At 46.5% G+C, this 56,393-nt stretch overlaps 2 protein-coding genes across 2 annotated transcripts; one reads left to right on the top strand and one right to left on the bottom strand.

Annotated features, from left to right (window-relative positions):
- Positions 1 to 6,581: 6,581 nt before the first annotated feature.
- LOC142760576 (homeobox protein Mix.1-like) lies at positions 6,582 to 10,654 on the bottom strand. The gene is made up of 3 exons (XM_075863765.1): positions 10,411 to 10,654; positions 7,490 to 7,755; positions 6,582 to 7,262 (listed from the first exon to the last, which is right to left on the bottom strand). The coding sequence occupies exons 1-3, from the start codon at positions 10,652 to 10,654 to the stop codon at positions 6,582 to 6,584; spliced, it is 1,191 nt and encodes a 396-aa protein (XP_075719880.1).
- A 15,015-nt stretch (positions 10,655 to 25,669) lies between these two features.
- Positions 25,670 to 50,695, top strand: ACBD3 (acyl-CoA binding domain containing 3). Its single transcript, XM_075863416.1, has 8 exons — positions 25,670 to 25,956; positions 37,641 to 37,782; positions 39,454 to 39,594; positions 40,648 to 40,806; positions 47,907 to 48,081; positions 48,895 to 49,096; positions 49,485 to 49,769; positions 50,478 to 50,695. Exons 1-8 carry the CDS (start codon positions 25,737 to 25,739, stop codon positions 50,684 to 50,686), a joined length of 1,533 nt encoding a protein of 510 aa, XP_075719531.1. The 5' UTR covers positions 25,670 to 25,736; the 3' UTR covers positions 50,687 to 50,695.
- Positions 50,696 to 56,393: the final 5,698 nt, after the last annotated feature.

Raw genomic sequence — 56,393 nt, 5'->3', positions numbered from 1 at the left:
GTTGGGTCCCCCAGCAGCACAGAGCATTTCAGGAAAAGGGTTTGTTGATCTTATGAGAGGTGTTACATAGAAGGAAGAGCAGAGTCCCCCAGCAGCACAGAGTATATCAGGAGAGGAGTGTGCTGCTCTTGAGGGGGGCAGAGACCTGTTCACTTAGGTGATGATGTTAGTGAGGACAGGGCTGTATGTGACAAGGGCAGTGTCATGACGTGAGGAGGGGAATGGAGACAAGTAGGAGGTCACAGACTGAGAACTATATACTGGTGAGAGCAGGGTCTTCAGAAGCACAGAGTATTTCAGGAGAGGAGTGTACTGGGCCTATGGGAGGTTACAGACTGAGCGTTATAGTGGAAGGAGCAGGAGAGGCCTTTAGTGATCTTATAGGAGGTCACAGACGAAGTGTTACATAGTAAAAGGAGCAGGATCCCATAGTGGCACAGAGTATTTCAGGAGAGGAGTGTGCTGATCTTGAGGGGGGCAGAGACCTGTCCTCTCATGTGATGATGTTAGTTAGGACAGGGCTGCAGGTGACAGGAACAGAGTCATGATGTGAAGAGGGGAATGGAGACAAGTGGGATGTACAAATCTGCTCCTGGGATGATCAGAGCAGCATAGCAGTACAGAGTATTTCAGGAGAGGAGTGTGATGATGTCATGGGAGGCAGTAATCAGTTACCTGGGTTATAGAACTGAAGAAACCCTGTCCTCATCCAGCAGAGCAGTAATAAAAGTCTAATATGACTGTAGCGTCTCATCCATAAGCACCAAGACAACTTTAGAAGGAGACATAAAGCTAGCTCTACACATCATGTACCCCAACAACTCCCATGATGGGGAAAATTATGCATCAGACTCATTGGATTTCCCCCATCTGATCTTTTGTAACCACAGGAGATAAGCAGCGGCACAGTTGCCTTGCAGCCGCTTATCTCACCCATTGAAATAATATCCACGCTCAGGGGAGTCAGCGGAATAATCATTCATCCATCAGTTATTAGTTACCACCAATGGAATACATTTCCGTCAGTCAGAAGCAATCAGGACTCTCACCATCCCACGCTCCAAAATGAAATTGTAACACCAAGAAGGAAAAGTTTTGGAATTGCGGAGATCACAGGATGGATAGACATGTTAATGATCTGCAAATGATTAAAAAAAAATGGAAACAAAATATTCCGAACATCTTGATTTATTCAGTATGGAGTATGAGCGCCACGTGCAGATATCCCCGCACCTCCACGCCTTGGCAGCTGTCAATGAGGTTATTAACCCTTTCACGCCGCAGCCCTTTTTCGGATTTTCATTTTCGTTTTTCCCTCCCCACCTTCCAGAAGCCATAACGCCTTTATTTTTCCGTCGATATAGTCCTATGAGGGCTTGATTTTTGCGGGACAAGTTGTAGTTTTTCGTAGCACCATTTATTTTGCCGTATAATGTACTAGGAAACGGTAAAAAAAATATTTGTGGGGTAGAAAATGAAAAAAAACAGCGATTCCGCCATAGTTTTTTGCGCGCCATTTTTACGGAATTCACTGTACAATTAAAACAATATATTAATTTTATTCTATGGGTCAGTACGATTACGCCGATACCAAATATGTGTAGGTTTTTCTATATTTTACTACTTTTACAAGTAAAAACCTAAGTGTAAAAAATAAAATTTATTTTGTTTCGCCAAATTCCAAGAGCCGTAACGTCTTTATTTTTCCATCGATTAAGCGGTATGAGGGCTTATTTTTTGCGGGATAAGCTGTAGTTTTTAATAATACCATTTTGGTGTAAATGTGACGGTTTGATCACTTTTTATTTAATTTTTTGTGGGAGATGAGGTGAACAAAAAATAGAGATTCTGGCGTTTACAATGGTTTTTTTTTACGGCGTTCACCGTGCGGGTTAAATAATGATATATTGTGATAGTTCAGACTTTTACGGACGCGGCGATACCAATTATGTGTATTTATTTAATTTTTTACTATGCTCTAGGGGGAAAATGGGAAAAGGGGGGTTTTTTGAACTTTTAATATTTTATATTTTTTTACACAAAAAAAAAACAACTTTATTTAACTCATTTTTACATTTTTTATTAGTCCCCCTAGGGGACTTCAACCAGAGATCGTTAGATCGCTTGCACGATATATTGCCATACTAATGTATTGCAGTATATCGTGATTCTGACAGTCTCCTATGAAGCCCTGCCAGAGGCAGAGCTTCATAGGAGTACCAAGATGGCGGACCAGGGTGACTTCGTCAGACCCCCAGGCAGCCGTGTGAACCAACGGCTCCCCCCGATCTCGCCGCGGTGGGGGCGTTGAGACATTACAGGGGGTCGCCCCCCTGTTTTTAGTCATTTAAATGCTGCGATCTCTATTGAACGCGGCATTTAACGGGTTAAACAAGCGGGATCGCGCTAAAGCGCGATCCCGCTCGGAACCCGGAAGTGTCGGCTGTAACACACAGCCGACACACTCGCTCTATGGAGCGGACTCAGCCCGTGAGCCCGCTCCATATTCCCCCACCCGGCATGCGCCGTATATATACGGCGGATGTCGGGAAGGGGTTAATGGTTGTCTGAGGAATGTTCTGCCACGCTAAATGCACTTGGGCATGGAAATCATCAAGATTGGCTACTGGCAGCTCTCTTTACAATTGCCGACCAATGACGTCTCAGATGTGCTCAATGGGAGACAAGTCCGTAGACGCTGCAGGCCACGTTTAGGCCACGCAGGCTGCTCACAGTACCACGAGGAACATGTGGCCTGTCGTTGTCCTCTGAAAAACGGCTTCTGGGACACATTAGAAAAATGGCTGTACCACTGGTCCCATGACAAAAATCAATGTAACGCTGAGCTGTTAGTGTACCTGAAATGAAGACTAGTGGCGTCTGGATACCGTACATTATGCCACCCCACACCATAGTCCCAGGAGTAGGACCGGTGAGACATTCCCTTGTGAAGGTCTCTTCATGGCGTTGCCCACGTGGTCTCCGGACCAATCTCCAGCCATCATTGCATCCAAGACAAATGCGGGACACATCTCTGAAGAGGATAGACCTCCAGTCCAGCCTCCACTGCCGTCTTGCTGTGCACCATGATAGCCTTTGAGAGCGGTGGCGTGTGGTCAATGGAACACCAGTAGCTGGACGTCCGTCTCGTAGTCCAATGTCGTGCAAACGCCTTCTGATGGTTCGTGTGGACACCGGTTGCCGCCCTAGGCTTGGGATGTGACGTCCAATTTCACTTGCAGTACAGAATGGATCACTATGCACCAACCATTCTTCTAATCAGACGATCTGTCCGTGGCAGAGGTTCACCTCTGCCCACCTCTTGCTGACGTTCCCCATCGTTGTTGTTCTCCCAACCTCTGGGACACGCAGCGTTGAACAGTCTGACATCTCGGCCGTGGCGTGTAGCGATCTGCCGGAGTGATAAACCAAGGTCCCTCAGGTCAAGGATTCTGTCCCTCTCAATTTACAACAAGCGGCATAACTGGCACGTCGATGAACAGCAGGCATCGCACAATCCACCCACACCAATTGATCTGATTTTTGAGGTTTCATGTGGCTAAAAAAAGCTTGCTTTCTGCCCCCCCCCCCCCCCCCCCCCAGATTTGAGCTCGGTGCTTGAAAATCTGATCACTTGCAGATTTTGGCAACACCTGCGACTTCCTCAATTTGCATAACCTCACAGCTCGTCCTTCTTGGTGCTGCAATTTCAATGCTGAGGAGTGCAGTAAAGTTGTACCTTCCATAATCCCATTACCTCCCGTCCATTCCCTACTGATAATCCTCTCACAATACAATAGCTTAAATCTTGAGGGGAAGTGATTTGTCTGACATATCAGCCTCCCTGTGCTAGACAAAGTTCATTACAATTTAATTTGACGAAGTTTCAGATTGAAAAACATCGGAATGCGGAAGATGATGAAGTTTCGTCGTCTGCCGTGATGTCTGTATGGCTTTAAGAAACTGACCAGACCACTTTAATATTGCAGCTTCTAACATATCCTACTATCACTTTAAGTGCTGGACTATTAGAATTTCCAGACTATTGGATTCTGGATAAAAGCAATGTTACAGTTTGTGTATGTAGACTATCAATTTTCCAAATGAAAATCGCAAATTGCATTCTTAAAGGGGTTGTCCACTTTGTACAAAACCTTCCTGTTAGTAGGGTTCCCTTGATAAACTGATCAAAGGATGTCCGTCTGCTATGACCCCTTGTGATCAGCTATGATCTAAAGAGGAACCTGGCAACAAGTGTTAGATTCCTCTGCAGCGCCACCACAGGGGGAATGAAGTATTACATAGATTTCCTTCACATCTATGGTGTGTCTGTGTAATGAATGCATGGACATGCCGGGTCCTCCAGAGATAGAGACACTCTTTGTAGCCGTCGTACTCTTCCATCTATCCCCTTCTTACTAATCTACCAAATGTATGAGAGCAAGAAGTAGAGGAGCCATGGAAGGCAATATGGCTGCATAATCAGGCTACAAATGGCTTGTTGTCTGTTATCATGGAGACACGTAGGTCTGCATAGAAGATGTAGAAACAAAACGATTTTTAATCAAGACCTGATGTGAAAATTGCTTCATTTTTAATTTTCCATTCATTGGGATAATTACAAAAATTTTGCAAATTTGGTTGCGAAGGTGGACCTACCCTTTAAAAAAATAATTTTCTAAACCACAGTACCCCCTTTAATTAACATATCTGCAAAAACGGTAAAAATTCTTTATTAAAATACTTACAATATACAAATAAAACACCATCTAAAAGTAAAATACAGCAAATATATATGAAAAATATTAAAGGCTATGTACACATTTGAAAGGGATTTATATATATATATATATATATATATATATATATATATATATATATATATATATATATATATATATATAAAGGTTAATCAGTGTGTTTGGTGCAACTTTATAATTAGTCTTTATTAAAAATTAGTTTTACTTTTTGAGATACAACTGCTCTGTATTCTGCATAAATCCTGTTCCCGTCAGTTCCGCGGGACTGACGGGTTGAGTGAAAGCGGGTCACTCAGGATCCACCTGTTATCCATCACATCTAAGTTCATAACTTAGATATGATAGATTACAGGTGGACACGCAGGACCCGCTCACACTGGACCCGTCAGTCCCGTGGGACTGACGAATTCAGGTCTTAGCCAACGACACAGCTGCTCTGTATACAGGATGCAGAGCAGCTGTAGCTCAAAAAGTAAAAATAATTTTTAATAAAAACGAAGTTTAAAGTTTCCCCAAACACACTGATTGACCTTTCAAAGGTGTACATAGCTTTTAAATGTTGTTTTTTCCCCCCTGTTAAATCAGTGCATTTTATGATTGTAACCACTTTTTTAATTGATGTTTATTTTAAAAAAAAAATACTTTTTACGATACAGCTTCTTTATATCCTGTAAAAATAGAAGCTGTATCGTTCTCTCTCAGCCAATTCCGTCAGTTCTGCTGAACTGATGGCTCGGCTGAGAGCGGGTCCTGCGTGACTGTAACACACAGGATTCACCTAATATCGGTAACATTTGAGTTATGAACTATAGCTGGATACTGTGTGACAGAGACATGCAGGACCCGCTCTCAGCCGAGCCATCAGTTCAGCAGAACTGACGGAATTGGCTGAGAGAGAACGATACAGCTTTTATTTATACAGTATATGTAGAAGCTGTATCATAAAAAGTAAAAAAAAATTATAAAAGTTGATTCAAAAAGTGCTGAAAATCACAAAATACACTGATTTCATAAAAAATAGAAAACAATAATTCAAAGGAGTGCGTAGCCTTTAAACAAAAAGTGGTATATATATATATATATATAAAAAAATCAACATTTTTTTTCAGACAGCAATAAGAAGACAATGCTGGGGACATCTTTCTCCATCCTTGAGGAACGAACATTCAAGATAAAGATTTGTTGTCTTCAAAGGGAAGAAGTTTGGCTCAAAACAAGTCTTAAGCTGCCCATACATTTTAGATAGCTGTCAGCCGACAGTTATTCCTGCCAATTCCCCCAATCGGGAGAGGGAAGGAAAAAGCGCTGCCAGACTCCTCTGACAGCGGCTTATCTCCTACGGGAATTTTTTTTTAGGCATGTTGAAATCCCAACATGACCGATTATTCTTTCCCCAACAACTGCTGTCGAGTGAGAGTCAGAAGACCCCCGTACACATTAGCTGGTTGGCTGGTCCTGTCGAAATCATCAGGCTTGGCCAACTTTGTTCTTATGTGTATGGGCACCTTTATTAAAATAAGCAGGCGACACAAGTTTAGACTAGTGTTGGGACCTTATGGATGTCTGGTCCGCAGTTGCCGCATACATTGAGTCCATATGACAATATACAATATGTTCTTCACCGTCTGGTTTCCATGATCTCGACTCTTCTTCAACCTGAAATATTATCCCACACAGTTCCCAAGTTGAAAGTTCATATAATGTCCATAGACCTGTTGCATTGGAGCAGTTAATGGAGATCTTTATTGTCCATGGTAGCAGTTGAAGACCTCCAAAACTCATTCCTACTCCATGTTCTTGGTTCCAGAATGGCTCATCAATTTATAGACCACAGACGACGGAGGAGATGGTTTCTTTCGAATCAGACTCCGATTCTGGAGATCTGTCACTAACACCAGAATCAAAATCAGGAGAACGTTGCTCACATATGGTATTCTCAATGCTTGACATCTTATATCGAAATAGAACGGTTGAGGGATTCACTCTACTGGTACCTCTGGATTGTGTAGACATCGGGATGGCTGGGATTTTTATATTCATGTCTGGTGTGATGGTCTTGTTGGGTGGGATGGTGTTAAAGTCCGCCATAAAGTTGAGTTGTGTAGGCATCTGGTTGGGTCTAAGGCTCAGGTCCACCGCCTTGTCATTCAGGTCGGTGGTGGTGTTTCTATACAAGGGCTGTTGGATGTTTGCATGTTGGTTTTGGTAGTAGACGTTGGGCGAGACTTGGCTCATCATTATCCTCTCTCGGGACAGGGAACAAGAATATGGAGGATATGGCATGGAATCAAGAGGCTGGCGAAAAATGTCTTGCTGTAAGTTCATGGTGGTTTGACCTTGCTGCTGGGGCATCATGGGCTGGTGCTGTTCAGATTGAGTCGGTGCTGGCCCTAAATGCATAACCGGTGGGAGTATGTTGGGGTAACAGGTGCCCACATTGTTAAAAGGGCTTGATTTGCTCTTTTCACGTCTGACTTTTCCTCTTCTGTTTTGAAACCAAACCTGACGTACAAGCAGAAAAAACAAAGTAAGTTGCAAACTCTATACCCCCAACCATTATATCCCATTTATAGTCCTGGTGTCCTCCTGTGGTAGAAAGGCCTGGCGTCACCATCCGGCACCTTGGCCCAACCTCTCCACCCCCTATAGTTACTTCTCTGCCCATAAGCACTACAACATGACCAAAATATCTATCCCCTTTAAACATATTAGTGATAAACCTGCAATACCTGGATCCTGGACTCTGGAATATAGATGCGTTTGGCCAGTTCCTCTCGATGATGGATATCTGGGTACATGTTGGTTTGGAAAAACTCTTCTAAGACGTCCAGCTGGTGCTGACTGTACACGGTCCTCTTCCTACGCTGAGATAAAGGCACTTGTTCCAGAGAAAAGGCTGATGTGGCCTCCACCGGTGTCTGGTGCTTCAGCAACTTTTTGGATGTGGAACCTTCTAGGGAGTTCTGTAGACCAATTGCTTGTTCATTTGTCTCTTCTATGAATATAATGTAATAACAAAGGTTTTTTTTAATTCTACTTGATTTTTGCAAGCGCTAAGTAGAGACAACATAAGGGGTCGGATCGCTGTGTCCAGCCTTTCAGGTCACAAGTGAACATACAAGTTTTTGTTCAAGAAACTTAATGACATACCAATGCAGTCCCATATATGAACCTATATTCTGTACAACCATATGAAATATCATTCATATTATATCCTAAATATCATTCATATTCGCTACAGTATAGGAATCAGAATATTTTTGTAACTTCTCCAGTTTTGATACTTAGTGTGTATTGATTATCAGTAATGTTTTTCTTTTCACTCCCCTTCTCTTTCCTGTGTCCTCTTTAATGGTTGAACGTACCAAAAATCTTTGTAATTTGTTACCTTCCCTTCTTCCAATTTTTTTGTGTCAAAACTTACAGTCTATTTTTCGTGTATAAAAATTTAGCTTATTGTAATATCCTTGTCACTTGCCATATAACTTAATTGTAAACCTTCAATGCGTTGTTGATCAGTAAACTATACATATAAAGCAAGAAATCTGGTGTCTCTTGTTCCTAGATAGATAGATAGATAGATAGATAGATAGATAGATAGATAGATAGATAGATAGATAGATAGATAGATAGATAGATAGATAGATAGATAGATAGATAGATAGATAGATATGAGATAGAGAGATAGATAGATAGAGAGACAGACAGACAGACAGACAGACAGACAGATAGATAGATAGATAGATAGATAGATAGATAGATAGATATGAGAGAGATAGATAGATATGAGAGAGATAGATAGATAGATAGATAGATAGATAGATAGATAGATAGATAGATAGATAGATAGATAGATATGAGATAGATATGAGATAGACAGAGAGACAGACAGACAGACAGACAGACAGACAGACAGACAGACAGACAGACAGACAGACAGATAGATAGATAGATAGATAGATAGATAGATAGATAGATAGATAGATAGATAGATAGATAGATAGATAGATATGAGAGAGATAGATATGAGATAGAGAGATAGATAGATAGATAGATAGATAGATAGATAGATAGATAGATAGATAGATAGATAGAGAGACAGACAGACAGACAGACAGACAGACAGACAGACAGACAGACAGATAGATAGATAGATAGATATGAGATAGATAGATAGATGAGATAGATAGATAGATAGATAGATAGATAGATAGATAGATAGATAGATAGATAGATAGATAGATAGATAGATAGATAGATAGATAGATAGATAGATAGATAGATATGAGAGAGAGAGATAGATAGATAGATAGATAGATAGATAGATAGATAGATATGAGATAGATAGATAGATAGATAGATAGATAGATAGATAGATAGATAGATAGATAGATAGATAGATAGATAGATAGATAGATATGAGATAGATAGATGAAATCAGAGCAGCACCAAAATATATTAATGGTGAATAGTGCCGAGCCCACCACTTGCAGCCTGCAAGCCTTCGGTATACAATAATAAGAAAATAGGCAGCACTCCAAAAAAAAGAAGTGAAAAAAGTTTGGACTTTATTAGCCACGTGAAACGTTTCAGTCCTCGTGTTCAGGCTTGAGAAATGTACTGGACACGAGGACTGAAACGTTTCACGTGGCTAATAAAGTCCAAACTTTTTTCACTTCTTTTTTTTGGAGTGCTGCCTATTTAGATCGATATGAGATGGATAGATGATATAGATAGAAGCATAATACAACGTTTATGTCTCTGTTGATGTAAATTATTTTTTCGTTTATTTTTTAACCTTTTTTTATTTATATATTAAAATATATTTTTTGGGGCCAGGAAAAAAAAGAAACAAAATTTGCAACATCATTGTAAAGACGGTGACAGTTTTTGGAAATTATATCATGTGGATTTTTTTTGAATAAAAATGTACAAATGTATTATTCTGTACCGTTTACTTTAATAAACGTTTTTTTTTTTTGTTTGTTTTTTAGAGAAGTCTACAAATTTAGCAACATCAAATAAAAAGTCCATGTAGTTATAACTTTTAGAAAGTATATTATCTAGATAGATAGATAGATAGATAGATAGATAGATAGATAGATAGATAGATAGATAGATAGATAGATAGATAGATAGATAGATAGATAGATACATAGATAGATAGATACATAGATAGATAGATACATAGATAGATAGATACATAGATAGATAGATATGAGATAGATAGATATGAGATAGATAGATAGATAGATAGATAGATAGATAGATAGATATGAGATAGATAGATGATAGGTAGATGATAGATAGATAGATAGATAGATAGATAGATAGATAGATAGATATGAAATAGATATGAGATAGATAGATAGATAGATAGATAGATAGATAGATAGATAGATAGATAGATAGATAGATAGATAGATAGATAGATAGATAGATAGATAGATAGGTAGATAGATAGGTAGGTAGATAGATAGATAGATAGATTGATATAAACTTAGATCTAAGAGATAAACTATAAAAAACAGAATGAAAGAAATTTAGAAAATTTACCATACAACTACTGCAACTCCCAGCATACCATTTGGGGATGTACTGGGGATTGTACTACATTCAATGAATAATAACACAATGATACAACCTTTACCTTTAACACAGCTCTGCTGGAATTCGCTCTGCGGCATTGGGGTCATGTTCATCCCCATGTACTGCTCCTGGGGGTCGGGGAAGGTGACTTGGTCGGGGCTGGACTGGAAGCAGGCCTGGTAGTAATCCTCAGGGTCTTGGGTAAATCCAGCCATCTCCTCTTGGATTAGCTGGACCTTCACGTTGGGCTCCTCACCTGCTGCTTCCAATGTGGTTGTGGGAATGGGATTTGTGCCTGAGCTCATGAGTCTCCAACTCTTATAGGGGTTTGGAAGGAAGGTCCCAATGATCAAAGTAATGAGGTGTGAAATTTTGCCATGAGGTGTGAACCTGGCTGCGAGCGGTGGGGGGCTCTAGACACCATTGTTATCAGGTAAGGAGGGTCAGTCATTATTTCCTGCAGGTGGAGCCCCACAATAGCTCACAATACACATCTCTGGAGTGCTGGCACACTTCTTGACATTGTCCAGACAAGAGGGGGTGGGAAGATGAACTTTATATTACTTACTAATTGTCTTCTATGTTAATACCCGTCTAGGTTGACCCCACTAAAGAATTCATTGAGGCAAGTCAGGGCATAGGATGGGAATATTAGATACAATTTAGGTTTAGAAGGATTGGATTTTGGATGATAAAATTGTAGGGTATGTATTGTAAGGTGGGCTAGAAAAGATTGGAGTTGGCCCTTGACCAACACACACACGGGCCCACTGCCACCCTACAAGCAGCTTCCTACTGTCTATTTGATTGCATGTAATGGGACTGAACTAATTCATTTTATAGCTCATAATTGTTGTATTGTTAGAGAGACGTAAGGGGGTGATCTATGATGAGTTATTGGAGGGAAAGGTGCCCATATACTGCTCTTGCATAGGGGTCATCAGCTGTCTCTGTTCGCTCCTGCACAAACTTACAAAAACAACACCCATACATACATACACACATACATACATACATACATACATACATACATACACATATACATACATACATACACATACGTACGTACGTACGTACGTACGTACGTACGTACGTACGTACGTACGTACGTACGTACGTACATACACATACATACATACATTCATACATAGCTATACACATCCATACATAGCTACACACACATACATACATACATACATACATAGTTACACACATGCATAAACAACACATACATACATACATAGTTACACACATGCATACACAACATATACATACATACAGAGCTACACACATGCTTAAACAACATACACATACATACAGAGCTACACACATGCTTAAACAACATACACATACATAGCCACATATATATACACATACATAACTACACATACATACACAAACATACATAAATAGCTATACACATTCACACATGCATAGACAACATATATATACATACATACATACATAGCCACCCATTACCGTGTTGGAATTTGATGCAGAGTGCTGCTTATATATATATATATATATATATATATATATATATATATATATATATATATATATACATACCTACGCACATAGATACCTTTACAAACACATACATACATACATGCACACATACATATATATATATATAAATAGCTACACACACACATACATATACACATAAAGACATACAAACATACATGAACACATATATACTTACATACCTACTACAGACAGACAGACAGACATACATAGCTTCAAACATTCATACATACATAGCTGCACATACTTACATACATACTTACATACATACATAGCTACACACATACATTAATACATAGCTTCAAACACACACACACACACACACACACACACACACACACAAACATACATACATACATACATACATAGCTTCACACCCATACATATATACATACATACATACATACATAGCTCTACACATACATTAATACATAGCTTCAAACACACATACATACATACATACATAGCTACACACATACAAACAAACAAACAAACAAACAAACAGCTTCACACATACATTTATACATAGCTACACACATACATTAATACATAGCTTCAAACACACACACACACACACACACACATACATACATACATACATACATAGCTTCACACCCATACATACATACATACATACATACATACATACATACATACATAGCTCTACACATACATTAATACATAGCTTCAAACACACATACATACATACATACATAGCTACACATACATACAAACAAACAAACAGCTTCACACATACATATATACATAGCTACACACATACATGAATACATAGCTTCAAACACACACACACACACACACACACATACATACATACATACAGACATACATACATACATACATACATAGCTTCACACCCATACATATATACATACATACATACATAGCTTCACACCCATACATATATACATACATACATACATAGCTCTACACATACATTAATACATAGCTTCAAACACACATACATACATAGCTACACATACATACAAACAAACAAACAAACAAACAAACAGCTTCACACATACATATATACATAGCTACACACATACATTAATACATAGCTTCAAACACACATACATACATACATAGATACATACATAGCTACACATACATACAAACATAGCATCACACACATACATAGCTACACATATATACAAACATAGCTATACATACATACATACATACATACATACATACATAGCTACACACATACATTAATACATAGCTTCAAACACACACACATACATACATACATACATAGCTACACATACATACAAACATAGCTTCACATACATACATACATACATACATAGCTACACACATACATTAATACATAGCTTTAAACACACATACATACACACATACATACACACATACATACACACATACATACACACATACATACATACATATATACATAGCTACACATACATACAAACAGCTTCACACACATACATATATACATAGCTACACATACATACATACATTCAGACACACACATACATACATACATACAGATCATAACTCACATGTGATCGATGACAGCTCGATCCTGCGTGTCAGAGACACACAGGACCCGCTGTCACTGAACCCGTCAGGTCGCAGCGCTAGATACAGCTGTATCTCAAAAAGTAAAATAGATTTTTAATAAAAAGTAATTAGAAAGTTGCATCAAACACACTGATAGACATTTTTATTAAAAAAAAATATTGTTTTTTTTAAAGGTGTAAATAGCCTTTAAATTTCTGTGCCACTTCAATATAGAAAAAAAACATATATATTATATCTTATACTTCTTCACAGCATCATATAAAAGGCGCTTTTGGAATAATAACAATAATAATTTCCCATCATGATAATTCATTAGTGAATCTCTCATAGAAGTATTGGACATGACTAGGGAGAGGGAGATGGCGGCTGCTCTGGAGAGTAAAGGGGGTCATAATACTGGTGTCTTCTTGTCACCGCTGATCTGGGGGGAACAGTCATTTAACATGTAGTGTAGTCCTAAAAGCCACGTTCACACACGCAGTTGTGATGCAGTTTTTGGTGCAGTTTTGTGAGCACACACGCAGTTGTGATGCAGTTTTTGGTGCAGTTTTGTGAGCACACACGCAGTTGTGATGCAGTTTTTGGTGCAGTTTTGTGAGCCAAAGCCAGAAGTGGATCCAAAAGGAAGAATAGACGGATGCATCTCCTTTCATTTGTGTTCACTCCTTCATATGGCTAAAAATAATGAGCCAAAAACTGCATGAAAACTGCGTGTATGTGATCCTGGATTTAAAATAATATCTTTTATAAAATATAATATCCATTCTAATATTGATCTGTTCATTTTCTCCTAATGACAAAAAGTAACTTTTATAGAAATATATTGCATTTTAAAATAAATAAATACAAAATGCAAATTATAAATGCATAAAAAAATGACTAAAAAAAAAACAACATAAAGATGTAAAATAGTCTAACAAATTCAAAAAATAATAAATCATACATAGATGACAACAATCAAAAACTGTGGAAAATTAAATTTAAAATAAATGGAAAAAAATAAAATGATTGAAAAAAAACCAAAACACATCAACTAAAAAAATATAATAAAACGAAAAATAGTTATTAGCTACATTATAAATAGAATCATTAATCAATGAATTATCCTTCATATGACGTAAATCTGAGGCTACAATTGTTAATACAACTCTGCCCTGTCTGACTGAAAATACTTTTTAAGAGTATGTTCACACGACCTATTTTCAGCCGTTCCGATGGGGCGTTTTTTTACGCCTCATTTTCAAAAAACGCCCATTTTCATTGAGACTATAGAAAAACAGCTCCAAAAACGGCCGTAAAAGACGCAGCGAAATTGCGAGTTTGATTAAAAAACGGCTGAAAATATTTTGTTAAGTATGTGAACATACCCTGATTCTTAAAAAATTTCTTGGTCGTGAGCATCACTGCTGCAAACGCATACAAATAAAATAAAAAAATGATAGCGTTCGCCATATTGGGATGACATTTTTACTGTGGCCGGTTTGATAACATTATTTTTTACAAAAAATTGTCATTCGCCGCACCACAGGCCGAATTATTGACAAGCGGCCAGACAGGATTACAGAGGTGTTGTCCTGGACCCTCCACAAACACAATCCTCGTCTCCCCTCCATCAGACTTCACACCTCTCACGATATATCAACGAGTCAGAGACAGAGCGACACCCTAATCCACAACCACCAGCACAGCGGCTCAAGAAAGTCTCACATCTACCCACTAATACTAGTATTATGAGAGAACCCGGCCTTGTAACCCATAGCAACCAGTCAGGCCCATCTTCTCTGTTATACTCCTTTGGTACATAAGGCCCAGTGTCGTAATAGAGGTGTATAGTGTAGGAATATCCAGAACTCAGAATAAAAGTTATAGGGTTTATTAGGTCATGTTTAAAACAAAAAATCCCGGGACCAAGCTTACGCGTTTCAGACCAGTAAGGTCCTTAATCATAGCTCGTGTCGTAATATTACTTTTAATTACTTATAAATTGGTCATTTTTAACATATTACAAGGGGCTGTTTCACCAAGGCACATACCCCAAAAACAAGATATAAACATGGCCGCTTCGGGGGTCAGATCGTCCTCCTTCTAATGTAAATGAATGGCTAAACAATCAATTTGGCTGAATTCACATGGTGGCCGTAGGGTTAACGCGTTTCACCTGTAAAAACCGTAGTAAATAACGTGTTGCCTTTATTCTTAAGGCCTCGTTCACACGCTTAACAAAATACAGCTTAAAATAGGGAGCTGTTTTCAGGGGAAAACAGCCACTGATTTTCAGCCGTTTTTTAAGCCACTTGCGTTTTTCGGCCCGAAAAATGGCTGAAAATAGCCCGTGTGAACATAGCCTTACTCTTGAGGTATTTTATGTTTTACTATAACGTGTAGGACGAGGTGCGGGACGAGGTGTCGTTTTCATTGGTACATTTTGGGGTACGTTGACCTTATGGATTATGTTTTATTATTATTTTGTTTATTAAAAAAAAAATTGGTGCGGCGTTCACCATGCGGTTTAAATAATGTGTGAACTTTATTGTTGGGGTTATTAGGATCGAGCCGATATTAAGCATGGATATATTTTTATTAACTTTTTTACAATTTTACAAAATTTAAAGGGTTAAATGGCCTCGTAGTGGCCCCCATAGTCACAGCCGGGCTCCCGCGGTAATCACGTACATGCACGCCAGGATGTTGGAAGTTCTCAGTTTGAAGAATCCCTACTTGCTAGAAGGGTCCGTTGACATTAAACTGATTAAAAAATGTGCCCCTTCCTAGGACCCCCAGCGATCAGCTGTAATCTGTGGGGATACCTGGCAGTAAATGCTCAGATTACCTGTAGCGCCACCACAGGGGAAATGAAGCATTACACAGTGTCCATTGATATCAATGTGTTTTCTGTGTAATACAGGACAGGACAGGTCACCCCGAGACGCTCTATGTTACCGCTCTCCACTCTGGCCAAGAGATGTGGATCCCGAACCTGAACAGGGGACCCCCTCTATTAAATCCGAATTCCCTAAAAGGGTTTACGGAAAGGGGTTTTTTAAACTGGACATCCCATTTAAGTGAAGGTTGACTATTGATGACCCTACACCAATGGTCCCAGAACCGGTCCCAACTGTCCCGGATCAAGCCAGACAGACTCGGATTTCAGGCAGTGTCCTGCTGTTGCGGGCAGCGGTGGCATGTCCAGGTATTAAATGTATCTGTGTCCTAAAGGACATAGATACATTTGAATATAATGGTAGAAAAGGGAGCCCTCAGCTCCCTGCTTCACCATTCACTATGTATTATACTGTGTGTTTGGGCATTATACTGTGTAGAGAAGCACTATGGGGGCATAATACTGTGTGGAGGGGCACTATGGGGGCATAATACTGTGTGGAGGGGCACTATAGGGGCGTTATACTGTAAGGAGGAACTATAGGGGGCATTATACTGTGTGTGGTGGAACTATGGAGGCATTTTACTGTGTGTGGGGGCTCTATAGGGGAATTATAAGTGTGGGGGCCACTATGGAGGCATTAAACTGTGTGGGGGCACTATAGGTGCATTATACTGAGGGAAAGCACTATGGGGGAAGTATACTGTGAGGGCACTATGGGGGCATTTTTCTGTGTAGGTCGAACCAAGGCCGTGGTGCTGAGGGGACCCGAAGACCACTCTGTCCCATAGTGTTATACATGTCGTTTGATGTTTGGGGCCATTGGTACTGATTTTTAATCTGTACCTTTAAATTTCAAGCCACACTTGTTCAGTGGGGTAGCTATAGGGGTGCAGAGGTTACAGAGGGGGTGCAGAGGTTACAGTTACTGCTGTCTTGGTCAGTCCAACTGGCATAAGCGTTTGTACCACAAATGCCCCCAGTACTTTATGCCAGTCCTCTATTTACAGCACTGCCAACAGCTCTGCCACAGACAGCAGTGCTATAAACGGGACATGATAGTTGGGGGTCCCTGGTACAGATTTTGTTTTGGGGTATGGGCGCTTCAAGCCTTATCTCTATTCCCTGTTGTAATTTGTCTACAGGTGACGACAGACCTGCAGATACTGTGATGTTATTACCTACAATCATTCTGCTATTTAATAATGTTTGAATATTTGCCTAATTGAGAATATATCTTTGAGTTTTTCCAAAACTAGAATTTGCCCTTATCCATTTTTTTCAACTTGATGTGAACTTAATTAAAGGGGCTGTGTGATATTATTGTGGGAGGGGCCCAGACTGTAGATGTTCAGTTTACCACAGTGCCTCTACAGGGGAAACAAAGTATTGCATGGAACTTATTGAAATTATTGAGCATGAGTTGAAATGTATTGACGCCTGCAGTTCTCCAGAACCCAGAGCCAACTTTTGGATGGGTGTATTTCATGTAGACCCGATCTCTATGTGCTCATCGCACATTGCGTCCTTCAAGGATACATTTGTCAGATAGGGGGCGATCTACATTTAGTTGTAAATTGTTTCTAATGACTTTAATAGGAATCTGTCAGCAGTTTTGATCCCTCAGAACTGCTGAAAGCGTTATATAAAGAATACAGAGAGCAGCATAATCATACCTGGGCTGATTGTCATGCAGGTTGCATTACAGAGAAATCCACGTTTTAATGGCGCCACGATAGCCATTTTGATTGCAAATTTGATGTATGAACCAGGAGGCTCAGGATGAACGGTGCTGTTAGACCTTCTCAGATAGGGAGTTGTGTGACTACACAGCAGGTGAATGGTCAGTTGAATGTATCACTAGTAGTTGACTGTGATCTGTGGGGGTCCTCCTAGAACTGCTCTTTAATAAGGTGCTGATTTTATCATTAGGTTTTGGTCAGATATTTTCTCTTTCATAATCTGATCGTCTGTATTAATACAAGGCATGGTCCTGCTATGACCCACACAATGATATTCATGTAGCAGCCAGACACTGAAAACAGTCGTCTCCAGCACTGAATGGGTAAAATAGTGATAGACTTTGTGTTCCTGGCAGTGACATCACCGGGTCCAGACAATCACTGGATGTGGATTGGGACGATGCATGTATAATGAATATTTTACATAAGGAGAAGTATTTACAACTAGGGTTGTTTTCACACTTATATTGAGGTCCAAGACGCCAATGTTTTCTAACATCACAAGGCTGGTCTTAATTTTGGTGTCATTAGATATGTACTGTATTTGTAAATACATATATATAATCTACATATGTTATGTCACTGTGTACATATATTACATTACTTATCCTGTACTGATCCTGAGTTATATCCTGTATTATACTCCAGAGCTGCACTCACTATTCTGCTGGTGGAGTCACTGTGTACATACATTACATTACTTATCCTGTACTGATCCTGAGTTATATCCTGTATTATACTCCAGAGCTGCACTCACTATTCTGCTGGTGGAGTCACTGTGTACATACATTACATTACTTATGCTGTACTGATCCTGAGTTACATCCTGTATTATACTCCAGAGCAGCACTCACTATTCTGCTGGTGGAGTCACTGTGTACATACATTACATTACTTATCCTGTACTGATCCTGAGTTACATCCTGTGTTATACTCCAGAGCTGCACTCACTATTCTGCTGGTGGAGTCACTGTGTACATACATTACATTACTTATCCTGTACTGATCCTGAGTTACATCCTGTATTATACTCCAGAGCTGCACTCACTATTCTGCTGGTGGAGTCACTGTGTACATACATTACATTACTTATCCTGTACTGATCCTGAGTTATATCCTGTATTATACTCCAGAGCTGCACTCACTATTCTGCTGGTGGAGTCACTGTGTACATACATTACATTACTTATGCTGTACTGATCCTGAGTTACATCCTGTATTATACTCCAGAGCAGCACTCACTATTCTGCTGGTGGAGTCACTGTGTACATACATTACATTACTTATCCTGTACTGATCCTGAGTTACATCCTGTGTTATACTCCAGAGCTGCACTCACTATTCTGCTGGTGGAGTCACTGTGTACATACATTACATTACTTATCCTGTACTGATCCTGAGTTACATCCTGTATTATACTCCAGAGCTGCACTCTCTATTCTGCTGGTGGAGTCACTGTGTACATACATTACATTACTTATTCTGTACTGATCCTGAGTTACATCCTGTATTATACTCCAGAGCTGCACTCACTATTCTGCTGGTGGAGTCACTGTGTACATACATTACATTACTTATCCTGTATTGATCCTGAGTTACATCCTGTATTGTACTCCAGAGCTGCCCTCACTATTCTGCTGGTGAAGTCACTGTGTACATACATTACATTACTTATCCTGTACTGATCCTGAGTTACATCCTGTATTATACTCCAGAGCTGCGCTCACTATTCTGCTGGTGGAGTCACTGTACATACATTACATTGCTTATCCTGTACTGATCCTCAGTTATATCCTGTATTATACTCCAGAGTTGGTTGTTATACGTTATGGTCAGCGAGCTTCTTGTGAGACACATACCTGACATCTTAGCTGAGCTCCTGTAATGCAGGGGGACAGTTGATTTTCCCTACATCAGATTACTGTAAAGTGCAAAGTAAAAAGACTATACTTGGACAGATGCTGGAGATTTCAGCTCTGAAGCCTGCAGAATTGTGAATGTAGCTCTGAACTTTAATACAGGTTTAGGTTACAAATGATAGTCTAGATTGAATACAACTGTGACAAAGTATTCTGTCTGTACGACCTCTAAATTGTAACATTGCTAGGATTATTTTGGTAAAATTGTAAATGGAAATTCTTTTTATTCCTAACGGCATCAAATAAAAATGTATGTATATAATTTTTGCCAACTCTTCTGGAAAAAGGGGCGATCTCCTGGATTTTCGGAAGAGCCGGCAAATCTCCCGGTGTGGAATACACTCAGCTCTTCTAGTTTGTGTGTTACCTCCGGCTACAGGGCACCGGTGCAAACAACATATTTTACGCCAGCATTAGGATGATGTCTGAGGCGGTGATCGGGAGCGCAGGATCGGAGAGGAGTGGTCAGAGTCTGAACATCTGGTCTGAGGTCTGTAAAAGGGGTAGTTTGGGGTCTTGAGTCTGTAGACAGGGCGGTCCAGTCTGTGGTCCGTAAATGGGGTACATTGGGATCGATCGGGTCTGGTCAGGGGTATATGATTTTTAGGCAGTCTGGTGTCTTTAATTATTTAGAGGGTCTTTTTTGGGGGGCTTGCTCTGTTTTTTTCTATAGGGGTCTGGTCTGTTTTTTTTAGTGGGTCTGGTCTGGTTTTTTTTAGGGGGTCTGGGAGAATCTGTATTTATTTTGGGGCATGCTGAAGTTGGGCTTATGTACTATTTATGATTCAAATGCTGCATGTTGGGGTGCGTCCTATATAAATGGCTCGAGTAACTTTCTGTTCCTCTCCCAAATGTTCCTTCTGAAAAGTTGGCCAGTATGATGTAAATACATGTGGGTTTTGCTGCTGTTTTTGCAGTATGGTAATGGTGCCGCTCCTAAGAAGTCTTAAAAAACAAAGGGAACATTGCATGACTCACTAACGCATATAATTAGTAGGTGGGGGCTGGGGGGTTCTATCTTTTTCTGCATTTTCAGCAGTGAATCATTTACATTTTATGTACAAGTCTATTTTTCTCCCTCTGCTGGTCAACAAGGGTAATACAAGACAAACACATCTTGTCATTATACTGTACATGATTTTAAAAGGCAATTGCAGTAAAGTTCCAATACATCAACATGCATAAGACTACAAAGGTGCTGGATTATTTGACAAAGTTTATAATAGAGAGTGCAGCTCTGGAGTATAATACAGGATGTAACTCAGGATCAGTACAGGATAAGTAATGTAATGTATGTACACAGTGACTCCACCAGCAGAATAGTGAGTGCAGCTCTGGAGTATAATACGGGATGTAACTCAGGATCAGTACAGGATAAGTAATGTATGCACACAGTGACTCCAACAGCAGAATAGTGAGTGCAGCTCTGGAGTATAACACAGGATGTAACTCAGGATCAGTGCAGGATAAGTAATGTAATGTATGTACACAGTGACTCCACCAGCAGAATAGTGAGTGCAGCTCTGGAGTATAATACAGGATATAACTCAGGATCAGTACAGGATAAGTAATGTAATGTAAGTACACAGTGACTCCACCAGCAGAATAGTGAGTGCAGATCTGGAGTATAATACAGGATATAACTCAGGATCAGTACAGGATAAGTAATGTAATGTATGTACACAGTGACTCCACCAGCAGAATAATGAGTGCAGCTCTGGAGTATAATACAGGATGTAACTCAGGATCAGTACAGGATAAGTAATGTAATGTATGTACACAGTGACTTCACCAGCAGAATAGTGAGTGCAGCTCTGGAGTATAATACAGGATGTAACTCAGGATCAGTACAGGATAAGTAATGTAATGTATGTACACAGTGTCTCCACCAGCAGAATAGTGAGTGCAGCTCTGGAGTATAATACAGGATGTAACTCAGGATCAGTACAGGATAAGTAATATAATGTATGTACACAGTGACTCCACCAGCAGAATAGTGAGTGCAGCTCTGGAGTATAATACAGGATGTAACTCAGGATCAGTACAGGATAAGTAATGTAATGTATGTACACAGTGACTCCACCAGCAGAATAGTGAGTGCAGCTCTGGAGTATAATACAGGATGTAACTCAGGATCAGTACAGGATAAGTAATGTAATGTATGTACACAGTGACTCCACCAGCAGAATAGTGAGTGCAGCTCTGGAGTATAATACAGGATGTAACTCAGGATCAGTACAGGATAAGTAATGTAATGTATGTACACAGTGACTCCACCAGCAGAATAGTGAGTGCAGATCTGGAGTATAATACAGGATATAACTCAGGATCAGTACAGGATAAGTAATGTAATGTATGTACACAGTGACTCCACCAGCAGAATAGTGAGTGCAGCTCTGGAGTATAATACAGGATGTAACTCAGGATCAGTACAGGATAAGTAATGTAATGTATGTACACAGTGACTTCACCAGCAGAATAGTGAGTGCAGCTCTGGAGTATAATACAGGATATAACTCAGGATCAGTACAGGATAAGTAATGTAATGTATGTACACAGTGACTCCTCCAGCAGAATAGTGAGTGCAGCTCTGGAGTATAATACAGGATATAACTCAGGATCAGTGCAGGATAAGTAATGTAATGTATGTACACAGTGACTCTACCAGCAGAATAGTGAGTGCAGCTCTGGAGTATAATACAGGATGTAACTCAGGATCAGTACAGGATAAGTAATGTAATGTATGCACACAGGGGCATAACTAGGAAAGACTGGGCCCCATAGAAAACTTTTAACTGGGGCCCCCCCTCCCCTGGGTGTCACACAACCCCCCTTGTAGATAGTGCCTTTTTTACAGCCCACCCCCCTGTAGATAACGCCATACAGCCCCCTTTGTAGATATCTACAGAGGGGTCTGTATGGCGTTATCTACAAAGGGGGCTGTATGGCGTTATCTACAAAGGGGGCTGTATGGCGCTATCTACAGAGGGGGCTGTATGGCGCTATCTACAGAGGGGGCTGTATGGCGTTATCTACAGAGGGGGCTGTATGGCGTTATCTACAGAGGGGGCTGTATGGCGTTATCTACAGGGGGGGCTGTATGGCGTTCTCTACAGAGGGGGCTGTATGGCGTTCTCTACAGCCCCCCTGTAGAGAATGCCATACAGCCCCCCCTGTAGAGAACGCCATACAGCCCCCCTGTAGGGAACACCATACAGCCCCCCCTGTAGGGACCGCCATGCAGCCCCCCCTGTTGGGAACGCCATACAGCGTCCCCCCTCCCAAAAAAGTGCGACCTACAGTGTGTCCTACAAAAGACATGTATCCCCTCTCCACAGGATATCCACAGGATAGGGGATACATGTGTGATCGCTGGCAGCGATAGGGAGACTGAAAGTCCCCCGAAGTTCTCCATGACTAACCTCTGACTTCCGGCGTCTGCGCAGCTCAATAAAAGTGAAAGGAGCGCTGGTCACGCATGCGCACAAGCACGACCGGCGCTCCATTCATTTCTACGGAGCTGCCGACACAGACCCCGGAAGTCCGAGGTTTGTGATGGAGAACTTCTGGGGACTTTCAGTCCCCCGTTCTCCCTATCAATGCCAGCGATCACACATGTATCCCCTGTCCTGTGGAGATCCTGTGGATAGGGGATGCATGTCTTTTGTTTAATGGCAGAGCGGGGAGATAACTCCCTGCTCTGCCGTAGTGTTCAGTGGCGTCCCGCTGTAGCAGCCATAGCGACTGCTAGCAGAACCTCCGGCCATGGTGGGGGCCCGTGCAGCTCTGGAGTATAATACAGCATGTAACTCAGGATCAGGATAAGTAATGTAATGTATGTACACAGTGACTCCACCAGCAGAATAGTGAGTGCAGCTCTGGAGTATAATACAGGATGTAACTCAGGATCAGTACAGGATAAGTAATGTAATGTATGTACACAGTGACTCCACCAGCAGAATAGTGAGTGCAGCTCTGGAGTATAATACAGGATGTAACTCAGAATAAGTAATGTAATGTATGTACACAGTGACTCCACCAGCAGAATAGTGAGTGCAGCTCTGGAGTATAATACAGGATATAACTCCGTATCAGTACAGGATAAGTAATGTAATGTATGTGCACAGTGACTCCACCAGCAGAATAGTGAGTGCAGCTCTGGAGTATAATACAGGATGTAACTCAGGATCAGTACAAGATAAGTAATGTAATGTATGTACACAGTGACTCCACCAGCAGAATAGTGAGTGCAGCTCTGGAGTATAATACAGGATGTAACTCAGGATCAGTACAGGATAAGTAATGTAATGTATGTACACGGTGACTCCACCAGCAGAATAGTGAGTGCAGCACTAAGGTATAATACAGGATGTAACTCAGGATCAGTACAGGATAAGTAATGTATGTACACAGTGACTCCACCAGCAGAATAGTGAGTGCAGCTCTGGAGTTTAATACAGGATGTAACTCAGGATCAGTACAGGATAAGTAATGTAATGTATGTGCACAGTGACTCCACCAGCAGAATAGTGAGTGCAGCTCTGGAGTATAATACACGATGTAACTCAGGATCAGTGCAGGATAAGTAATGTATGTACACAGTGACTCCACCAGCAGAATAGTGAGTGCAGCTCTGGAGTTTAATACAGGATGTAACTCAGGATCAGTACAGGATAAGTAATGTAATGTATGTGCACAGTGACTCCACCAGCAGAATAGTGAGTGCAGCTCTGGAGTATAATACAGGATGTAACTCAGGATCAGTACAGGATAAGTAATGTAATGTATGTACACAGTGACTCCAGCAGAATAGTGAGTGCAGCTCTGGAGTATAATACAGGATGTAACTCAGGATCAGTACAGGATAAGTAATGTAATGTATGTACACAGTGACTCCACCAGCAGAATAGTGAGTGCAGCTCTGGAGTATAATACAGGATGTAACTCAGGATCAGTACAGGATAAGTAATGTAATGTATGTACACAGTGACTCCACCAGCAGAATAGTGAGTGCAGCTCTGGAGTATAATACAGGATGATCAGAGTTGCATGCGACACTATTTTTCCCGTCAAAACAATGGACACCATGACAGAAGCCGACAGACCCCAGTATAAGTCAATGAGGTCTGTTGGGCACAGGTGGTGTCCGATATATGATGGACTCGGCACTGCGGCCTGATTTCCATTATAAATAGATACCACGGCGTAGAAGTGAACACTTCGGAGCCTCCATTGCAAATTCCATCAAATTTGAGGGGAAAAAAGCAGAACATGTCAAAATGTTGTACACCTTGACAGAAAACCGACAGACACCATTGTAAGTCAAAGGAGTCTGTCAGGCGCCCGTAGTATCTGTCATACCACTAATCCCGTACTGCGTCGTTGCTTCCATTATAAAAAGAAAACAAGAAACAAGTGTGAACAGAGCCCAGCTGTGTATCTATCTAAGTGAAAAGCTTGAGATCCAAGGTTTATTATTATTATTATTTTATATTATTATTATTTTATATTATTATTATTATTATTTTATAACGCTGGTGCTGTGTCATTATCCAGGTGACCGGGCGGGGGCGCTCTTCCATCTCTCTCTTTTCACTGTTAGCTGTGAAGGACTGCGCGGTCACGACTATTTTTTCGGCGCATGCGCCTGTGTTTTGCCTGCACGGCGGAGGTGACGTGCGCGCCCCCGCGTCACTGGGAGACTGGAGCCGGAAGTCGGGACGTGGCCGGCGCTGTGAGCGGGGGGAGGATGGCGGTGGTGAGCGGCGCAGAGCGGCTAGAAGTCTCCATTGACGGATTGACATTGACCCCGGATCCAGAAGACCCCGCCGTTGGGGAGCGTAATCCTGAGGTGGAGGAACAGAGCCAGGAGCTGCCGCCACAGGATGACACGGAGGCCCAGAGCATGGAGCAGCGCTGGGGCTTCAGTCTGGATGAGCTCTATGGCCTGGCCCTTAAATTCTTTAAAGGTAACTGACATTTGCATTAATGGGGCAAAACTGGCCCCAAACGAGTGGAATGCTGGACCCGGCGGGGTTGCCCTCTGGGTCGGTGGCCCCCCTGGGGTTGCCCTCTGGGACGGTGGCCCCCGCGGGGTCGCCCTCTGGGACGGTGGCCCCCGCGGGGTCGCCCTCTGGGACGGTGGCCCCCGCGGTGTCGCCCTCTGGGACGGTGGCCCCCGCGGTGTCGCCCTCTGGGACGGTGGCCCCCGCGGTGTCGCCCTCTGGGACGGTGGCCCCCGCGGGGTTGCCCTCTGGGAGGGGAGACTGGGGGTTGTAGTTTCACTATCGCTGGAGGATCTCAGGTTGCAGAGCTCTGATAGGTTTACAACCTTAGTTGTCGACTGTCAATGCATGCTGGGGGTTGTAGTGTCAGGACATGGCATTTCACCACCTCCGTACTTCCCATTGCTCTGGTCACATCCACGCAGCTATGGAAATATGTATATGTCAAAAATGTGCCAGTCCTGCTCGGCTCTGCTACATGTGCGCGCTGTCACCAGACACATGACAGCCGTGTCAGGCTCATTCATTGCGCTGCTTCCTTCCTCCGCACCTCGGCCACCTCATCAGACACGCAGGAGGACTCAGGACCTCGCACTCACCGTACACATGGCGGAAATACAGACCGCGCCGTTCATCTTCGTGATGTGATAATGCTAAAAAAAAGTTACAATATTTCTTGCACGATTTTGAGGCATTTCGTGGCTTCTGCAGTGTTTTGTGCGGTCCTGATTCTGCTGTAGACAGATGCTGATACAGAGTGACGGGATCCAGCTGTTCTGTGGTTTTTCGGTCGTCGCAGGTTTTTCACATAAATCACATTTTGGTGACGTGTTCGTCTTAAGGCTGCGGAAATCTTTCTCCCGTTTTTATATGTAATGTATTTATATTGTATTCTAAGAACTTTTCTCTTATACTTTGACTAGACGTTTTGCTTCGCTTCTTGGTATCCGCTGTACGTAGAAGCTGCGGAATCGGTCCGTGAACTGGACGGACAGCGGCTCCCGCGTACCTCCTCTGACCCCAACACTGATCAGATCTAAGGATGTCAGAGGCATACATGAGCCGCTATCAGCCAAACCGTCAGTCCAGCTCACTGGTGGATTCTGCAGGCAACCGCAGCTTCTATGTACAGCGGATACCAAGAAGCGAAGCAAAATTTCTAGTCAAAATATATGAGAGAAGTTCTTATAATACAATATAAATACATTCCATATAAAAAACAAATGGCATCGGAGGTTTCCGTAGTCTTTCAAATTCCGTGATGACGGATGGAGCAGCTTCCTCTCCTGAGAACTGCTGTCCTCCATGCGTAATATGGACCAGCCATTCAGATCAATGCGCATCATGTGATGGTTCACATTACAGGCAGCTGATTGCGGGGGAGGGGACACAAGCGGAGAAAACCCATAGTGCGGAGCAGATGCTGGGATAAGACACTGGAGTATATGAGCACATTGTACTGAATATCCGCTCTGATCAACCAGTGACGTATCCAATGCAGCAACAATAGTGCCTGCCCCTCTATACATAAAGTGTACACTGCACCTGGACCTATCTTCCCCTTGTCAATAGGTGTCCCGCTCCCTACAGAGTCTGACATTGTCCAATTATCCTCAGTACTGACCGTATTAGACTGTAGCAGCGCATCCTATTGACCAGAGGAATAACTCCAGTTAAAAATGTATTCATACATTTCCAGGAGGAACAAAAGAGAAAATGCTCCAGAATTGTTATTTCGTGGGGAATACAAGTATTTTCTAAAACCGACGTGTCAGGAGAATTGACAGCTCCTCTATACTACACTACACTACACAGCAGAGCTGACAGCTCCTCTATACTACACCACACAGGAGAGCAGACAGCTCCTCTATACTACACTACACAGCAGAGCTGACAGATCCTCTATACTACACCACACAGGAGAGCAGACAGCTCCTCTATACTACACCACACAGGAGAGCCGACAGCTCCTCTATACGACACCACACAGGAGAACTGACAGCTCCTCTATACTTCACCACACAGGAGAGCTGACAGCTCCTCTATACTACACCACACAGGAGAACAGACACCTCCTGTATACTACACCACACAGGAGAGCTGACAGCTCCTCTATACTACACCACACAGGACAGCCGACAGCTCCTCTATACTACACCACACAGGAGAGCCGACAGCTCCTCTATACTACACCACACAGGACAGCGGACAGATCCTCTATACTACACCACACAGGAGAGCCGACAGATCCTCTATACTACACCACACAGGAGAGCCGACAGATCCTCTATACTACACCACACAGGAGAGCCGACAGCTCCTCTATACGACACCACACACACAGGAGAGCTGACAGCTCCTCTATACTACACCACACAGGACAGCCGACAGCTCCTCTATACTACACCACACAGGAGAGCCGACAGCTCCTCTATACTACACCACACAGGAGAGCCGACAGCTCCTCTATACAACACCACACACACAGGAGAGCCGACAGCTCCTCTATACTACACCACACAGGAGAGCTGACAGCTCCTCTATACTACACCACACAGGAGAGCTGACAGATCCTCTATACTACACCACACAGGAGAGCTGACAGATCCTCTATACTACACCACACAGGACAGCCGACAGCTCCTCTATACTACACCGCACAGGAGAGCCGACAGCTCCTCTATACTACACCGCACAGGAGAGCCGACAGCTCCTCTATACTACACCGCACAGGAGAGCCGACAGCTCCTCTATACTACACCGCACAGGAGAGCTGACAGCTCCTCTATACTACACCACACAGGAGAGCTGACAGATCCTTTATACTACATCACACAGGAGAGCTGACAGCTCCTCTATACTACACCGCACAGGAGAGCTGACAGCTCCTCTATACTACACCACACAGGAGAGCCGACAGCTCCTCTATACTACACCGCACAGGAGAGCCGACAGCTCCTCTATACTACACCGCACAGGAGAGCTGACAGCTCCTCTATACTACACCACACAGGAGAGCTGACAGATCCTTTATACTACACCACACAGGAGAGCTGACAGCTCCTCTATACTACACCGCACAGGAGAGCTGACAGCTCCTCTATACTACACCACACAGGAGAGCCGACAGTTCCTCTATACTACACCACACAGGAGAGCCGACAGCTCCTCTATACTACACCACACAGGAGAGCCGACAGCTCCTCTATACTACACCACACAGGAGAGCCGACAGCTCCTCTATACTACACCACACAGGAGAGCCGACAGCTCCTCTATACGACACCACACACACAGGAGAGCTGACAGCTCCTCTATACTACACCACACAGGAGAGCTGACCGCTCCTCTATACTACACCACACAGGAGAGCTGACCGCTCCTCTATACTACACCGCACAGGAGAGCTGACAGCTCCTCTATACTACACCGCACAGGAGAGCTGACCGCTCCTCTATACTACACCACACAGGAGAGCTGACCGCTCCTCTATACTACACAACAGAGGAGAGCTGACAGATCCTCTATACTACACCACACAGGAGAGCTGACCGCTCCTCTATACTACACCACACAGGAGAGCTGACAGATCCTCTATACTACACCACACAGGAGAGCTGACAGCTCCTCTATACTACACCACACAGGAGAGCTGACAGCTCCTCTATACTACACCACACAGGAGAGCTGACAGCTCCTCTATACTACACCACACAGGAGAGCTGACAGCTCCTCTATACTACACCACACAGGAGAGCTGACAGCTCCTCTATACTACACCACACAGGAGAGCTGACAGCTCCTCTATATTACACCACACAGGAGAGCTGACAGATAATCTATACTACACCACACAGGAGAGCTGACAGCTCCTCTATACTACACCACACAGGAGAGCTGACAGCTCCTCTATACTACACCACACAGGAGAGCTGACAGCTCCTCTATACTACACCACACAGGAGAGCTGACAGCTCCTCTATATTACACCACACAGGAGAGCTGACAGCTCCTCTCTACTACACCACACAGGAGAGCTGACAGATCCTCTTAAAGCCCAGTACACACTTTGCCTTTTGCATAGAGTCGCTGCTGCTTGCATGGAGTTTATCATTGACAGTCCGTTGCCTTTGGACAATAATGGAAACCATTATAATTCTTTCAGAGTTAATGATTTCTGCTAATTGCTGTAGACGTTAGGAGGCGGTGAGACTGCTCCGATGTCATTATTTATTTTTTTTTTGGTGAACATGCAATAAGAAACTCCATAGACATCTATAGAAAGTAACCCGAGAATTTATTTCATTGGCCTCCTGTGTCCTGCCGTGGTCTGCTATAGATGTGCAGAGAGATGCCTCATATACTTATTCGTTCCCCTCAGAGCCACTTCACTGTAAATATCTGGCAATGGCTTAAAAAGCAACTCCTCGGATGTTATCCTCTGGAATTTCTTTCTTAGACTGATGGAGCAGCCCAGTGTTATACAGGGCGGGTGAGAAATATATCCTAGCGTTCTGACCCGGCTTTTGGATAGAATATTTAAAGGGGTCATGTGGAGACAAAATATTATCAGTGTAGTCCCTGCAGTATGTGATACGCTCGCTAATATACATTCCGGTCCCCGTCGCGCTGACGCTGAGATTTTTATAGCGCTACCGGGGGACCGGAAGTCTAGTTGCACGGTCTTCTATGACGATACGACTCTTTGTCATGTGACTGATCCTGATTGGCTACCGCTTGTACATAGAGCACAGCGGGGCCGGTCACATGACAGAGTTGAATCGTCATGAAGGAAAACTGTGCCGCTAGACTTCCGGTCCCCCGGCAGCGCTCTCAAAATCTATGAAAAGCACAGAATCAGTGGGACGGGGACCGGAATATATATTAGCGAGTGTATCACATACTGCAGGGACTACACGGATCATTTCTGGTCCCCACATGACCTCTTTAACTCTGGATATTTTGGAACTTTGAACAAGAATGTGGGAAACGTTCTTTAACCCTTTACTCTCACACAAAGTTTTTAGCATCTCCGGATATGAACTCTGCAGTTTGTCATTTCCGAGTCCGGAGTTTTTCTTCTACATTACAGGCTACAAGTTATAAGACGCCCGGAGAGCGTAGAAACATCACAGTTTGTCAGCGTGGACCAGGTTCTGCTGAAGCTCCCGCAGTAATGGACGAGATCCTTACGTGGCTGCATTTATTTTACATCTCATTAACCTAGATGTGGAGCGGCCAAGGCCAGCGCGGCGTCTCCTCGGCACAAGGGACTGCCGCCATCTAGACGAGGACTTGAGGTCGGCTGCTCCACAGATATGACCCGGGGGGATTTATCCTCTTCTCTTCTTTCAGTCCATTATCAGTTAACCAATGAAAAATGCAATTTGGGTCATTGTAGTGGAAAGCCGGATGAGCACTTGTATGTGGGATACGGGACAAAACCAGGTCACTATGGCAATTATAAAATTTGCCCTGGTTTAAGGACTTTGGTCCCGTCCTTCCATGCATTTAGTGTCTTTGTGCGTCTACCAGATGCGGTCACTGACTGAATGCTATGACTACTGGGGGGTTCTGTGAATACTAAGAAGGGAAGCGGGGGCATCTGACTAGTGGTAAACTAAGGTAAAGGGCGCGCTGTGACTATTGGGATCTGTGGGGGGCGTGCTGTCACTGCTGGGGAAGTCGGCTGGATTTTTTTGTATATACTGAGAAGGTAGGGGGCGACAGCTATGACCACTAGAGAAGTAGGGGTGGGGGCGTGGTGTGACTACTGGGAAACTGGTAGGGCTGCTGTCACTATTGGGGAAGCAGGGGCCCTGCTATGACTACTAAAGAAGTTGTGTGGGGTCTGTAATTACTTAGGAATTACGAGGGGGCCTGCTATGACTACTGGGGAAGCCGAGGGGGAGTCTGTATATACTTAGGAATTAGGAGGGAGATTGCTGTGACTATTGGAGAAGTGGGGGAGGGGTGTGCTGTGACTACTGGAGAACTAAAGGGGGCTGCTATCACTACTGGAGTAGCAGGGGCCCTGCTCTGACTACTGGGGATTTTTTGGGGAGGGATGGCCTGTAAATACTTAAAAATGAGTGAGGGGGCTATATTAGCCATACATTTTTTCAGGTTGCTGCTTAGCACAGTTAATGGGGATAACGCTGCTTTTCCACGCTCCTCTTTAGACTAAGTACTAGCAGAGAGCAGTCACTAGCCACTTGCACTTCCAGTCCCGGCCACTAGGGGGAACGTTGCTTTTATTCCAGGTTCGCCCCGTATATGTACTGGTAGTGTTGGGATATGGTGGAGGGTATGACCCGGCTAAGACTTCCATACAGTATAATGGGGGGGTTCGACGTCGTCCATTGCGATCAGGCATCAATAGGATCCTGAAATTTGAGGGGTGTTCTGTACTTACAACATGTCGCCTCTCACAGGACCGAGAGACTCATTTATTTTTCAGTGTGTCGTCCATGGAGTTTACTGGGAGAAATGAGAGCAGTTTTGGGGTGCGGTGGGGGGCGACAGGTCATCATTGGCGCAGAGGACAGGATGACACCAGGGTCTGCAGTTCAATGTCCCACTGGTTTTAACACCGCGAAGCCTGGAGTAGAATGACGAGTCGCTAATGCTGCAGCTCCCGTCACAGTTGATCGTCGCCTCGATGCTGCAATAAACATTCCTGAATTCATAAGTAGAAATATAACTCGGGATGGACCACGAACTTAAAGGGAAACCGGTGAAACTGGTTCCCCATGTAAATTCTCATCTGTAATAATTATGCCGGATACCACTCCATCTGTATAATAATCTGACTGGGCGACAATAACAAATCTGCATAATCCTGTCAAGATGGCGGAGTGAAGCTGGACGGTGTCGTCTGCGTGAGGGGGTGGTGGGTGTGATTCCTTGTCAGCTGGAGTTTCTCTTTAAAGGGGGAACCTGACCATCCTCTGGGGCCCCCATCTATGAGAAAAAAGGGGTGCAAAAGCAGCAGAGCTGTGTGTGTGTGTTTGTGTGCAGCGCTCCATTATTGCCAGCGGGAGTCACAGAACCAGCGATGTCGGCAAACTTCACCGATTCTGTCACTTTTATAGACCACATACGCAGCAAGATCTCCCCTTCACCTCCGTTGTGGCAGCCGCTGGGCAGCTTCTACAGCTAAATGGGGGTCATGGGAATCCCAATGTCATAGGTGAGGATCCCAAAGGTGACCCCTACCTATCAGACACTTATGGAATACCCTATTATAATATTGTTGCCATGCCTAAGAAAATATCTAATATAATACTGCCCCCTATAAACAAGATTATAGTAAAGCCCAGTTCACACTGTGTTTTTTGGGGCTGATTTTGATGCGGAAATTTCGTCGGAATCGGCGCAGAAAAAAAAATACCTTCCATTGATTTTGATAAGAGACGTTCTTTTTCCGTTACGGCTTTTAGCCACTCGCGTGAAAAAAAACCAAAACCGGCATGTACTTTCTTGCCGCGGTTCCGAACTCTGACCTCCCATTGAAATCAATGGGAGGCAGAGAAAAAGTTTTTTTGCCCGCGGTGCTCAATGGCCGCGGGTGAAATTGGTGCAGACCGGTCCTTCTGACAGCTGAGTGTTTGCTTCAATTGTACCCATTTCAGACAAACAGCATAGATCTCTCTCCTGCCCTGATAGTATAATGCAGCGGTCTGCAGGCCGTTTAGATCAGAGTATTGTCTAGACTGAATACAATTGTAGCAACCCCTCTCCTGTGAGAAATATTTTAAGTCTGTGCAGGTCTTTATTCAATAAAAGCAAGCAGAGGTTTTGAAAACGTGAGGAATGGAAACACAAAGTATATTTAAAAAGTTGCAAAACATTTATTTATACAATAATTCATCTTGATTTACATTTATCTGGAGACCCCGTTTAAGCTGTGACCCCCCCCCCACCCCCACTAGGGACGGACCGATGCTGCAAGATTACACCGTGTCCAGGCCGCTCGCATTCATTATTTGCGTTGATCGCTCTTCAGGGAAATTAATTTTCAAGGGGTCCAAAAATAATTACATTTTCAGTGGAAAAATAATGAACTTGGCCGGAACACTTCATACTGTGCTGTTCACCCTGGCGGAACGCTCAGCAGAGGTTTTATACCGTGTCCCGACACTAAACCGCCCACCGTCAGTCCTAGAGTCACGTGAAACGTCACATTATCACCCGACCGCAGCAGGAAACGCCACGCTTCTCTGATTTCTGTTAGATACAGATAATATACAGCCTGGCCGATCATGATACTGTCAGATGTAGCAGAGTTGGGTCAGTCATTGGACACCGCTAACTGTATTTCATGTGGTTTTACATAGGACTGCAGGAGAGCTAGGCTGGAATCAAACCTGTAAAGCTGCTCATACCCGCAAGAGAAAATGTGGCTGAAACTGATCTTTGTTGGCAGATCGTAAACAGATTTTAGAATCTGTGGCAGCTGAAACCTGTTGAAAAACTTTTTGGCGCATCTGATTAAGGGACCACACGTGGTTTTCGCAGCAAAACTACTGTGTCCCCTAAACCTTACACCAGACTCCACGTATGTGTGTGAATCGCTCCTCCGATCTAAACCAGAGACAGATTCTCCGTTTAATTCTATGTACGTTGGCCTCTACTTTAACAGGATCACCCGTCTACAAGACCATGGCTTACTGCAATTTTGTGTCTACACCCATACGCCCACACTGAGGCACGGGTCCGCCCCCACACTGAGGCACGGGTCCGCCCCCACACTGAGGCACGGGTCCGCCCCCACACTGAGGCACGGGTCCGCCCCCACACTGAGGCACGGGTCCGCCCCCACACTGAGGCACGGGTCCGCCCCCACACTGAGGCACGGGTCCGCCCCCACACTGAGGCACGGGTCCGCCCCCACACTGAGGCACGGGTCCGCCCCCACACTGAGGCACGGGTCCGCCCCCACACTGAGGCACGGGTCCGCCCCCACACTGAGGCACGGGTCCGCCCCCACACTGAGGCACGGGTCCGCCCCCACACTGAGGCACGGGTCCGCCCCCACACTGAGGCACGGGTCCGCCCCCACACTGAGGCACGGGTCCGCCCCCACACTGAGGCACGGGTCCGCCCCCACACTGAGGCACGGGTCCGCCCCCACACTGAGGCACGGGTCCGCCCCCACACTGAGGCACGGGTCCGCCCCCACACTGAGGCACGGGTCCGCCCCCACACTGAGGCACGGGTCCGCCCCCACACTGAGGCACGGGTCCGCCCCCACACTGAGGCACGGGTCCGCCCCCACACTGAGGCACGGGTCCGCCCCCACACTGAGGCACGGGTCCGCCCCCACACTGAGGCACGGGTCCGCCCCCACACTGAGGCACGGGTCCGCCCCCACACTGAGGCACGGGTCCGCCCCCACACTGAGGCACGGGTCCGCCCCCACACTGAGGCACGGGTCCGCCCCCACACTGAGGCACGGGTCCGCCCCCACACTGAGGCACGGGTCCGCCCCCACACTGAGGCACGGGTCCGCCCCCACACTGAGGCACGGGTCCGCCCCCACACTGAGGCACGGGTCCGCCCCCACACTGAGGCACGGGTCCGCCCCCACACTGAGGCACGGGTCCGCCCCCACACTGAGGCACGGGTCCGCCCCCACACTGAGGCACGGGTCCGCCCCCACACTGAGGCACGGGTCCGCCCCCACACTGAGGCACGGGTCCGCCCCCACACTGAGGCACGGGTCCGCCCCCACACTGAGGCACGGGTCCGCCCCCACACTGAGGCACGGGTCCGCCCCCACACTGAGGCACGGGTCCGCCCCCACACTGAGGCACGGGTCCGCCCCCACACTGAGGCACGGGTCCGCCCCCACACTGAGGCACGGGTCCGCCCCCACACTGAGGCACGGGTCCGCCCCCACACTGAGGCACGGGTCCGCCCCCACACTGAGGCACGGGTCCGCCCCCACACTGAGGCACGGGTCCGCCCCCACACTGAGGCACGGGTCCGCCCCCACACTGAGGCACGGGTCCGCCCCCACACTGAGGCACGGGTCCGCCCCCACACTGAGGCACGGGTCCGCCCCCACACTGAGGCACGGGTCCGCCCCCACACTGAGGCACGGGTCCGCCCCCACACTGAGGCACGGGTCCGCCCCCACACTGAGGCACGGGTCCGCCCCCACACTGAGGCACGGGTCCGCCCCCACACTGAGGCACGGGTCCGCCCCCACACTGAGGCACGGGTCCGCCCCCACACTGAGGCACGGGTCCGCCCCCACACTGAGGCACGGGTCCGCCCCCACACTGAGGCACGGGTCCGCCCCCACACTGAGGCACGGGTCCGCCCCCACACTGAGGCACGGGTCCGCCCCCACACTGAGGCACGGGTCCGCCCCCACACTGAGGCACGGGTCCGCCCCCACACTGAGGCACGGGTCCGCCCCCACACTGAGGCACGGGTCCGCCCCCACACTGAGGCACGGGTCCGCCCCCACACTGAGGCACGGGTCCGCCCCCACACTGAGGCACGGGTCCGCCCCCACACTGAGGCACGGGTCCGCCCCCACACTGAGGCACGGGTCCGCCCCCACACTGAGGCACGGGTCCGCCCCCACACTGAGGCACGGGTCCGCCCCCACACTGAGGCACGGGTCCGCCCCCACACTGAGGCACGGGTCCGCCCCCACACTGAGGCACGGGTCCGCCCCCACACTGAGGCACGGGTCCGCCCCCACACTGAGGCACGGGTCCGCCCCCACACTGAGGCACGGGTCCGCCCCCACACTGAGGCACGGGTCCGCCCCCACACTGAGGCACGGGTCCGCCCCCACACTGAGGCACGGGTCCGCCCCCACACTGAGGCACGGGTCCGCCCCCACACTGAGGCACGGGTCCGCCCCCACACTGAGGCACGGGTCCGCCCCCACACTGAGGCACGGGTCCGCCCCCACACTGAGGCACGGGTCCGCCCCCACACTGAGGCACGGGTCCGCCCCCACACTGAGGCACGGGTCCGCCCCCACACTGAGGCACGGGTCCGCCCCCACACTGAGGCACGGGTCCGCCCCCACACTGAGGCACGGGTCCGCCCCCACACTGAGGCACGGGTCCGCCCCCACACTGAGGCACGGGTCCGCCCCCACACTGAGGCACGGGTCCGCCCCCACACTGAGGCACGGGTCCGCCCCCACACTGAGGCACGGGTCCGCCCCCACACTGAGGCACGGGTCCGCCCCCACACTGAGGCACGGGTCCGCCCCCACACTGAGGCACGGGTCCGCCCCCACACTGAGGCACGGGTCCGCCCCCACACTGAGGCACGGGTCCGCCCCCACACTGAGGCACGGGTCCGCCCCCACACTGAGGCACGGGTCCGCCCCCACACTGAGGCACGGGTCCGCCCCCACACTGAGGCACGGGTCCGCCCCCACACTGAGGCACGGGTCCGCCCCCACACTGAGGCACGGGTCCGCCCCCACACTGAGGCACGGGTCCGCCCCCACAGATAACATGTAGGGATATGTGGTGTTAAAAACTGACTATTTATGTAGGGAAACATTACTGTAACTTTATACCATTGTGACCAGACGTCTTCCATTGACACATTCATCTAGGACACGTGAGGGTTTTCTTAACGGCTGCCCCTTTGTGGTGTTTTCACAGAGAAGGACGGGAAGGCTTTCCATCCGACCTATGAAGAGAAGCTGAAGCTGGTGGCTCTACATAAACAAGTTCTCCTAGGACCGTACAACCCGGACACCTGCCCGGAAGTCGGCTTCTTCGATGTCCTGGGCAATGATAGGAGGTAACATGCAGTTTGTTTCAATCCTCCTCCTGTATAACACATTTGTGGTTTCCTATGTGTCTCCATGGTTACAGACTACAAACCCTGTGTAGTCTGATCCTGCAGTCATTTGTTACTCCACTCCCTCCTGTCGGTAACCTACAGACAAAGAGCGGAGTAACACAAGACTGCAAGGTCAGACTGCACAGGGTTTGTTTGTAGTCTGTAACCCTTCAGATGCATAGCTCTACATAGGAGCTGTATACACAAAACGCACTCAAGACAAAGTTGCCATTTTTCTCATTTTAACAGTATATAAAGCAGCACTCCGCAAAGTTTTATTTTTATCGTGGCCGTTTGCAAAATACACCAGGTAAAAGGTAGGGCAGGTAATCTTCTTACCAGGCGCTTCGTTGATGAATCGTTTCCTCCGATCCCGGACGCCTGGTGAGAGTTGTAACTGCCCTACTGTTTACTGGGATTTCTTCCCAAATAATTTTTTTTAAGCAATCGGAAAGGTTGTAAAAAGTGTTCAGGCCATTCAAGCATGTCTGTCTGGGAATAGTACATTGACCTCTAGGGTTTGCAGAGGTGGCAGTGGTTGCCTAGTCTGCCCAGAGGAGCAGCAGTAGTATATGCAGGTGATGTATAGTGACATCATGCTACAATATGATACTCGCTACACCCAGACTTATTCAGCTCCCATAACTCAAAGCTCAATAAATGTCTTAGGTAAGCTCCCCCTAGTGGTGGCAGCAGGCGGCTAGGATTTTATCATGTATGTCCATGACTGTTTGAAGGGGATTTTGAGCTCCGTACCAGGAAAATGGTGCTCTGACCCCTATAAAGATATATTAAATAATTATTACTCCATTTTGGACCTTTAAAGTGTTGTCCAGTTTAGAAAACCCATTTCCATACACCCTATTAGGGTATTGTGAGTTAATACCGGGAGGGGGGGTCCTCTGTTCGGGATCCTCATCTCTTGGTCAGAGTGGAGAGCGGTTACATAGAGCGTCTCTCTCTTTCTGGACAACACATTGATATGAATGGACACTCTGTAATACTTAATTTCCCCTGTGGTGGCGCTGCAGGGAAATTGAACACTTACTGCCAGGTTTCACCATAGATTATAGCTGATCGCTGGGGGTCGCAGCAGGGGGACACTTTATGATCAGTTTATTGTCAATAGACACTTCTAACAAGTAGAAATTGTCCAAAGTGGAGAACCCTTTAAACTTCTTGGTGTTAAAATGACATTCACTTAAAATATTTGCCTTCGGGGAAATTTGGGTAATAGCAGCCTGTCCAGCAGCCTGGAAAATTAATCTTCAGCTGTTAATCAGAATACAGGTGCCAATAATGGTAATCGGCAGCACAAATCTCTCTCCTGTCCTGATAGTTTGCTACAATGTATCGGTGCAGGTAAAGTGCAGTCCAGCATCTTTAGCTCACAGAGGATTGTCTAGACGGGATACAACTGTAAGGAACACTCAGCTGTGAGAAGTATTAGGCCCGTACAGGTGGGTGTAAACAAGGATGTTTTCGCTCACTGACCGCAAGCAGAGATCTTGAAACTGAAATTTAAACATGAGGTATATTAAAAAGTTTCAAAACTTTTCATTGTACAAAAATGTAACAGGACAATCCCTTTAAGAGAAAACGGCGCTCATGTTTTTTGTGTCCTCGCAGGAAAGAATGGGCCGCCCTGGGCAACCTGAGCAAACAAGAAGCCATGACCGAATTTGTTACCCTGCTGAACACGTGCTGCCACCTGTTCTCCACATACGTGACCTCCCACAAGATCGAGAAAGAAGAGCAGGAGAGGAAGAGGTGACGATCACGACGACGAATACCTTTATTCTGGCATCAGTGCGACCTGACGGCTGCGGGATTATCTTATTTTCCGGATTATCAGATTTTTTTTTTCCGGATTATCAGATTTTCCGGGTTCATCAAGTGGTCATGGAAAAGTATATAAAACTGGTTGAGACCATTCAGAAAGACCAAGTCAGAATAGGGATTTATGAACAGGCCGCAGTTTTACCTGCACGTGTAAATCGGCCCTAAAATTTCCTCATTTTCTGATTTGTGAAACTCCACATTTTATGGCCGTTCTGTGCTGGATTATTGGTTGCCAGATTAAAGGAATTTTACTGTAATACTTCTTTATACCTTCACTCCCGCCGTCTCCTGCTACAGAAACTCATGAGTCTTGTATAATCGGATTCTCCTCGGTGACAGCGTAACCGCCTCTTAACGCGATGTTCCCATGGAGAGACGTAAAATACTGCGACTAATATAGACGAATTCCCAGTAGCTATTACGGAGTTCCTTATAAATATAATTCTATCTGTAATTTCCGCTCCGCGATTTGATAAATATCACCCATGTATTCTTCTTATACAGTAAAATTCCTTTAATCTGGCATCCAATAGTCCAGAAAATCTGATAATCCAGCACTTGTTTAATGTGGGATTTCACCAGACCAGAAGCAGAAAGCATCTATCACTTGAGTCTAACCCTGTTAAAAAAAAAAAAACAACTGAATTCAGTCTGCAGTGTAAAGCATGGGGGACAGAGCAGTAGTCCGCAACAGACTATGCAACTTGGCTGCATTCACTGGTTATAGCTGTGTCCTAATAAAGCAGAGCTAAAGAGTAGCGGACACTGAAGACAAAAAATTGGGGACGTTTTGCCCAAGGGGGGGGGGGGGGGGGGTAGTGGTATAAATGTCAGGGGTTCATGCAGACTGTTGTGCCATTTTGTCGCTGGGTGTAGCAGCCTGTACAGAAGCAGATGGGTAGGACCGTGCTTCTCACAGGCTGCCGTAAAACGTCTCGTTCCATCGAGTTCAGTATAAAGCATCATCTGCTGATTTTACAGGAGAGAAGAGGAGGAGCGGAGAAGGCGGGAAGAAGAGGAGCGGCAGCGTTTGTTACGGGAGGAGGAAAAGCGGAGAAAAGAGGTGGAGGAGAGGCTGAGGCGGGAGGAGGAGGAGAGGATGCGTGCAGAGGATGAAAGGTTTCGAATGGAGCAGCAGAAGTGAGTACCTCCATTGGGAGACATCTATTATAGTACACGCTTCATCCTTAAAGGGCTTGTCCACCTCTTTAAAACCAAAATTCTGGGCTGATTACTTTCTTGATTCTTTATTGTGGCGTTTTTCTTACAAAGAGCTACAAATCTTCTGTATAGACATACTGTAGTTAAAAGATGTGAAATTCTGGCTACCAGCAGTGACCACTAGAGGGAGCTAACTGCATACTGTCTTATCGAGTACGGTGCATAATTGGATGCAGTTAGCTCCCCCTAGTGGCAGCTGCAGGCTGACTGAATATGATCATATACTTCTATATATGCAGGGGATTTGGAGCTCTGTGTTAAAAAAGGAGAGCTCCGACCCCTATAAAGATTTAGTCAGAAATTTATTTAGAACAGAATTGTGAATCTTTGTAGATTAAAAAAACAAAAGAAAAAAAAAAAGATTCAGGGCTGAACACGCTGCTTAAAGAGGACGGTCCCCTCTCCTGACATTTCTGTTTGTATTCTCCCTGATATAACCATTCTGGAGCATCTTTTCTCTGAACTCTACATTGTGCCGTTCCTCTGTTATTCCTCCTAACGATTCATGAATACATTGACAACTGTGTGTTACTCATTGAGAGGGGGGGTCCCTACACATTGTCCAATCAGGGTTGATTCTTGGACTGTGTACGGACACACCCCATTAACTGGGCATTACCGTTCCCCTTGTCCGTTTATTTATACGTTTCCAGGAGGAGTAACAGAGGAACGGCACAACGCGGAGATCTAAGAAAAGATGTTTCAGAATTATTTTTTTATGAGTAAGGCAGGTATTTACTAAAACGCACACATCGGGAGAGGTGAGAGGTCGTCTTTAACTGGTTGCCGACACAGGACGAGTATGCTCGTCCTGAGCGGCGAGCACTTCGCGCATTAGGACGAGCATACTCGTCCTGTGTGACAGCCGTCCCTGCACGCGATCGAGAGTAATACAAAGCCACGGCCCCGCTCTAACAGCGGAGAGAGGCGAAACATCCTCCCTCCGCCGTTAACCCCTTGAATGCCGTGATAAAAGCTGATCGCGGCATTCAAAGAGGGGGGACTGCACATTGATCGCGTCACAGAAAATAACTGACGCGATCAAAGCCAACAACTCATATGGCCAGACAGCCCAGGGTCCATTGAAGGACCCCAGGGCTGTCTGAACATATTTCCTGTTGGGGTTTAAGAGAAAGCTGCGGCTCCCTGTGGTGTCATTAACAGTCCTTGCGACTCCCTTATGAATTCTGGTTTAGCTGCTGCGTGTCGTGGAGCGAGGCCACCGGGAGACAGGCCGGTCTCAAGGCGCTTGTGTAGACCTTAATGGGGTTGGCCGCTTTATATGAACGAATATTAGAGTGGTTTTCTAGCCAGTATAAATGGATGGCCTATCCTCAGGATAAGCTATCAATACCTGAGAAGTCCCTGAGCTGATCTGTCTGGACTTACACGGGTGAGCAGAGGCCGCAACCCACAGTTCAATTACAGCGCCCTTAGAGAGAGTTTTTTGCAGGACGAAAATCTGCCTCAAAATTCAGTTTGGACGTTTGAGACAGATTTTCCTCTGCCTGCACGCCAATTTTCGCATCGTTTTTCGCCCGCGGCCTTTGAGTGCCGCGGGCATAAAACGCCAACTAAATAAGCTTTCTCTGCCTCCCATTGATGTCAATGGGAGGTCAGAGGCGTGAACGCCCGAAGAAAGGGCATGTCCGGCTCGCGGGGGAAAAAAACGCCTCCGCCTCCCATTGAAATCAATGGGAGGCATTTTCGGTCGTTTTTTTGGCGCGGTTTCCGAGTCAAAAAACGTGTCGAAAAACTCTGTGTGAACTGGCCCTTAGAGGGCTTGTCAGTCTGTATTGCCACTCCGTGTCTCTGGAAAGCTGGATGAGACCTGTATGGGCACGCTAAGGGCAGCCATGAGTAGTCACTAGGGCTGGGCGAAGTCAAAATTACAATTAATTAAACATGTAACCTCGATTACGATTAATGAACGATTATTTTGGCCGCACCCCTTTATGCATGACTCGCCCATGCTACGCCATTGAATTAATATTTATCCCCTGAGCCTGCTGTATATAATATAACCCCTGACACTGCCCCACACAATATAATGCCCCCATAGTGCCCCCCCACACAGTATAATGCCCCCCACACAGTATAATGCCCCCACACAATATAATGCACCCATAGTGCCCCCACACAGTATAATGCCCCATAGTGCCCCCCACACAGTATAATGCCCCCTGACACTGCCCCCACACAATATAATGCACCCATAGTGCCCCCACACAGTATAATGCCCCATAGTGCCCCCCACACAGTATAATGCCCCATAGTGCCCCCACACAGTATAATGCCCCCTGACACTGCCCCCACACAGTATAATGCCCCCTGACACTGCCCCCACACAATATAATGCACCCATAGTGCCCCCACACAGTATAATGCCCCATAGTGCCCCCCACACAGTATAGTGCCCCCCACACAGTATAATGCCCCATAGTGCCCCCCACACAGTATAATGCCCCATAGTGCCCCCACACAGTATAATGCCCCATAGTGCCCCCCACACAGTATAATGCCCCATAGTGCCCCCCACACAGTATAATGCCCCATAGTGCCCCCCACACAGTATAATGCCCCATAGTGCCCCCCACACAGTATAATGCCCCATAGTGCTCCCCACACAGTATAATGCCCCATAGTGCTCCCCACACAGTATAATGCCCCATAGTGCCCCCACACAGTATAATGCCCCATAGTGCCCCCACACAGTATAATGCCCCATAGTGCCCCCCTCACAGTATAATGCCCCATAGTGCCCCCCCACACAGTATAATGCCCCATAGTGCCCCCCCACACAGTATAATGCCCCATAGTGCCCCCCACACAGTATAATGCCCCATAGTGCCCCCCACACAGTATAATGCCCCATAGTGCCCCCCACACAGTATAATGCCCCATAGTGCCCCCACACAGTATAATGCCCCATAGTGCCCCCACACAGTATAATGCCCCCATAGTGCCCCCACACAGTATAATGCCCCCTGACACTGCCCCCACACAATATAATGCACCCATAGTGCCCCCACACAGTATAATGCCCCATAGTGCCCCCCACAACGTATAATGCCCCATAGTGCCCCCCACACAGTATAATGCCCCATAGTGCCCCCCACACAGTATAATGCCCCATAGTGCCCCCCACACAGTATAATGCCCCATAGTGCCCCCACACAGTATAATGCCCCATAGTGCCCCCACACAGTATAATGCCCCATAGTGCCCCCACACAGTATAATGCCCCCATAGTGCCCCCACACAGTATAATGCCCCCTGACACTGCCCCCACACAATATAATGCACCCATAGTGCCCCCCACACAGTATAATGCACCCATAGTGCCGCCCCTCACAGTATAATGCCCCATAGTGCCCCCACACAGTATAATGCCCCATAGTGCCCCCCACACAGTATAATGCCCCATAGTGCCCCCCACACAGTATAATGCCCCATAGTGCCCCCCACACAGTATAATGCCCCATAGTGCCCCCACACAGTATAATGCCCCCATAGTGCCCCCACACAGTATAATGCCCCCTGACACTGCCCCCACACAATATAATGCACCCATAGTGCCCCCCACACAGTATAATGCCCCATAGTGCCCCCACACAGTATAATGCCCCATAGTGCCCCCCACACAGTATAATGCCCCATAGTGCCCCCACACAGTATAATGCCCCCTGACACTGCCCCCACACAATATAATGCACCCATAGTGCCCCCACACAGTATAATGCACCCATAGTGCCCCCACACAGTATAATGCCCCATAGTGCCCCCCACAACGTATAATGCCCCATAGTGCCCCCCACACAGTATAATGCCCCATAGTGCCCCCCACACAGTATAATGCACCCATAGTGCCCCCACACAGTATAATGCCCCATAGTGCCCCCCACAACGTATAATGCCCCATAGTGCCCCCCACACAGTATAATGCCCCATAGTGCCCCCCACACAGTATAATGCCCCATAGTGCCCCCCACACAGTATAATGCCCCATAGTGCCCCCCACACAGTATAATGCCCCATAGTGCCCCCCACACAGTATAATGCCCCATAGTGCCCCCCACACAGTATAATGCCCCATAGTGCCCCCCACACAGTATAATGCCCCATAGTGCCCCCCACACAGTATAATGCCCCATAGTGCCCCCCACACAGTATAATGCCCCATAGTGCCCCCCACACAGTATAATGCCCCATAGTGCCCCCCACACAGTATAATGCCCCATAGTGCCCCCCACACAGTATAATGCCCCATAGTGCCCCCCACACAGTATAATGCCCCATAGTGCCCCCCACACAGTATAATGCCCCATAGTGCCCCCACACAGTATAATGCCCCATAGTGCCCCCCACACAGTATAATGCCCCATAGTGCCCCCCACACAGTATAATGCCCCATAGTGCCCCCCACACAGTATAATGCCCCATAGTGCCCCCCACACAGTATAATGCCCCATAGTGCCCCCCACACAGTATAATGCCCCATAGTGCCCCCACACAGTATAATGCCCCATAGTGTCCCCCCCACACAGTATAATGCCCCATAGTGCCCCCCCCACACAGTATAATGCCCCATAGTGCCCCCCCCACACAGTATAATGCCCCATAGTGCCCCCACACAGTATAATGCCCCATAGTGCCCCCACACAGTATAATGCCCCATAGTGCCCCCACACAGTATAATGCCCCATAGTGCCCCCACACAGTATAATGCCCCATAGTGCCCCCACACAGTATAATGCCCCATAGTGCCCCCACACAGTATAATGCCCCATAGTGCCCCCACACAGTATAATGCCCCATAGTGCCCCCACACAGTATAATGCCCCATAGTGCCCCCACACAGTATAATGCCCCATAGTGCCCCCACACAGTATAATGCCCCATAGTGCCCCCCCACACAGTATAATGCCCCATAGTGCCGCCCCTCACAGTATAATGCCCCATAGTGCCCCCCCACACAGTATAATGCCCCATAGTGCCCCCCACACAGTATAATGCCCCATAGTGCCCCCCACACAGTATAATGCCCCATAGTGCCCCCCACACAGTATAATGCCCCATAGTGCCCCCCACACAGTATAATGCCCCATAGTGCCCCCCACACAGTATAATGCCCCATAGTGCCCCCCACACAGTATAATGCCCCATAGTGCCCCCCACACAGTATAATGCCCCATAGTGCCCCCCACACAGTATAATGCCCCATAGTGCCCCCACACAGTATAATGCCCCATAGTGCCCCCCACACAGTATAATGCCCCATAGTGCCCCCCACACAGTATAATGCCCCATAGTGCCCCCACACAGTATAATGCCCCATAGTGCCCCCCCACACAGTATAATGCCCCATAGTGCCCCCCCACACAGTATAATGCCCCATAGTGCCCCCACACAGTATAATGCCCCATAGTGCCCCCACACAGTATAATGCCCCATAGTGCCCCCACACAGTATAATGCCCCATAGTGCCCCCCACACAGTATAATGCCCCATAGTGCCCCCACACAGTATAATGCCCCATAGTGCCCCCACACAGTATAATGCCCCATAGTGCCCCCACACAGTATAATGCCCCATAGTGCCCCCACACAGTATAATGCCCCATAGTGCCCCCACACAGTATAATGCCCCATAGTGCCGCCCCTCACAGTATAATGCCCCATAGTGCCCCCCCACACAGTATAATGCCCCATAGTGCCCCCCCACACAGTATAATGCCCCATAGTGCCCCCCACACAGTATAATGCCCCATAGTGCCCCCCACACAGTATAATGCCCCATAGTGCCCACCACACAGTATAATGCCCCATAGTGCTCCCCACACAGTATAATGCCCCATAGTGCCCCCCACACAGTATAATGCCCCATAGTGCCCCCCACACAGTATAATGCCCCATAGTGCCCCCCACACAGTATAATGCCCCATAGTGCCCCCCACACAGTATAATGCCCCATAGTGCCCCCCACACAGTATAATGCCCCATAGTGCCCCCCACACAGTATAATGCCCCATAGTGCCCCCCACACAGTATAATGCCCCATAGTGCCCCCCACACAGTATAATGCCCCATAGTGCCCCCCACACAGTATAATGCCCTCATAGTGCCCCCCACACAGTATAATGCCCTCATAGTGCCCCCCCACACAGTATAATGCCCTCATAGTGCCCCCCACACAGTATAATGCCCTCATAGTGCCCCCCACACAGTATAATGCCCTCATAGTGCCCCCCACACAGTATAATGCCCTCATAGTGCCCCCCACACAGTATAATGCCCTCATAGTGCCCCCCACACAGTATAATGCCCCATAGTGCCCCCCACACAGTATAGTGCCCCCCACACAGTATCATTCTCCATAGTGCCCCCACACAGTATCATTCTCCATAGTGCCCCCCCCACAGTATAATACCCCCATAGTGCCCCCCACACAGTATAATACCCCCATAGTGCCCCCCACACAGTATAATACCCCATAGCTGCCCCCACACAGTATAATACCCCATAGCTGCCCCCACACAGTATAATACCCCATAGCTGCCCCCACACAGTATAATACCCCATAGCTGCCCCCATACAGCCCCAATAGTGCCTGATAAAAAATACATACACCCCTAACCCCGACAAGTGGAGGAGATCCCTTTGCTCCTCCGGTCTGTGTGGCTCGGAGCAGACCCGATTGATGACATCACTGCCTCGCGCCTTTCTAAACTGAGCTGTGAGCGTATGGTGATAGATCATGAATGGTAGAGCGGGGACTCTACAGCTCCCTGCTCCACCATTGGCCAATAGGATGTAGATACAGTTGAAAAACCCCCGAAATGAGCAAGTTGACGTTCGGTTAATTGCACTAAATCTTGGGTTTTTTGGGGGGATTTTTTTTCGATTGCCCCTCCCTTGTTGTCCATGTTGTGGGGACGTTGCTGAATAGGATATTACAAGATTCCCCCACCCCCGATGCATTGTCTCATGTCTGAAAATCCTGTTTCCCTTTTCCTCCAGGCAGCAGATCATGGCCGCCCTGAACTCCCAGACGGCGGTTCAGTTCCAGCAGTACGCAGCGCAGCAATACCCGGGAAACTTCGAGCAGCAGCAGCTCCTGATCCGGCAACTGCAAGAGCAGCACTACCAGCAGTACATGCAGCAGCTCTACCAGGTGCAGCTCGCTCAGCAACAGGTACAGACCCCGCCTTAGGGTTTTTATTTTCCACATGGGTCTCCAAACCTACTTGTTTTGGGGGGCACTTACTAATGACCGTCCTCACTATGAGGCCCCCACAGATCAATGTGCATAACATATTTTTCCGGGCATAAAAAAAAAAAAACTTGCACTGCTGAACTTTGCGCTTGTAGAATATCGATCAGCTGTGATCTGTGGGGAATCCTGCCAGTACGTGTTCAATTTCCCTACAGCGCCACCACAGGAGAAACTAAGCATTACACAGTGTCCATTCATACCATTGTATTGTCTGTGTAATACAGGACATGACAGGTCCCTCAGCCATAAGGAGAACGGGTGACCGAAAGTCCCCTGAAGCGCTGCATGAGAACGGAGCGCAAGCCTGACTAGCGCTCAATTCATTGGGACATCCGGGACCGCTGTCTCCGGCAGCTCCATAGAAATTAATGGCGCGCTGCTCTGAGAAGCGCACAAGAGCTCCACTCTCACGGAGCACTTCAGGGGACTTTCGGTCCTCTATTTTGCTTATTTCTGGGGGTCTCACTGGTCAAGCCCCCAGCGATCACACATGTATCCCATGTTCTGTGAATAAGGGGATACATGTGTTTTGTCGGACAACCCCTTTTAAGTGTGTGGCCAACTTTAGTTGCCTGGTCTATGGGAAGCTAAGCTACTCTGAAATACACCTGCTGTCTCATCACAGGTTCACCTGCTTTGTCCTCCCTCATGCTTTACACTGCAGCTCTGCTTGTTCAGATTGTCAGCTGATATCGACATCTCGTACCTATCGTTTGATCTTCTCCCCTATAGGCTGCCTTACAGAAACAACAAGAGGCACTGTCAGCAGGAACCAGCTCCCCTGTAAGCTCTCCTGCCAAGATGAACATGGGGAGCGTCACCGGCTCCGGCGAATCCCCCTCAGTCAATGGACAAACTCACCCGCACATAGACAGCGCAGAGACGGAACTGGAGGCCGACCCGCTAGAAGACATGCTGGAGAATGGACCTAAAGGTGCGTCCCTATAGAGAACTGTATACTGTATACGTCCACCCTGGTAGTCTGATTTTATCTGTGGACACAATCCATCTTTGGGACTCTGATTTAGAAGGTAGAAGGCGCTTATATTATTATTTCCGGTCGCTTCTGTAGCACCAACATATTCCGCAGCGCTGTGCGTAGCTATACGTCATGTAACCTGATGAGCGACTCTCCGCTCTTGTGACTCTGTCCGTGGGTCATCTGGTCAGGTCCAGGCACTTGTAGATATATCCACCCACATGATTCCTTCTCATTGGGCACTCGTCCCTGTGTTCTGGTCCCGGCGTGGCTATAGGTTCATGTTTGGTCTGTGTGTAGAGAATAAAGGACGTTATTTGTCATGCGGCTTTTATCCTCGCAGAGTCCACGCCGGTCATAGCTGCTCCTTCCATGTGGACAAGACCCCAAATTAAAGACTTCAAAGAAAAGATCCGGCAGGACGCAGACTCGGTCATCACCGTGGGAAGAGGAGAGGTGGTCACTGTCCGGGTTCCCACACACGAGGAGGGCTCCTATCTTTTCTGGGAGTTCGCTACAGATAACTTTGACATTGGTTTTGGGGTTTACTTTGAATGGACAGACTCCCCGAACACCACTGTGAGCGTGCACGTCAGCGAGTCCAGTGAAGACGAGGAGGAGGATGAAGGTTTGTTACTATGTAATTAAAGGGGTTGTCCAAGTTGGGGGCTGGTTTATACCCTAATGACCTGGGGGTGTGTGTGTGGGGGGGGGAGGGGAGATCTGACACCGGGACCGATCTGTTCCGACTGCGTCCGGATGTTATGCAGTGGTCAGTGGCGGAAGCAGAAGGATGACCGCTGTATAGTGGCTGTTCTGAGTTACTGCAGCACGGCCGCTATATAGTGGTCAGAGCCTTCTGCTTCCACCACTGCGTAACATCCGGAACAGCTGATCAGTGCCGGGTCCAGGTGTCGGACCGCAACCGATCATATACTGATGACCAATCCGTATAAAAAACAACCCCTTTAAATTGTGTGAAACTGTCCTGTTCTTATACAATATAAATGATACGTCCTTTGGGGTCATCTAAAGCATGTTGTCGTCGTCTCTCCCCCCCCCCCCCCCCCCCACATTCTGCTAGGTGCTCTAAGAGGGCCAGGTAAGAAGGATTTGACCCCCAACCTGTAGCTCTCAAGCTGCTGCAAAAGTACAACTCCCAACATGGCCAGACAGCCTGCAGCCATAATGTTAGGGACTCCGGCTTTAGGGGCATATACTGGGCACACCTCAGGATAAAGTCTCTCTCAAACCTCGGGTTTTGGACATCTTATTCTTGCCTTAGACTTGTTGGCGACTAGTCCGGACTTTTCACGACTTTATCTCTTTATTACAGAGCACCCCAACAACGAGAAAGTCAAAAAGCACGCCAACAAGCCGCAGCTGGACGAGATTGTGCCAGTCTACAGGCGTGATTGTCACGAGGAGGTGTACGCCGGCAGCCACCAGTACCCAGGACGAGGCGTCTACCTGCTCAAATTTGACAACTCTTACTCCTTGTGGCGGTCAAAATCTGTGTACTACAGAGTGTACTATACTAGATAAAGGAGAGGGGAGAGGGGAGGATCAGATCAGTGGGAGGAGCCAGGCAGTCGATCACATGTGCTGGATCCTTTTCAATCAGTGTTGTCTCCTCATCGCTCCTCTTCACGTGGCGGCTGATGGCACTTGGCGCAACACTATAATTCAGCGTGCTGTGATTTAACCCTTTCAGCGTCAAAGCTCTGTGACCGTGAAAGGGGTTAACAATAATTTGGCTGTGCTCGCACCTATTGGTTGTTTTGTTTGTTTTCACACCTGTATGAAATTTTTCGTTATTCTTTTTTTGCACCCTGGTGGGCACTTCATGATCTCTTGGGAAGTGTCACAAGGCGCTTCCTCTGATTTGGCCCCTTCGTGTTGGTCACCTGGGTTCCTTTATAGTCAGTGCCACTCAAGACCGGTAAATAGGCCACATGTTCCCAGCCGGGGGTGCTGTATAGAGCAGCGAGAGGGGGGCCTGGAAGGTTTGGAGTGTGCAGGATTTGGCCCTGCTGTTCTGCACCACGCACAGTCAGCTCAGCATCATCACAAACTCGATATCGACCGTTTCTCCTCCACTACAAGAAAATCCGAAGTGTGCTGTTACCTGTTTGTGTATCAGCCGTCAGCAAACGGGCTGTTACCTGTAGATTGTACGCGAGCCCCGCCGGGTATAGGAGGAATGTGGTGGAAGTCTCTAATCTGTTCTCTCATCAGTCTAAGATTTGTCTCGATGATCATGTAAAATATGTAACAATATGAAAAATGGTTTATAATAATAATCATATGGAATAATCTGTCCTGTGTAATCTACGGAGAGAAAGTCACGTTCCGGTTCAGTGCGCAGCGTCTGTGTGTAAACACTACACCTCCCACAATGCGGCGCAGCAGAGCATGGGCTGTAGGAGGCTGCAGGGTAGATGTGTGGTTCATAAAACATGAGAAGCCAAGAGGAAATCACCAGAATTCTGAATGCAGCTCTAGATGTGACTGGAGTACAAAGTATTTGCAAGTTTAATCAGCAGAATTCTGAATGCAGCTCTAGATGTGACTGGAGTACAGAGGATTTGCAAGTTTACTCGGCATCTACATAGATTTAACCTGCAAAATGATTCTCAGCGGGGGAGCTTCTGTACGCCTGGTCATTATATAGGGAATATAGGAATAGTCTCCAAACTGTCTCTCCAGCCATTGCAAAACTACAACTCCCAGCATGCCCTGACCGCCTGCGGGAATGAATGGATAATCCGAACTGCTGACTTTTCTCTGCTCGACTTGCACTAATAGATTTATTTAATTACGGTTTTCTTTTCTTTGAAGGCGTTAAGTTACTTTTCAGTCTGACGAACTCCACGTCATCCCGATTGTGGCTCATCTGTCACGGTTTCCTTTTCTGGTAAAGTTGGGTGACCACAATGGGATGCGATCCAGCTTTTTCAGATTCCTGATGAGCAGGTTTGTTGGTCTCTCTATATAACTAGGCCAATTTGCTTTTCAAGAGTCATAGGAAGCTGGGTGGTTATCACTGTAGGAGCCGCAATGGCGGCCATGTTGGCTGTCATCCAGCTTTCCCGGAAACAGATATAAGTAACGGCTATACAGAAGACTAGTGAAGGATTTCCAGATTTGCTGTGGATTTTGCCTTCAGACCGCAGCGTTTTCCTGTTTATGTACATGATTATTTTCAGGTCCGGCGAAAGCTCTGAATGTCTGGACTATTATTTATGTCTGCAGGGCCCCCCGGAAAGAGGTGCCGCGTGTGTAATATCTGCTCCTGACATTTATGGGGTGATGCGAGAAGTTGGGAGGGGGGTCAATACATTGTAGAGGTTTCTGACAGTAGGGATCGGCAGTGGAGTGCGCCGATGTAAAGTGGCGCGGGCCGCGTGGACAGATGAGGCTCCGGTAACCACCACCCGCAGCTGTCACTTTAAGGCGCGGTCACACGTGGCGTATTTGCTTGTATTTCCACTGCGTAAAACTGTCCAATTGGAAAAATATTCTGCAAATCCGATTTTCTCAATTTCTTGCACTGCAGAATATTTTTCTCATGTGCTTACATTGGAATGTTTTCTGCAACACGGAAATACAAGATAAATACGCCACGTGTGACCGCAGTCTTAGGCTACATGCAAACGTGGCATATTTAGCTGCGGAAAATATGCAGCAAAACCGCAAGAAATTTGCAGGAAAAAGACGCACCTGAATGTGCGGTTTTTGATAATACGCACCGCGGGTCAATTTACGTCCCTAAAAATACTGCAGTGTGGAGATGATTCCCGGGAATCTTTGTCTATGCCGGTACTGTATTATGCTGCGGATTTGCCGCACGCAAATAAGCGCAGTAAAACTGCACGTCATACGCATCGTGTGCATTGACCCTTCATGTGGTGATCGCTCATTTATAGGCTGGAGGATCGGTGAGGTTAGTGGCCCCCGCTGGCTCATTTTTATAGGATAGATAGAGCTGCGCCCACCTGCAAACTCGCTCCTCCGCTGACTGTAGTCTGTGATATCAGAAACACATCTGGAGACGGGAAAAAAAAACCTTTATCGGTAACGGATAATAACTTTACATGAGAACGTCCACCCTCAAACACCGGTCTGTTTATCTCTTAATAGGTTCACAATCCTGCGCTGATGACTTTCCTAACAGATCTTCATGGCCGTCTGAGCTCCACTTCTCCTGCATAGACGTTAAAAGATATTTATTCTGCCTGCGGCCACCACTAGGGGGAGCTTAATGCTTATTGTGTTACTGAATTTAATGGATGTCGTATACACGAAGCTCCACCTGGATTGAAATACTTGTATTCGAAAATCGGAGCTCCGGCCGCTATAAAGATAAATTAAGAAACGAATCCACATTGAATCTTGGTGTTGAAAAATGGACATTCGCTATAGAGGCAACGCAGCACCGGGACAGATCCCTTTAATTTACAGCTTTTGTAAGACGCCCTAATATAAATCAGTTCCCATCAGTTATCCCAGACCCGATCAGCTGCAGGACGTGGGATACAGACTCCAAACTGATTAACCAGCCCCTACTAGTCCATCATGTCTAGGTCAGATCCCAGACATCCCATTGGTTGCGTTTAACTCTTCATGATCAACTCTCTAGGAGAGATCTACAAGGGTACTACTACCCCTCCCCCTATTGAACGGAGATTAGATCTCCGTAGGATTAGCCCCATCTGAAACTGGGCGTTGGTGACATCAGAGAGGAGTGACGGGCGCTGCAGCTGCCTACGGTGCCCATTATTTTGGCGCATCTCACTTATCTGCAATTAGGGCATCTCTATATTGGCCTCAATTAAAAGGACCTGCCCTGTGGAGTTTCCCTTAAAGTCTTAGGCCAGGGCTACACCTGAACTATGGATTGATTTTAACTCTTGAGTAACAGCTGCAGTCCAAATAAATACATTGAATTGCATGCGATCTTGTGGACTGCAGCTGTCACTCGAGTTAAAATCAATGGGCGCAGCCCCGGCCTAATGTTTGGATTGATGTATAATAAAGTTTCTACACGTCAGAGGTTTCTACTGTATATAAAGTATATCGAGATATGAAGCACCTTTTCGCCAGTGACGGACGTTAACCCTTCACGGTTTTATTTTCTGGCCTTCGTGTGACTTCTGGTCTCGTTGCCTTCGAGCTGTTCAGTAATAACAGTACAAGTGCAATTTAAAGGGATAAAATCTCTTGGAATCGTCTATTTCATGGTAATTCCGATACAATTCTCTGTATATTTCCTATACGTTGTGTTTTGATATCTCATGGTTTGTTGGAAGGACGTGTCATACACTGTAAATTTAGTTCTTATATAAAAAAAAATTACGTTTTATCCTCATTAAAAACGGACTTCTCTCTTTTTTTATTTCTTATGATGTAAACGGTGTCCGAGATTCTGCGCTCTGAGGAAGATGTGAACAGGAACACGATCCGGTAGAGATTTTCCCATCTTCCCATGCGCACAAACGTATTTCTGCGGCCGCAATGCACCCGCAAATCTGCGGGTGAATTGCGGCCCCATTGATTTCAATGGGCCCATGCGCATGACTGTGGTTTCCAGGCTCATTGACATTAATGCACGCGGACATGTGCACGGCCCGCGATTTGCGGATGACACTCTGGGGCCGTCCGACCCGAAAATCACGACCATGCCAGAAAATATTTCCGGGGGGGGGTTAGAGTCCGTTCACACGTTGCGTAAATACTGCAGATTTTCCACAACGGAATTCATTGCGGAAAATCCACAACAGATACAGTAGCAGCAAAGTGGATGAGATAAAACAAATCTCCGCACGCAGCGTAAATGATAAGCGGAAGAACCGCTCAGAAACTGACATGCAGCGTTTTATTCCGCAGCGTGTCAATCGTATTTGGGTAATCGCTGCTTATTTGTTGTGGGTTTTCCCCATTGAATTCAATGGGAGGGTAAATCCCGCAACAAATAGCAGATGTTGCATTTATTGCAGTGATTCCGCCACAAAAACGCAACTCAAGAAAAAAAACAACTTATACTTACCCAGAATTCTGTGTTCTTCCTCCAGGCTGGCCTCCTGGGATAACGTTTCATCCCGTGTGACTGCCGTTGCAGCCAATCACAGGCTGCTTGGAGGCCGGGCTGCTAGCTGGCCAGCTAAATGATCAGCAGTTTTCCACCGCGGATAATTCCAGGCATAATCTGTACCACAGTTTGATGCGTTTTTTGGCCGAAACTCCCTTTGGCCAACGGGGAGGATACCAGATACGGCCGCCCGGTATTAGTCGGCGGCCCGGTGGTTGGGGATCACTGCGATAGAGAACAGGTAACAACGACTCCACCTGATAACGCGGCCACTGGATCCATAGAGAGGCGGCTGAGATTACGGAAACAGCCAAACTCACTGTGATGCGCCGTTTCCCGAATCTTGCCAACTTCTCCATGGATTCAGTCTGGATTTGGCAGCTGCCGCCTCACCAGATTAGGTCGAGAGATCCCGTTCTCATTCTCTGCTCTGAAACCGGCACCTATCAGACGTTTGTGGCATATTGCATCCTGTGGATACGACTTACATTTCCAAGATGAGAATTACCGCTGTCTAATATAACCCCGTCCGTGCTGTATTAGGCCGGATTCAGACGAGCGGCTCCGTTTTGCGTCGGCAAAAAAAAAAAAAACAGACCGCACATCATGCATTTCAGCTCCGTGTGGCATCGCATTTTCATGTCCATGTTTCTCGGCAAGCACGCCGCTTTTTTTTTACTCCTTTCTTTAGCAACTGATGTGTGAAACACGGACAGCACGAGGAGGGGGGAGTCCGTGTTCTTCACGCACCCATAGACTTCAGTGGGTGACAAAAACAGGCCAAAATAGGATATGCAGTGAGTTTCGCACAACGTGAAAAAAACAGGCAAGTGTGAATAGTCCCATTGATTTGCTCGGGTCAGTTATTTCAACAGACCACACAGGGACGCGAAATACGCTCGTCTGAGTGAGGCCGCAGGGTACGTGGCAGTAATAGATAGGAGTGATTCTTCCTCCCTTGAACGTCACAACAGTATAGAATAATTTGGGTTCGCGCCTTTTCACATCACATTTTGGTCCTATATTCGGTGTAAGCGCCTAATGTAACACAAGGCCCCGTTCACCCTGTTCAGGCCACGAGCGGTATATTGGCGTATGCATCGGCACACAGGTTTTTTTTTCCCCTTATGTTCTAGTGTAGAATACCATGATATTCCCTAC

The sequence above is a fragment of the Rhinoderma darwinii genome, chromosome 4 (assembly GCF_050947455.1).
Source record: "Rhinoderma darwinii isolate aRhiDar2 chromosome 4, aRhiDar2.hap1, whole genome shotgun sequence".
NCBI lineage: Eukaryota > Metazoa > Chordata > Amphibia > Anura > Rhinodermatidae > Rhinoderma > Rhinoderma darwinii.
The sequence above is the reverse complement of the archived record's forward strand: the minus strand, read 5'-3'. Positions and strand labels throughout refer to the sequence as shown.

Bases quoted from the DNA above. Each gene is read 5' to 3' on its own strand.
- ACBD3 (XM_075863416.1), top strand. From the start codon at position 25,737: ATGGCGGTGGTGAGCGGCGCAGAGCGGCTAGAAGTCTCCATTGACGGA. The intron at 25,957-37,640 runs GTAACTGACATT...GTGTTTTCACAG, and splicing joins GGCCCTTAAATTCTTTAAAG to AGAAGGACGGGAAGGCTTTC. The intron at 39,595-40,647 runs GTGACGATCACG...CTGATTTTACAG, and splicing joins GAAGAGCAGGAGAGGAAGAG to GAGAGAAGAGGAGGAGCGGA.
- LOC142760576 (XM_075863765.1), bottom strand. From the start codon at position 10,654: ATGAGCTCAGGCACAAATCCCATTCCCACAACCACATTGGAAGCAGCA. The intron at 7,756-10,410 runs GTAAAGGTTGTA...TTATATTCATAG, and splicing joins CCAGCAGAGCTGTGTTAAAG to AAGAGACAAATGAACAAGCA. The intron at 7,263-7,489 runs GTATTGCAGGTT...CTTGTACGTCAG, and splicing joins TTCCAGAGTCCAGGATCCAG to GTTTGGTTTCAAAACAGAAG.